Source organism: Bombina bombina, chromosome 7 (genome assembly GCF_027579735.1).
Source record: "Bombina bombina isolate aBomBom1 chromosome 7, aBomBom1.pri, whole genome shotgun sequence".
NCBI classification, from domain to species: Eukaryota; Metazoa; Chordata; class Amphibia; order Anura; family Bombinatoridae; genus Bombina; species Bombina bombina.
Window position 1 is genome coordinate 47,787,046 of NC_069505.1, and position 72,089 is coordinate 47,859,134.

Below are 72,089 nucleotides of genomic sequence, written 5' to 3' on the forward strand. Positions count from 1 at the left end.
TGTAGTCTCCTCAATTGGCTCATGACTGCACGTGTAGTCTCCTCAATCGGCTTGTGACTGCACGTGTAGTCTCCTCAATCGGCTTGTGACTGCACGTGTAGTCTCCTCAATCGGCTTGTGACTGCACGTGTAGTCTCCTCAATCGGCTTGTGACTGCACGTGTAGTCTCCTCAATCGGCTTGTGACTGCACGTGTAGTCTCCTCAATCGGCTTGTGACTGCACGTGTAGTCTCCTCAATCGGCTCGTGACTGCACGTGTAGTCTCCTCAATCGGCTTGTGACTGCACGTGTAGTCTCCTCAATCGGCTTGTGACTGCACGTGTAGTCTCCTCAATCGGCTTGTGACTGCACGTGTAGTCTCCTCAATCAGCTTGTGACTGCACGTGTAGTCTCCTCAATCGGCTTGTGACTGCACGTGTAGTCTCCTCAATCAGCTTGTGACTGCACGTGTAGTCAGTGAGTGAGACAGCAGTGTGTTTGCAGCACGGCCAGTAGTCAGTCGGACTTGCAGAGGGCGGCAGCTTAAATACTGAGCTGAAGTCAAAAGTCAGTGGCGTTTTTTTTGCAGCTAGCTCCCAGTTGTGCATTGCTGCTCCTGCTCTTGATATATGGATAGGAAGTGGAAGCTTAAAAATGCTTGATGATGAAATGCGAGTGCCTTTATCTAATATTCCACCAAATATTCAGAAACTGTGCTCATCCTATCAACCTCATACATCCCATTAAAATAGTAAGTAGCTATTGGTGTTATTAAACGTTTTCCAATTCTTGCACATACTTAGGGTTACTTGTAAATACATTTTGTTATTATATAATTTATGTATGTGTCCGTATCTCTTAAAACAAGTTAGTTTAACCTCCTGTTTGCTAGTACAACTGAATTACTGTATCGCAAAATGATGTTGTGTGTCGCCAACATGAAAAGTTTGGAAAGCTCATAGTTGATTGTGCTTATATTGTGAGAGCCATAATTATTGCTGAGGCCAGCATATGAAAATCACAGCAACAATAGAGTTTAATCTGAAGGCTATTCAGGAGCTCCATAAGACAAATTCCTTTGGTAAACGCTTCTGTCAGAGATGTGTGTGCACTCACCCAGCGTGCCGCGCTGTCTTCACTGCTATCTCAGCAGCACCGCTCTGTGTTTCCTCTTCAGCGCTCCCCACGGGGGCTAAAGCCGGGAAGGAAGGTTCCGGTTCAACAGGTGCAAACGGATAGTACAGGGAAATTTCACCGGATTCCCTGAGAAATCAACAAGGTAAAGAGTAGCCAGAATCCTTGCACTCAAATGGATCGGTCAGGGTGAAATGCCAAAAAACGAACCGGCACCAATAAGCAATAAAAAGCTTATTTTATTAGTTTGATAGCACATAAAAAGGCATACACGCCAACACAAGGTACAGGTCAGGAGCTCCAACCTCATTATCTCCAACAATTCAAAATAGGGCTGTATCAAGCTTTAAAAGGGACATTAAACACTCAAGAAACACCATCTAATTATAGGTGCTGCCATTTTAAAACCTAGGTTACACTGCAGGTATCTGAAGGTGAGTTGCTGCACGTTTGCAAACACATCAGCACTGGAATGAGGTGAAAGATTTCAAGATGGCGGATACCAAGACTAGACGAAGAGCAAAACCACAATACTATGCTTATAAAATAAATGAGTGTTTACTGTCCCTTTAAATACACCTATCTTTTGAAATGGTTACTCAACTGATGATTGCTCGGTTACTGAGCACAGCAAACTGATCAGTGGAGACCTACCTAGAGAGCCATATGGGAATTTCCAGGGAAACTGACACCAACTGCACTTTTACAACCACTGGAAGAGAAGGGGAGGCTATTGTCTCATCTGTCAGCTCAAGGGGGAGATTAGACCAAAGATGGCGGCGGTTTAGCGAGTTCCCCAATGAGCTTTGTTTGCTGTGTCCAAGGAAATTCCCACAGCACCAAGAGGTATCAATTGGAACACAGGCGTCTTGTGAACCCTGATGTTCCAATAAAGAATTTTGTGATACCTCTTGGTGCTGTGGTTATTTCCTTGGGCACTATGACATATAAGGTTTAGCAGCTACCCTATCCCAGTCGTAGTGCTGTGTACATACATTTGGTGTTTATTTTAGAGCTTTGTTTGCTGGTCAGCCCTCCAGACAGATCTTTGCAGGTCATGCAGCGCACCCCAGGCACCTTATTTGGAGAACAAAACAGCAGACAGGTCTATTTTGAAGTGGACCCTTACCCTGACAAGGTGAGAGCAATAGGAGGTAAAGTTGTGATCAGTTTGCAAGAAGACTTGTTAATGGGATGATATATCTGAAGATTGGCGAGTGGTAAAACCCAAGCAATGGGATTCATCATAAGGAGTTGTAACTACAATGTGTTAGCCCTTCTCTATAACAGACTCACATAAGCCCACCAGAGACTGCATATTATCCTGATTATATTGACGTGATGGAACGTCGTCATCTCATTTGCTTTTCTCTATTAAAGGGACAGTCAACATCAGAATTTTAGTTGTTTTTTTTTAAAAGATAGATAATCCCTTTATTACCCATTCCTTAGTTTTGCATAACCAACACAGCTAGAACAATACACGTTTTACCTCTGTGATTACCTTGTATCTAAGCCTCTGCAGACAGCCCCTTCATTTCACTTCTTTTGACAGACTTGCATTTTAGTCAATCAGTGCTCACTCCTCGGTAAAATCACATGCATGAGCTCAATGTTATCTTTATGAAACACATGAACTAACGCCCTCTAGTGGTGAAAATCTGTCAAATGCATATGAACCTCCTAGATTTAGCTTTCAAATAAGAATACCAAGGGAACAAAGCAAAATTGGTGATAAAAGTAAATTGTAAAGTTTTTTTAAAATGACATGCCCTATTTGAAACACGAAAGTTTTTTTTGGACTTGACTGTCCCTTTAACTACTTATCTAGCTGGGTAATGTTTTCAGATCAAAAAGGGACATGAACCCCCCCCCCAAAAAAAACAAAACAAAAAAAACTATGATTCTTTTATCTTATTTGCTTAACTCTTGTCAGGGTACCAGGAATCAGACCGAGTCGTGAAATGCAAAAAATAATCACACTTCTATTAATATTAACAAAAAAAGCCAAACGACACGCCAGGAGTCAAAGCCAGAGCAGGTAGTCAGACGAGCCGGGTCAGAAACCAAAGCGAGTAGTCAGACGAGCCGGGCCAGAAACCAAAGCGAGTAGTCAGATGAGCCAGGATCAGGAACTAAGAACAGCAGAGTCAGGAACCAGAAGGGAAGTCAGACAAGCCAGGTAATACACAGGAACTCAAAAAGAAGACTAAACGCAAGGGCAAATGCAGACTGAACTCAGGCACTTAAAGGGACAGTCAAGTCCAAAAAAACCTTTCATGATTTAAATAGGGAATGGAATTTTAAACAACTTCCCAATTTACTTTTATCACCAATTTTGCTTTGTTCTCTTGGTATTATTAGTTGAAAGCTAAACCTAGGAGGTTCATATGGTAATTTCTTAGACTTTGAAGACTGCCTCTAATCTGAATGCATTTTGACCACTAGAGGGCATTAGTTCACGTTTCATATAGATAACATTGAGCTCATGCACGTGAAGTGACCTAGGAGTGAGCACTGATTGGCTAAAATGCAAGTCTGTCAAAAGAACTGAAATAAAGGGGCAGTCAGCAGAAGCTTACATACAAGGTAATTACAGAGGTAAAACGTGTATTATAACTGATGGTTATGCAAAACTAGTGAATGGGTAATAAAGGGATGATCTTTCTTTTTAAACAACAAAAATTCTGGTGTTGACTGTTCCTTTAAATAGGGAACGATGACATAATTCTGGGACTGTAACATGTCTCTCATTGATGATGTTCTTCAGTTTGGCCATAAGAGGGCGCCTAGGTGAGTGAGCAGCTTTACACACTTTGCAGCAGATTCAGAGAGAGACAGGTGAGTAAAAATGGCAGCCAGCGGCAAATAAAAGAAGGGTAAAATCCTGACAATTCCCTGGTTATCCTTAGTTGAAAAGCAGATAGATTCAGAAGTAGCAACACACTACTGGGACATATATGCCTCTTCTCATTGGCTCACCAGATAGTTAAAGAGGGAAAATCACTGAAATAGCTGATAAGTGCTTCTACTCTTTATCTAAAAGCATTTTACTTGGCGCTAGGACTTTTTGTTTATGAAGCGCCATGGTGCTGGTATTTGTCAAGCTCTGAGACAAACCCAAATATTTTTATTTCAATTTAATCCAATAAATGCAACATCTGAGGAGTTATCATTTTATTAAACAAAATATAACAAGAATATTTGTACACAAGCAGACGAGACCTCAGGCCCTGCCACGGCTGCAAATATAATACAGGAATCTACTGGAAGTCCACAGCACATGACGACGAGTCCAGGCAAACTCCCATCAGCTGACCAGACCTACAAAACACAGACTGATCAGAAAGAGGGAAAAGAAAGACACAAAAGGGAACGTGCACTAAAAACATACATGAAAATATAACCTACAAGAGCAAGAAAATAAATATTTACCAAGGTAATCGTCCATCAGAGAGCCAATCGCAAACTGCAAGACAGAACCGCAGCAGTTAAATACGCAATAGTCATAAACACATCTCACAGTGATATAAACACAGGGAACAGGTTAATAATCTGCTTAAGTAACACAATATTATAATAGAAAGAGAGAGAGAGAAAGAAAGAAAGAGAGAGAAAGAAAGAAAGAAAGAGAGAAAGAAAGAAAGAAAGAGAGAGAGAGAAAGAAAGAGAGAGAGAGAAAGAAAGAGAGAGAGAGAAAGAAAGAGAGAGAGAGAAAGAAAGAGAGAAAGAAAGAAAGAAAGAAAGAAAGAGAGAGAAAGAAGAGAAGAGAGAGAAAGAAAGAGAGAGAAAGAGAGAGAAAGAGAGAAAGAAAGAGAGAGAAAGAGAGAGAAAGAAAGAGAGAGAAAGAGAGAGAGAAAGAAAGAAAGAAAGAGAGAGAAAGAAAGAAAGAGAGAGAGAAAGAAAGAAAGAGAGAGAAAGAAAGAAAGAGAGAGAAAGAAAGAAAGAGAGAGAAAGAAAGAAAGAGAGAGAAAGAAAGAAAGAGAGAGAAAGAAAGAAAGAGAGAGAAAGAAAGAAAGAGAGAGAAAGAAAGAAAGAGAGAGAAAGAAAGAAAGAGAGAGAAAGAAAGAAAGAGAGAGAAAGAAAGAAAGAGAGAGAAAGAAAGAAAGAGAGAGAAAGAAAGAAAGAAAGAGAGAGAAAGAAAGAAAGAGAGAGAAAGAAAGAAAGAAAGAGAAAGAAAGAAAGAAAGAAAGAGAAAGAAAGAAAGAGAAAGAAAGAGAAAGAAAGAAAGAGAGAGAAAGAAAGAGAGAGAAAGAAAGAGAGAGAAAGAAAGAGAGAGAAAGAAAGAGAGAGAAAGAAAGAAAGAGAAAGAAAGAAAGAGAAAGAGAAAGAGAGAGAGACACAGAGACAGAGGAAAGAAGGAAAGAAAGAAAGGGGAAAGAGGAAAGAAGAGAGAGAGATATTAAAGTTAGATAGTTATAATCTATCTACTAAGTTGTCATCATACTCACAATGTCATTTTTATCCACTCTGGTTCCTACAATTTTTAACCGGATCTCATCATCTTGCTGGATGACCACATCCTGAAAGAGATTAAGTGAAGTGGTTTTACGGAACACATAAGGGAGTTACCATTGCTCCCTCCCTGGACCAGGATACTGGGCTGTGACACCATCATGGACTGGCTTTCTACACCGGACAGTACACACAGACATAAAGGGTTTCACTCTATACTCTCAGTAAGAACTGCCTATAAAGGATTTGTGTTATCATTATACGCACATGCAGCTACACTGATGATCATTGATCGCTGTATACTGGTCACTTGACATCACTATAAAAACTTAAGGGACAGAAAAGATAAAATTAAACTTAAATGGACTTAACTTTCCAATTTACTTCTTTTATCAATTTTAGTTCTTTTGGTAACCTTTGTTAAAGGGACACTGAACCCAAATTTTTTTTCTTTCGTGATTCAAATAGAGCATATAATTTTAAGCATTTTTCTAATTTACTCCTATTATCAAATTTTCTTCATTGTCTTGGTATCTTTATTTGAAATGCAAGAATGTGAGTTTAGATGCCAGCCCATTTTTGGTGAACAACCTGGGTTGTTCTTGCCGATTGGTGGATAAATTAATCCAACAATAAAAGTGCTGTCCAGGTCTGAACCAAAAAAAGCTTAGCTACCTTCTTTTTTAAATAAAGATAGCAAGAGAACAAAGAAAAATTGATTATAGGAGAAAATCAGAAAGTTGCTTAAAATTGCTGCTCTATCTGAATAGCAAAAGAAAAAAAATTGGGTTCAGTGTCCCTTTAAAGAGTAATCCTATGTGAGCTCAGGAGCATTCACGTGTCCATAGCCATTTGGCAGCAGCGTTTTGCAACTTTATTTATAGTAATAGTTACAAACACTGCCGATATAGACACGTGCATGCTCCTAAGCTCCTATCAGCCTAACTAGGATTAGTTTTCAACAAAGAATTCTAAGAGAACAAAGCAAATTGGAAAGTTGTTTAAAAATGTAAGCTCTATCTGAACCATGACAGTTTCATTTTGTCTTCACTGTTCCTTTAACAAAATGACCTCTGTCTGCGCAGTAAAAGCCATCACTGACATAATGATCATTTTGTCTTCACTGTTTCTTTAACTAAATGACCTCTGTCTGTGCAGTAAAAGCTATCAATGACATAATGATCATTTTGTCTTCACTGTTCCTTTAACTAAATGACCTCTGTCTGCGCAGTAAAAGCTATCACTGACATAATGATCATTTTGTCTTCACTGTTCCTTTAACTAAATGACCTCTGTCTGCGCAGTAAAAGCTATCACTGACATAATGATCATTTTGTCTTCACTGTTCCTTTAATTAAATGACCTCTGTCTGCGCAGTAAAAGCTATCACTGACATAATGATCATTTTGTCTTCACTGTTCCTTTAACTAAATGACCTCTGTCTGTGCAGTAAAAGCTATCACTGACATAATGATCATTTTGTCTTCACTGTTCCTTTAACTAAATGACCTCTGTCTGCGCAGTAAAAGCTATCACTGACATAATGATCATTTTGTCTTCACTGTTCCTTTAACTAAATGACCTCTGTCTGTGCAGTAAAAGCTATCACTGACATAATGATCATTTTGTCTTCACTGTTCCTTTAACTAAATGACCTCTGTCTGTGCAGACTGCGCAGTAAAAGCTATCACTGACATACTGATAATTTTGGCTTCTATTGATGATTTGAAACACATTAGTGTGCAAATCAGCTGTGAGGCTTCTGGTCCCTTTAAATAGGAATTGTTTTTTTTTACCATTCCTAAATTACACAAACTAAACGGGAACCTTTAACCCTTTCCGGCTTGGACTAATTGGTCTACATCAGAAAGAAGTTCCGATGTAAACGAATTGAAATCACGCGATCATGTGATTGGGGCGGGGAGTGCCTACGATACCAGGCTCGACCTCCAGCACACGATCCCATTTACCAAGCCGCTATGGCTTCAGGACAGCCAAACGTCTAGGACGTTCCATGTAGTCCTAACGGCGCTAAAGCCCATAGCAGTGAAGATGGCACAGAACGTCCTTATGGCGGGAAAGGGTTAACAAACCAGCGACATTAGGGGTGTGAGTTTAAGTTAATAAATAAAAACTAAATATATCAGAACATAAAATATCTGCTTCATTAACAGTCAAGATGAATATACAGCTTTACAATGCAGCCTGTCTAACGCTTCAGGAGTACGTTTATGTTAAGTTCATCTTTAGACCTGTATTATAAGCTGTGCACTAAGGCACAAACTGCTGTTGTATGGCAGACGGACGACAAACTGCACCAAGGTATGTGAGTGTGTCTGTGTCCAGTTTCAAATTCATATGAGGATATTATTCAAGTAACTAATTGTAGTTAAAAAGGACACATTTCATGCACCTCCCATTAAGGAACGTAGGTTACACACTAAGTATGTGAAGGAGAGGCACTGCACATGTGCAAACAGGCAGCACTGGAATGCAGTGACATTTTGATTTCAACATGGTGCACCCGTAATTAGAGGGAGGCGGTGAATAACCTAAATACTATACAGGTAGCCCTCAGTTTACGCCGGGGTTAGGTTCCAGGAGGAATGGTTGTAAATCGAAACCGTTGCAAATTAAAACCCAGTTTATAATGTAAGTCAATGGGAAGTGAGGGAGTTAGATTCCAGGCCTCTCTCAAAATTGTAATAAAGTAACACCTAATACATTATTTTTAAAGCTTTGAAATGAAGACTTTAAATGCTAAACAGCATTATAAAACTAATAATATAGATTGTATCATAAAACTAAGTTTAATGAACAAAAACGTTTTTTACTTGCATTTTTCTGCAATCAGTTCTCTGCATTGTTAGCATGTTAGATAATATTGGGTCTGCACCTATTCTATGCATTTCAATCTGCAGTGATTAATAGGCAGTTAGACACCTTCACCTCAAGCAGCTGGACAGGAAGATAATAGGGAAGTGGCTGCTAAATCTTGTTACTTGATAGGTCTGGTCTGCTCTGTGTACACAGATCAATTTAAGGCTGTTAAGTTGCATAACTTTGCTGCAAAACAAGTGGACAGCTCCACCTACTGGCTATTTTAAAAAGTGCATTGCTTTCCAAAGCTTTTCAATAGCAGTCACATGACTGAAAAAAAGGTTGTTATTCTGAAACGGAGCAAATTGAACCGGCGTAAACCAAGGGCCATCTGTACTTATAAAATTGCATGTAGTGGTTTGTTTTTGGTTTTTATACAAACTTTATTTCCAAAATTTAACATTTCCATATTGATATATACAGTACTTAAAGGGACATTAAACGCAAAACTTTTCATTATTGATACAGATAGAGAATACAATTTTAAACAACATCCCAATTCACTTCTATTATATAATTTGCTTTATTCCTTATATATCCTTTATTAACCCCTTAATGACAGAGGACGTACTAGGTACGTCCTGCAGAAACTGTCAGTTAACGACAATGGACGTACCTGGTACGTCCTCTGTGAAAACGAGCGCAAGAAACAATTGCTATTACATCCAACTGCTCTCAGGGTATTGCAGGGATGCTTCAATATTGAGGCATCACTGCGATACCCTTTTTTACACATCGATGCAGAGAGGGCCATGGTGCTGATCGTTGGTGGGCGAGAGCCATTGCAGGGAGGCAGCCCATCGCTGGCGAAATTCCGGCCAGCAATTGTGATTGTCGGGTGCGTGCGTGGGGGGTGAGGGGAGGGTGTGCACGCCCGCGATCTGGCCAGTTAAAAAAAAAAACTGAAACGCAGGGAGGGTGGTGAGTGGCAAAGGAGGGGGAGAATACTTTTTTTAAAAAGGGATCTGGGACAGCTGCCAGTACCCAAAGTGGTGTCAAATAGCTAGTGGGGGGAGGAGGGTCACAGAGGATGGTGGTTAAGGGGGGATCCTACACAGCAGAATATATATATTTGTTTTTATTTATTTATTTTAAAAAGCCTTTTATTTCAGCACTGGCAGACTTTCTCTCAATACTTAAAGGGACAGTCTAGACCAAAATAAACTTTCATGATTCAGATAGAGCGTGCAATTTTAAACAATTTTCCAATTTACTTTTATCACCAATTTTGCTTTGATCTCTTGGTATTCTTAGTTGAAAGCTTAACCTAGGAGGTTCATATGCTAATTTCTTAGACCTTGAAGCCCACCTCTTTCAGATTGTATTTTAACAGTTTTTCACCACTAGAGGGTGCTAGTTCACGTATTTCATATATATAACACTGTGCTCGTGCACGAGAAGTTATCTGGGAGCAGGCACTGATTGGCTAGACTGCAAGTCTGTCAAAAGAACTGAAAAAAGGGGCAGTTTGCAGAGGGTTAGATACAAGATAATCACAGAGGTTAAAAGTATAATATTATAACTGTGCTGGTTATGCAAAACTGGGAAATGGGTAATAAAGGGATTATCTATCTTTTAAAACAATAAGAATTCTGGTGTAAATTGTCCCTTTAAGATGGCAGGGACAATTGTGGGCTGGGGGAGGGAAGAGAGCTGTTTGAGAGGGACAGGGGGTGGGATCTGTCAGGTGATCTCTAAAACTAAAATTAACCCTTCAAGCTACCCAATTAACCCCTTCACTGCTGGGCATAATAAATGTGTGGTGCGCAGCGGCATTTAGCGGCCTTCTAATTACCAAAAAGCAATGCCAGAGCCATATATGTCTGTTATTTCTGAACAAAGGGGATCCCAGAGAAGCATTTACAACCATTTGTGCCATAATTGCACAAGCTGTTTGTAAATAATTTCAGTGAGAAACCTAAAGTTTGTGAACGATTGTTTTATTTTTTTAAATCGCATTTGGCTGTAAAATGGTGGCATGAAATATACCAAAATGGGCCTAGATCAATACTTTGGGTTGTCCACAAAAAGAAAAAAAGGAGGATATATACATGTGAAGGGATACTCAGGGATTCCTGACAGATATCAGTGTTCCAATGTAACTAGCGCTAATTTTGAGGGGAAAAAAATAAATTTGGAAATAGCAAAGTGCTACTTGTACTTATTGCCCAATAACTTGCAAAAAAAAGCAAAGAACATGTAAACATTGGGTATTTCTAAACTCAGGACAAAATTTTGAAACTATTTAGCATGGGTGTTTTTTGGTGGTTGTAGAAGGGTAACAGATTTTGGGGGTCAAAGTTAGAAAAAGCGTGTTTCCCCCCCCCCCCATCATATTTAATATATTTTTTTTAATAGTAAATTATAAAAAATATGATAAAAATAATGGTATCTTTAGAAAGTCCATTTAATGGCGAGAAAAATGGTAAATAAGAGGAAAATTACAGCTAAACACAAACACGGCAGAAATGTAAAAATAGCCCTGTGGTCTGGTCACTAAGGGGTGAGCCAATTACACGAGGCATCTATGTGCTGCCACCAATCAACAGCTACTGAGCCTATCTAGATATGCTTTTCAGCAAAGTATATTAAGAGAATTAAGGAAATTAGAAAATAGAAGTAAATCAGAAAGTTGTTTAAAATTGTATGATCTTTCTAAATCGTGAAAGGAAAAATAAATAAATGTGGGTTTAATGTTCCTTCAAATACAGTTTAAAATATTTTTTCTGCTTGCGAATTGTATACATTCAACTTATAAGGTCCGTCAAAAAAAGACGGACCTTATAAAGAAAGCAGACCCATTTTACCCCATCCACATTAACTAGCTAATTTATTTGATTTTTAAACTTGCCGCCCATATATACAATGCATTTTCCCAGGTTTTAACAATCACTACGCCTATTTGTTTTCTATATCTTAGAATCATATGCTTCTATAATAGCCTGCAGGATGGGATTTTCTTATTAATCCAATTATTAAATATTAAGAACCTAATCCTCAGGATTGCAGACTGGAAAAATTTACATTTTCGCCCAAAACTGAATCAAATCTAGGCCACTCATACATGGGACAGTACACTGTAAAATTGTTTTTATATTCATGTATTTCCAATGACTTGTTAAACCAGTTGTAGAGTATAAAATGTATGAGAAATTGCATTTTCAGGTTTATTTGTGTATATGAAATAGCTGGTTTTGTGTTTTTAAACCACAGCCTATTACAATGGGTTGAGCTTTAGCTAAGATCTCTCATTATGTTATCACTTTGTATACACACACTTGCTTCCTTATCTTATATTTGTCTGGAAATCTAAAGCGCAATACATAGAGAGAACAATAGAAAATGATCATTACTTAACTTAACTATACTGCACCCCACTGGGAGTGTCATTTCTTCAGCTGGCTATTCAATAGCTGAGACTCCAGTATAGGTTGGGAAACCACAAGCTATATCAGCTATTTCAAAGGCCGAAATAGAGGTAAAGGAGCTACTTGTAAACAATTTAATACACTCCAGCAGGTAAAATGGATCATTGGGAACAATTTAAATGGGAGAACATTTTTGGGTGAACTGTCCCTTTAAGTGTAATTATATTAGGGTTACATGCAGATATTATTCATTTCCCCATTTCTGTGCTCTCCTGGGCATTAGGTAATCATTATGGATAACTCTAAATGGAGATTCCCTCATTTTAGCAGATTCTGTAAATTGCATGTAGTGTTTAAAGAGATACTAAACCAGATTTTTATTTTATGATTCGGATAGAGCAGAAATTTTAAGCAACTTTCTATTTGACTCCTATTATCAAGTTCTCTTGGTGTCTTTATTTGAAAAGCTGGAATGAAAGCTTAATTAGAATATGTTCCTGTGCGCACTAAAGATATCACATGACTGTGTGACACTATAATAGACCAATCTCACTTACCTCATCTACGGTTTTGTAGCAGGGAGGGTTGGAGTTTGGATCAAACTCCATTTCAGATGGGATGGACTGGGAAAGGAGGAAAAATGGCGATTACACAAGTTTGTTGTACAAGTCACTAAACGAGAAGAGTCAAACTAATATCAAGGACTAGCGGACATTTCCTGCTACATATGTACTATATATATATATATATATATATATATATATATATATATATATATATATATATATATATATATATATATATATATATAAAAAGGATACAGGCGTTATGGAAGTGTATTTTGGAACTTAGATGACCACCAATAATTATGAGGACCCAGGTACTGACTTGTAGGTGTCAGGAAACGGACATGTATTTAAAAATGATATTTTTACTTTAAATAGAGAGAGATGTGCCATTGTACTACTCATACACAGTGCTGAGACAGAGCACAAAACACTCACATGTCTGGAAATAAAACAGGACATAGGCCCAATTTCTGTGAACAATCCAACCTGCAGAGGCAAAGGAAAAATAAACAAACAAAAAAAAAAAAAAAAAAAAAAAAAAAAAAAAAAACACAGTTCCCCCCCCCCACACACAATGCGTGACGTGGTTAAAGGGACAGTCTTCTCAAAATTAAACTTTCATGATTCAGATAGAGCAGCAATTTTAAGCAATTTTCTAATTTACTCCATTATAAAAAAATATTTGTTCTCTTGGTATCTTCATTTGAATGTAAGCTTAGAAGCCGGCCCATTTTTGGTTCAGCATCTGGGTAGCGCTTGCTGATTGGTGGCTACATTTAGACACCAAACAGAAAGTGCTACCCAGGTACTGAACTAAAACTGGTCCAGCTCCTATGCTTACATTCTTGCTTTTTCAAATAAAGATACCAAGAGAACAAAGAAAAAAAAATCGATAATATAAGTAAATTAGAAAGTTGCTGCTCTACCTGAACCATGAAAGTTTGACTAGACTGTCCCTTTAATACAATGTCCTTGACATTGACAAATGTACAGAGAATTTCATACAGAAAAAAACAAACTTGTGCAGCTAAGCCTCATTTTCAAAAAACCACATCTTTTTTCAATTGCCTTATAGTTTATAATTATGGAATTTATATTAAATCAATAAAAAAACATTTAAAAAAAAATCCAATTTACTTATATTATCAAATGTGCTTTGTTCCTATGGTATTCTTTGTTGAAGAGATACCAAGGTAGGCACCTGGGGCACTACATATCAGGAAATAGTGCCATCTAGTGTTCTTGCAAATCGATAGCATTCTTGTAAAACTACTGCCATATAGTGCTCAAGAAATGGGCCGGTGTTCTGTTGAGATTTACTTCTCTGTCGAAATTTGCTACCACAACATGCGAATGCACACAAATACGTAATCACACTCCAGACATGTTTCAAAAGAATGTGTGGCATGCGATTAGGTAAATACAAGGAAGCGCACATTTAGTAGAACATTTTGTCAGATGAAAGCGAGTTCTTGCATTCCTCAAGAAAGTGGTCACATGCGCCGTAACATTATGTGCTAGCAAATTTTGACGGATAACTTATTTTAACACATGAAAGTTAATACATTTTTTAAAAAAACTTTATATCTGTTAATACTCAGTAGCAGAGCACTGCATTAAATTTGTATATTAACTTTAATCTGTTAACCCCTTAATGACCGCAGAACTTTTCCATTTTCTGTCCGTTTGGGACCAAGGCTATTTTTACATTTTTGCGGTGTTTGTGTTTAGCTGTAATTTTCCCCTTACTCATTTACTGTACCCACGCATATTATATACCGTTTTTCTCGCCATTAAATGGACTTTCTAAAGATACCATTATTTTCATCATATCTTATAATTTACTATAAAAAAAAATATAAAATATGAGGAAACAATTGAAAATAAACACACTTTTTCTAACTATGACCCCCAAAATCTGTTACACATCTACAACCACCAAAAAACACCCGTGCTAAATAGTTTCTATATTTTGTCCTGAGTTTAGAAATACCCAATGTTTACATGTTCTTTGCTTTTTTTGTAAACTATAGGGCCATAAATACAAGTAGCACTTTGCTATTTCCAAACCACTTTTTTTCAAAATTAGCGCTAGTTACATTGGGACACTGATATCTTCCAGGAATCTCTGAATATCCCTTCACATGTATATATTTTTTTTAGTAGACATCCCAAAGTATTGATCTAGGCCCATTTTGGTATATTTCATGCCACCATTTCACCGCCAAATGCAATCAAATAAAGAAAATCGTTCACTTTTTCACAATTTTTTTCACAAACTTTAGGTTTCTCACTGAAATTATTTACAAACAACTTGTGCAATTATGGCATAAATGGTTGTAAATGCTTCTCTGGGATCCCCTTTGTTCAGAAATAGCAGACATATATGGCTTTGGCGTTGCTTTTTGGTAATTAGAAGGACGCTAAATGCCACTGCGCACCACAAGTGTATTATGCCCAGCAGTGAAGGGGTTAATTAGGGAGTTTGTAGGGAGCTTGCAGGTTTAATTTTAGCTTTAGTGTAGTGTAGTAGACAACCCCAAGTATTGATCTAGGCACATTTTGGTATATTTCATGCCACCATTTCACCGCCAGATGCGATCAAATTAAAAAAAAACGTTAAATTTTTCACAATTTCAGGTTTCTCACTGAAATCATTTACAAACAGCTTGAGCAATTATGTCACAAATGGTTGTAAATGCTTCTCTGGGATCCCCTTTGTTCAGAAATAGCAGACATATATGACTTTGGCGTTGCTTTTTGGCAATTAGAAGGCCGCTAAATGCCGCTGCACATCACACGTGTATTATGGCTAGCAGTGAAGGGGTTAATTAGGTAGCTTGTAGGGAGCTTGCAGGGTTAATTTTAGCTTTAGTGTAGAGATCAGCCTCCCACCTGACACATCACATGCCCTGATCCCTCCCAAACAGCTCCCTTCCCTCCCCCACCCCACAATTTTCCCCGCCATCTTAAGTACTGGCAGAATGTCTGCCAGTACAAAAATAAAGGGAATCTTTTTTTTTTTTTTTTTAAATTGTATAGCATATTTACATATGCTGCTGTTTAGGATCCCCCTTAGCCCCCAACCTCCCTGATCCCCCCTCAAACATCTCTCTAACCATCCCCCTTTGCCTTTTTGGGGGCCATCTTGGGTACTGGCAGCTATCTGCCAGTACCCAATTTGCAGAAAAAAATGTTTTTTTTTTTTATTTTTCCCCATTTTTTTTTCTGTAGTGTAGCTTCCCTCCCACATACTAACCCAACACCCCCTGATTTTGCTTTTTATTTTTATTATTATTACGTTTTAGAACCCTGATTAGCAAATCCTATGGTGCATATTTTCTGTAGTGTAGCGGTTCCCACCCGCCCCCTCCCTATCGTGCACGCGCGTGCGCCCGTGCGCGCCCCCGGTAATCCCCGCCCCCCTCCACATCACTGGGCCCATCGATGGCCGCCACCCGCCTCCCACCCACCAACGATACCGGCCATCGATGTCCGGTGCAGAGAGGGCCACAGAGTGGCTCTCTCTGCATCGGATGGCCATACATGGTTATTGCAGGATGCCTCCATATCGAGGCATCACTGCAATAACCGGAAAGCAGCTGGAAGCGAGCAGGATCGCTTCCAGCTGCTTTCCACACCGAGGACGTGCAGGGTACGTCCTCAGGCGTTAACTGCCTTTTTTTTTTGAGGACGTACCCTGCACGTCCTCGGTCATTAAGGGGTTAAAATAAGTTATCCGTCAAAATTTGCTACCACCTAATGTTACTGCGCATGCCGCATGTACAGTACGTGACCGCTTTCATGAGGAATGCAAGGACTAATTTTCATCATTTGCTTCCGAACAATGTGCTCATGGTTGTATTTACATATTCGCATTACACACATTCTTTTGAAACATACGTTGAGTGCAATTATGTAATTGTGCGCATGCTCAAATTTAGACGGAGAAAAAAATCTTGACAGAACACCATCTCCTAAGCTTACGACTATGCTTTTCAACAAAAGAAACCAAAGAGAACGAAGAAAAAGTGATAATAGAAGCAAATTATAAAAAGTTGTTTAAAATCGCATGTTCTGAGTCACGAAAGAAACATTTTGGGTTTCATATCCCTATAATGTTATATTTGTTAATAAATCTTAACTCAAACCTACAATAGTGCGCAATACTGCCCATTAATCCTTCACTTCCTGCAAACTAAGCGCTCACATTTTGTCCCTGTATGCCACTGATATTTTATTAATCTGCAGTCTGATATAGCTTTAAGCGGATTATAGCAGGTAATATACAACTTACATCATGATATAGAAGATAGGACACTAGAAGAATACAAACATGCCCCAGACTCAACAATGAGATTTTTATGCTCAAGTCCTCACCTTGTTTACTTGAGTAACCACAGCATCCACCACTTCACCCTTAAAGGGACGGAAGACTATAGCCTTATACTTTACAGGGTACAGCACAAAGCCTCGCCCTGGCTGAATTACCCCTGCGCCAATGTTATCAATCGTGGTGACGGCAATAACAAATCCGTATCTGCAGCGGAAACAAAAGTAAAGCTGGGGTGACTCCAATAATACAATCAATACATTTCTTTGGGACCAAGACCAGATTGTTACACATACAATTAGTGTCCCTTTGTTTATAAAGCAGATGCCCACAGTATCAGTGCCATGGAAATAGCCACACCAAAAATGCCCAGAGAAAAAAAATTGACTTCTATGTAACACATATATTGAATAGTGATTTAATCCCCCCCCCTCTGTGGTCTTTATAATGATCTATGGCAGTGGTGGCAAACCTTGGCACCCTGGATGTAAAGAAACAACTTCCTGTGATGTAATAGAACATGTAATAGCACAACTTCCTGTGATGTAACAACATATGTGATAGCACAACTTCCTGTGATGTAACAACATATGTGATAGCACAACTTCCTGTGATGTAACAACATATGTGATAGCACAACTTCCTGTGATGTAACAACATATGTGATAGCACAACTTCCTGTGATGTAACAACATATGTGATAGCACAACTTCCTGTGATGTAATAACATATGTTATGACAACTTCCTGTGATGTAATAACATATGTGATAGCACAACTTCCTGTGATGTAATAACATATGTGATAGCACAACTTCCTGTGATGTAATAACATATGTGATAGCACAACTTCCTGTGATGTAATAACATATGTGATAGCACAACTTCCTGTGATGTAATAACATATGTGATAGCACAACTTCCTGTGATGTAATAACATATGTGATAACACAACTTCCTGTGATGTAATAACATATGTTATGACAACTTCCTGTGATGTAATAACATATGTGATAGCACAACTTCCTGTGATGTAATAACATATGTGATAACACAACTTCCTGTGATGTAATAACATATGTTATGACAACTTCCTGTGATGTGATAACAAATACAATTCAGTACCCACTGCTGCACTAAGTAATACTCACTTGCCTGTGCAGGTCCCCTCTACCTCAGTGAAGAGCTTCTGTTTCACCGTGTTGAGCAAGTTGGGGCCAAAGTACCTGGGATGTAGCAGGATCTCATGTTCCAGTGATATCTGTGGGCAGAAAATGAGATTACACGCGTATAGCTTGCGCATTAGATACGGAGTAACACTGAGCTGCGGTTACACGAGTGCTGCAGGCACTTACATGGTAAAACATCCTCTAGCTGCTCTCCGTCTTGTGCTCACGGCGCAAGAGGTACAATATAAATACGATTACGAGATATGATCAATAAAGCTTGATGGGGAAAAAAAAAAAACTCCGCGCCTCCTACGTTGATGACTTCACTAAACCGGAAATTACGTCTTAGCTGTTGTATGTAGAAGCGCCGAATCGGCTCCTATAATCACTGGGATTCTGTGACGTTCCTTAAAGGAAGGAAACGAGGATTTCATCTAAGAAACGCTAAGGGAGCTGATACCGGTGCCCGGGAAATTGGCGACAGAGTTGGATGACGTCTATTGGCTGCGGCTGTTATCGGCTCGAAAGGCCAACGGTGTGAGAAGAGGTTGGGCAGGAGGTGACCAATCAGCGTTTTCGCGGGGCGGGGCTGAGGTGGCTTCCTTTGTGCAGGTGAGAGGAGATGGATCATGTGACCTGGGGTACTACTATTGTTTTATCATAATTATTACATATAAAGCACATGGTTTATTCCCAGCAGAGAAGTAGTGTGTTGTGAAAACTCAAATTGTAGCCAATTCTTATTTTATTTAATCAGCTGTTAGCTACATAGTGTTATGTTAATCAGCCATTAGTCACATATTATTCATCAGCCATTAGTCACATATTATTCATCAGCCATTAGTCACATATTATTCATCAGCCATTCACCACATTATCTTTAATCAGCCATTAGTCACATATTATTCATCAGCCATTCACCACATTATCTTTAATCAGCCATTAGTCACATATAGTTAATCAGACATTCATCACATCTCGTTAATCAGCCACATACCATTCATCAGCCATTAGTCACATATTGTTAATTAGACATTCACCACATATCTTTAATCAGCCACATACTATTCATCAGCCATTAGTCACATATTGTTTATCAGACATTCACCACATATCTTTAATCAGCCACATACTATTCATCAGCCATTAGTCACATATTGTTAATCAGACATTCACCACATATCTTTAATCAGCCACATACTATTCATCAGCCATTAGTCACATATTGTTAATCAGACATTCACCACATATCTTTAATCAGCCACATACTATTCATCAGCCATTAGTCACATATCGTTAATCAGACATTCACCACATATCTTTAATCAGCCACATACTATTCATCAGCCATTAGTCACATATTGTTAATCAGACATTCACCAGATATCTTAATCAACCATATACCGTTAATCAGCCATTAGTCACATATCGTTAATCAGCCATTCACCACATAATTATCTTTAATCAGCCACATACCATTCATCAGCCATTAGTCACATATTGTTAATCAGACATTCACCATATCTTTAATCAGCCACATACCATTCATCAGCCATTAGTCACATATTGTTAATCAGACAGTCATCACATATCTTTCATCAGCTAAATACCATTCATCAGCTGTTAGTCACATATCGTTAATCAGACATTCACCACATACCATTCATCAGCCATTGGTCACATATCATTAATTAGACATTCATCACATATCTTTCATCAGCTAAATACCATTCATCAGCTGTTAGCCACATATCGTTAATAAGCCATCAGCCACATACCATTCATCAGCAGTTAGCCACGTACTGTTAATCAGCCATTAGCCACATACCATTAATCAGTCAGCCACGTGCCATCAATCAGCCGCTAGCCACGTTCTGCTGTGCAGCTGTTAGCCACATATTGCTTAAAGGGACATAATTCTCATATGCCAAAATACTTGAAAGTGAAGCAGCATAACTGTAAAAAGCTGTCAAGAAAATATCACCTGAACATCTCTATAACAAAAGGAAGTTATTTTACCTCCAAAATTTCTTCAGCTCACAATATTTCTGTTTGAACAGTTATCCTTTAGCTACTGTCAGCTGCATGTTGCTTTACTGTAATCTCATGAGGTTTCATAGTAAACTTCATTAAACTGAGGAGGGAAATAAAATAACTCTGCTGCACATTCCAGATGCTTGTTCCCTTGCAAGTCCTGAGACTAGCAGCCTTATTGGCTGCTTAAATTCCCTTTACAATGAGATGTGGCTACTGAGGACATTTTGAGGTAAAATACCTTTTTACATAGAGATGTTCAGGTGATATTTTCAAGTCAGCGTACAGCTATGCTGCATCACTTTCATGTGCTTCAACATTTGGGTATCATGTCCCTTTAACCCCTTAATGACAACTGACGTACCAGGTACGTCATGCAAAAACAACCAGTTAATGACAATAGACGTACCTGGTCTATTGTCGCTTCCAGCAGCTCTCAGGGTATTGCAGTGATGCCTCCATATGGAGGCATCCTGCAATACCTTTTTAGAAGACTCCGATGCAGAGAGAGCCACTCTGTGGCCCTCTCTGCACCGGTAGCGATGGTGCCGGTTCGTTGGTGGGTGGGAGCGTAACAGGGAGGCGGGGGGCGGCCCATCGCTACCCGGCATCCGGTTCCTAGAAGTGCAATGTGCACGCCGGGTGCCGGGAGCGTGCGCGCGCATTAGCTGGCCACTGACACCAATGAGGAGGGAAGAGGGGGGGGGAAAAGATTTTAAAAAAACTTAATATAAAAGGATCTGGGAGGGGGAGGGGGATAGGGGTATTGTGGGGGGCTGCTACACTACAGAAAACATAAAAAATTGCAAAAGAGGAAAAAAATACTTTTGTTTTTGGGGCAAATTGGGTACCCAAGATGGCGGCAATTAGATAGGGGAGATGGTTAGAGAGCTGGGGGAGGGGGGATCATGGAGGTTGGGGCTAAGGCAGGAGTCCATCACAGCTAAAATATTTTATTTTTTTTATAAAAAAAAAAACTCCTTTTATTTAGTACTGGCAGACTTTCTGCCAGTACTTAAGATGGCGGGGGCAATTGTGGGGTGGGGGAGGGAAGAGAGCTGTTTGGGAGGGATCAGGGGGTGGGATGTGTCAGGTGGGAGGCTGATCTCTACCCTAAAGCTAAAATTAACCCTGCAAGCTTCCTACAACCTACCTAATTAACCCCTTCACTGCTGGGCATAATTTAAGTGTGGTGCGCAGCAGCATTTAGCGGCCTTCTAATTACCAAAAAGCAATACCAAAGCCATATAAGTCTGCTATTTCTGAACAAAGGGGATCCCAAAGAAGCTTTTACAACAATTTGTGCCATAATAGCACAACTGTTTGTAAATACTTTCAGTGAGAAGCCTAAAATTGTGAAAAATGAAATTTGTTTTATAATTTGCTCGCATTTGGCGGTGAAATGGTGGCATGAAATATATCAAAATGAGCCTAGATCAATACTTCGGGTTGTCTACTATACTACACTAAAGCTAAAATTAACCCTACAAGCTCCCTAATTAACCCCTTCACTGCTGGGCATAAAACACGTGTGGTGCACAGCGCCATTTAGCGGCCTTCTAATTACCAAAAAGCAACCCCAAAGCCATATAAGTCTGCTATTTCTGAACAAAGGGGATCCCAAAGAAGCATTTACAACCATTTGTGCCTTAATTGCAGAAGCTGTTTGTAAATAATTTCAGTGGGAAACCTAAAGTTTGTGACAAAATTTGTGAAAAAGTTAACTTTTTTTTTTATTTGATGACATTTGGCGGTGAAATGGTGGCATGAAATATACCAAAATTGGCCTAGATCAATACTTTGGGATGTCTTCTAAAAAAAAATATATACATGTCAATGGATATTCAGGTTTTCCTGACAGATATCAGTGTTCCATTGTAACTAGCGCTAATTTTGAAAAAAAGTGGTTTGGAAATAGCAAAGTGCTACTTGTATTTATGGCCCTATAACTTGCAAAAAAAGTAAAGAACGTGTAAACATTTGGTATTTCTAAACTCAGGACAAAATTTAGAAACTATTTAGCATGGGTGTTTTTTGGTGATTGTAGATGTGTAACAGATTTTGGGGGTCAAAGTTAGAAAAAGTGTGTTTTTTTCTTTATAGTAAATTATAAGATATGATGAAAATAATGGTATCTTTAGAAATTCCATTTAATGGCGAGAAAAACGGTATATAATATGTATGGGTACAGTAATGAGTATATAAACGGTATATAATATGTGTGGGTACAGTAAATGAGTAAGAGGAAAATTACAGCTAAACACAAACACAGCAGAAATGTAAAAATAGCCTGGTCATTAAGGGGTTAATAGTCGTTAACCTCATACTGATTTCAGTAGCCAATAGCCACATACATGCAATAAAAAAATAGTGTTTTATTATTGCGTTAAAGGGACATAAACTGCTTACAAATAACCTCACTGTATTAAAGAGAGGGAGGGGGAGCAAAAGAGAGGGGAGAGAGAGACAGAGCAAAAGAGAGGGGGAGAGAGACAGAGCAAAAGAGAGGGGGAGAGAGACAGAGCAAAAGAGAGGGGGAGAGAGACAGAGCAAAAGAGAGGGGGGGGGAGACAGAGCAAAAGAGAGGGGGAGAGAGACAGAGCAAAAGAGAGGGGAGAGAGAGAGCGCAAAAGAGAGGGGGGGGGAGAGACAGAGCAAAAGAGAGGGGAGAGAGAGACAGAGCAAAAGAGAGGGGGGGGGGAGAGAGCGCAAAAGAGAGGGGGAGAGAGACAGAGCAAAAGAGAGGGGGAGAGAGACAGAGCAAAAGAGAGGGGGAGAGAGACAGAGCAAAAGAGAGGGGGAGAGAGACAGAGCAAAAGAGAGGGGGAGAGAGACAGAGCAAAAGAGAGGGGGAGAGAGACAGAGCAAAAGAGAGGGGGAGAGAGACAGAGCAAAAGAGAGGGGGAGAGAGACAGAGCAAAAGAGAGGGGGAGAGAGACAGAGCAAAAGAGAGGGGGGAGAGAGCGCAAAAGAGAAGGGGGAGAGAGCGCAAGAGAGAGGGGGAGAGTGAGAGCCCAAGAGAGAGGGGGAGAGTGAGAGCCCAAGAGAGAGGGGGAGAGTGAGAGCCCAAGAGAGAGGGGGAGAGTGAGAGCCCAAGAGAGAGGGCGAGAGTGAGAGCCCAAGAGAGAGGGGGAGAGTGAGAGCCCAAGAGAGAGGGGGAGAGTGAGAGCCCAAGAGAGAGGGGGAGAGTGAGAGCGCAAGAGAGAGGGGGTTAGTGAGAGCGCAAGAGAGAGGGGGAGAGTGAGAGCGCAAGAGAGAGGGGGAGAGTGAGAGCGCAAGAGAGAGGGGGAGAGTGAGAGCGCAAGAGAGAGGGGGAGAGTGAGAGCGCAAGAGAGAGGGGGAGAGTGAGAGCGCAAGAGAGAGGGGGAGAGTGAGAGCGCAAGAGAGAGGGGGAGAGTGAGAGCGCAAGAGAGAGGGGGAGAGTGAGAGCGCAAGAGAGAGGGGGAGAGTGAGAGCGCAAGAGAGAGGGGGAGAGTGAGAGCGCAAGAGAGAGGGGGAGAGTGAGAGCGCAAGAGAGAGGGGGAGAGTGAGAGCGCAAGAGAGAGGGGGAGAGTGAGAGCGCAAGAGAGAGGGGGAGAGTGAGAGAGAGAGCAAAAGAGAGGGGGGAGAGTGAGAGAGAGAGCAAAAGAGAGGGGGAGAGTGAGAGAGAGAGCAAAAGAGAGGGGGAGAGTGAGAGAGAGAGCAAAAGAGAGGGGGAGAGTGAGAGAGAGAGCAAAAGAGAGGGGGAGAGTGAGAGAGAGAGCAAAAGAGAGGGGGGAGAGAGAGAGCAAAAGAGAGGGGGGAGAGAGAGAGCAAAAGAGAGGGGGGAGAGAGAGCAAAAGAGAGGGGGGGGAGAGAGAGAGAGCAAAAGAGAGGGGGGAGAGAGAGAGCAAGGGGTGGGACCGATGTACTGCAAAAAATGGCCCGTGTGAATGGGCTTTAGGACTAGTTTATAAATAATTTGGTGTTTGGATCAGCAATTTCATTTTGATCTATCAAATAACTGAAGGACACAGTAATATTTCAGTAGTGAAATGAGGTTTATTGGATTAACAGAAAATGTGCAATATGCATCAAAACAAAATTAGACAGGTGCATAAATTTGGGCACCCTTGTCATTTTGTTGATTTGAATACCTGTGGCTACCTAGCACTGATTAATTGGAACACACAATTGGTTTGGTGGTCCCATTAAGCCTTGAACTTCATATACAGGTTCATCCAATCATGAGAAAAGGTATTTAAGGTGGCCAATTGCAAGTTGTTGTTCTCTTTGACTCTCCTCTGAAGAGTGGAAACATGGGGGCTTTAAAACAACTCTCAAATTACCTGAAAACAAAGATTGTTCACCATTATGGTTTAGGGAAAGGCTACAAAAAGACCACCTCCAAAGACCTACAACATTATCTTGCTGCAGATGGTGTCACTGTGCATCGTCCAACAATTCAGTGTATGGGAGAGTGATGCGGAAGAAGCCTTTTCTGCACACACGCCACAAACAGAGTCGCTTGAGGTATGCAAACGCACATTTGGACAAGCCAGCTTCATTTTAGAAGAAGGAGCTGTGGACTGATGAAACAAAGATTGAGTTATTTGGTCATAACAAGGGGCGTTATGCATGGCGGCAAAAGAACACAGCGTTCCAAGACAAACACTTGCTACCCACAGTAAAATTTGGTGAATGTTCTATCATGTTTTGGGGCTGTGTGGCCATTGCCGGGACTGGGAATCTTGTTACAGTTGAGGGTCACATGGATTCCACTCAATATCAGCAGATACTTAAAGGGACAGTACACTGTAAAATTGTTTTTCCATTAATGTATTTTAAATTACTTGTTATACCAACTGCAGAGTATAAAATATTTGAGAAATTGCATTTTCATGCTTATTTGTGTATATGAAGTAGCTGATTTTGTGCTTTGAAACCACAGCCTATTACAATGGGTTGAACTTAAAGGTGACATCAGATCTCATTATGTTCTAAGTTTGTGTAAACAGACTTCCTTCCTTATCTTTTATTTGGCTGGAACACCAAAGCTCAATACATAGAGAGAACAATGGAAAATGATAATTTTATTACTTAACTATCCTGCATCCCACTGAGAGTGTAATCTCTTCTGCTGGTTGTGTATACTTAGGCTATTCAATAGCCTATACTCCAGTATTAATTTGTTCAGTATAGGTGGCGATACCACAGGCTAAATCAGCTATTTCAAATGATGAAATAGGAGTAAAGGAGTAACCAATTTAATACACTCTAGCAGGTTAAAAGGATCATGGGGAATAATTTAAAGGGGAGAAAATTTTTGGGTGAACTGTCCCTTTAAGAATAATGTTGAGGAATCATTCATTAAGTTGAAGTTACGTCGGGGCTGGATATTTCAACAAGACGACGACCCAAAACTGCTCAAAATCTACTCTGGCATTTATGCAGAGGAACAAGTACAATGTTCTGGAATGGCCATCCCAGTCCCCAGACCTGAATATCATTGAAAATCTGTGGGGTGATTTGAAGCGGGCTGTCCATGCTCATCAACCATCAAACCTAACTTAACTGGAGATGTTTTGCAAGGAGGAATGGTCCAAAATACCTTCATCCAGAATCCAGACACTCATTACAGGCTATAGGAAGCGTTTAGAGGCTGTTATTTCTGCTAAAGGAGGCTCTACTAATTATTGATGCAATATTTCTGTTGGAGTCCCCAAATTTATGCACCTGTCTAATTTCGTTTTGATGCATATTGCACATTTTCTGTTAACCCAATAAACCTCATTTCACTACTGAAATATTACTGTGTCCTTCAGTTATTTGATAGATCAAAATGAAATTGCTGATCCAAACACCCAATTATTTATAAATGAAAATCATTGAAATTGTCAGGGGTGCCTAAACGTTTGCATACAACTGTATATAAAGGAGAGACTTCTATATTACAATATAAGGTCTAAAAAAATCCTACAGATTTTGTGTGATTTCTCTCCATGGCTATTTCATATACAAAATTTAACCTAAAGAAGCAATTTCTCATACATTTTAAACTCTGCTACATGTATAACAAGTCATTGAAAACACATTAAAGTGATACATAACCCATTTTTTTCCTTTCATGATTCAGATAGAGCAGCAACTTTCTAATTTACTCCTATTATCAATTTGTCTTCATTCTCTTGCTATCTTTATTTAAAAAGCAGGAATGTAAAGCTTAGAAGCCGGCCCATTTTAGGTTATGCACCCTGGATAGCGCTTGCTGATTGGTGCTACATTTAGCCACCAATCAGCAAGTGTAACCCAGGTTCTGAACCAAAAATGAGCTGGCTCCTAAGATTTACATTCCTGCTCTTTAGATAAAGATAGCAAGAGAACGAAGACAAATGGATAATCTGAGTAAATTAGAAAGTTGCTTAAAATTGCTGCTCTGTCTGAATCAGTAAAGAAAAAAAATTGGTTTAGTGTCCCTTTAAGGGAAAAACAATTTTACAGTACACTGTCCCTTTTAATGATAGTAAGTTGCTGATTACTAGGCTATTCCTTTTGCTTACACAATTTCTCCTTCTTCCTGAATTCCACCTATTCACTTTCCTCTTTGTATCTCTCCTCAGCCATGGAATTCCCGGACCATAGCCGCCGTATCCTGCACAGCCTTCGTGATCAGCAGTCCCAGGGCTTCCTTTGTGACTGTCAGGTGTCTGTGGGCACTGCTCGCTTCCTTGCCCACCGCTCTGTCCTGGCTTCGTGCAGCCCCTTCTTTCACATGTCTTGCAGAGAAAGACCTGACATGAGAGATTTTATTTTGAACAGCCAAATCGTCACACCGCCAGCTTTTTCTTTACTTCTCAACTTCATGTATTGTGGGCGTCTTAGCTTCCAGGAGGCCCCGACCGAGGACGTCCTGGCAACCGCCAGCTATTTGCACATGGACGAGGTGGTGAGGGTCTGCAAAAAGAGGTTGCAAGGCCGAGCTCCAGCTGAAGCAGACAGTACTCGACGGGAGGAAGAAAGCGGGGCAGAGAATGAGTTTTATGGGCGAGGTCACGATAGCGCAGAACCTAGGCTATCGATGGGTAGAAATGTGAAATATCAAGGAGAGGAGGCATCAGGTAGTGGACAGAGATTACCAGTTGGCTCAGTGTTCAACATACACAATATTACAGGAAGCGCTAGATATCAGAAGCAAGAGGCTACAGGAAGTGGGCAGATGTTAACGGGTATTTCAAGATATCAGGGGCAGGAAACGGCGGTAAGTGGACAGAGAGTAGCAGGAAGCACTAAATGTGAGATGCCAGAAGACGCCGGCACTGGGCAGCCAGTAGCAGGAAGCGTTAAGTGCCAGCGGCAGGAGGCAGCCGAGAGCTGTCAAGGAGTTGCCGGAAGTATAAAATGTCAGGACAATGCAGAGAGTGATCAAGGGCTGGCAGAAAGTTCTAGATTTGATGTAAAGGAGACTGTAGTAGGCGAGCAAGTTGTAGATGAAAGGTACAAACAAAAGGAGACCGTAGAGAGCTCACTCACATCTCCAGTTAGCGGCCAATTTACACTTTCCAGAGACTCCCCCAAAAGACAAGAAGCAGCAGGCAGCACACAGGGAGCAGCGGGCAACTCCCGATATGCTCAGATGCAGGAGGTTTCAGGCGCCAGTAGCCAGGCTCTTCCTCTGCCCATTTACCCTCTACAGACAGCCGAAGAAGCAGGTAACACATTGCCAGGGAATGCCAGATACTCCCTGCAGACACAGGAACCATCTGGCAGTACATTAGTAATGCCAGGGTCTTCTAGATACTCTCATCAAAGTCAAGAGGTACCAAGTAACATGATTGCAGTTTCAGGGACCACCAGGTACCCACTGCAAGCTCAGGAGCCCACAGGCAGTGTGCAAGGAGTGGCAGGCCACTTCAGGTATCCACCAAATATCCAGGAACCCACCGGCAGCATCACAGCTCAAGCAGGGTCCAATAGATACTTTCTGCAGAATCCAGAGTCATTGGCACAGCCAGCAACCTCTAGATACTCCCAGCACAGCCCAGAGTCACCTGCCAATAAGCAACTAGAAGAGGGTGAATCTGCTAAGTCTGAATTGGCAGTCACCACCACCACCAAACCAGGGATGGAAGCAGCAACTGCCCAAAGCCCATGTAGCTCTACAGGCAGCGAAGGTCAACCAGCCCCAGGAGTAACAGTAAAGATAGAAGCCATTGTCATATCAGACGAGGAGTGTGAGAGAGCAGGCATAAAAAGGCATGAGTTTGAGGAGGAGGAAGGGGAGGAAGAATCAGGATACCTTCCCTATCACATGATCACAGTACCAGGAGCACATCACACTGGTTACGGTACTCTGCTCCCGGCTTCCATGCATCCTGAGACCATGTACTTACAAGAATTTGAGGGCAACCCTGGTTTTCCTTTATTTCCAGAGGACGTACCCACCTGCAAAACTTGTGGCAAGACCTTTTCATGCTCCTACACTCTCCGGCGGCATGCCACTGTCCACACTCGAGAACGCCCTTACGAATGCCGCTATTGTCTACGTAGCTACACACAAAGCGGGGACTTGTACAGACACATCCGTAAAGCACACAGCCAGCAAGAACCAGATCCTAAAAAAACAAAGGTTGATATGGAGCCAGCACCTCCAAACTTGCCTTGAAATGAACAAAATATTGGGGGTTTAGTTGCCAGAATGAAGGACACGTTATGTGAGATGTTTGGGCACTTTCAACAAATCTGTTAGATTGGCGCTTTGCTGTGAAGTAACCCCTTTGCCTCATCACACAAGATATCCTCTCTTTATAGTAGGAGCAAAATATCCTATATCTATCCAAAAGAAAGGTGATCTAGGTTCCTAATAGCACTGCCAAATAGTTGTAGAATAATATTATTTTTTATATACATAAAACCAAAGAAGAATCTTAAACCTGCCTCTCTATATGTGTGCACAGATTTATTTTTTTGTCAAAATAAACCTAAATCTCCCTTGTATCTGACTGAAGCTTGTGTAGAGAATTATGAAAACAATGTGGTGCTTATCTAATGGTCTAATTTAAAGAAACTATTTTATTTTTATTGTCACCTTTTATGATAGACAGGAGACCTCTTTATTCACATATAAATCTGTGTGACACATATAAAGAGGCAAGCATGACTTCTTTTGGTGTTTATATGTTTAAATCAATATTAAAGGGATATGAACTAATTCTCCTTTAGTAAAACAAAAATAGATGTTAAATAAAAGTAAAACCATATAAGAGAAACATATTGTGTTAAAAATTAGCATTATTATCAGCATAGCCACTGTCTATAGTTACATAAGGGATCAGACATGCTGAGAACCTACGTTGCATTCTGCCTCTTTTGAGCATGGGCAAAAACCGACTTCCTGTTTCTATATAATTCACTAAACATCTACCCCTAGTAGTTTTTCAAGGGATATGAAACAATGCTCCTTTAGTAAAAATAAATTTTATATAGCTTTAAAAATCAAATTATTTGAGAGATTTTTTTATCTCAAAGTTGCCCTTTCCTGGTCTCTCCTCCAGGCTCTTCTGATCAGGTTTTTTTCAAAAGCAGTTTGCGGCACGCTGTCTTATTACAGCGTGCACGATTGCGCTATTGCACTAAATGTAGCTCGCTCCAGCTCTGGTCTGGTAGCGGGAGCGAGCTACAATTGGTTCAATAGCGCGATGGGGTGCGCTGTTATTAAACAGCGCACCCGCAAACTGCTATTGATAAAGACCCGATCAGGCGAGTCTGGAGAGGAGACCAGGTAAGTGTAACTTTGAGAGCTAAAATCTCACAAATCTTTTTATTTTTAAAGCTGTCGCTAAGATAATGTTACATAATTCTGCACTATATGCAGAATTATATAACAATATTTTTAAACATTTTACTGTCCCTTTAAATCAAAGTAAACACAAAAAGAAACAGACTGTGATTAACCCATTAACGCCCTTAGGACGGCATAAAACATCCTAGTCTTTTGGCTGTACTTAAGCCAAAGGCGCTTCCCGAATGGGATCGCGGGCTGGAGGGCATGCCTAGCATCATAGGCACTCCCTCCAGACACGATCCCATCATTGAAATCATGCGATCGCATGAACAATTGCGTGATTTCAATTTTTAACTTATTTGTTTGCATAGGAAATTTGTTCCCGTGTAGACATAAGTCCGGCCGTTAAGGGGTTAAAAAAAAACTATTGCAAACAGCTTACTTTTTTTCTTGCAAAATGAGCAGCTTAAAAATCTCAGTGTAACCACTGCCATCAGGGAGATGAGGGAGCTGACATGCTGAGAACTTAAAGGGACCTGAAACCCAAAATTTTTCTTTCATGGTTTAGAAAGAACATACAATTTTAAACAACTTTCTAATTTACTTCTATTACCTAATTTGTTTTTATTCTCTTGGTATCATTTGTTGAAGGAGCAGCAACACACTAATGGTTTCTAACTGAACACATGGGTGAGCCAATGACAATCAGTATATATGTGTATGTATATATATATATATATATATATATATATATATATATATTTGCAGCCACCAATCAGCAGCTAGAACCTAGGTTATTTGCTGCTCCTGAACTTGGCTAGATAAACCTTTCAGCAAAGGATAACAAGAGAAGGAATCAAATTAAATAATAGTAGTAAATTGGAAAGTTGTTTAAAATTGTATGTTCTGTCTAAATCATGAAAGAACAATTTTGGGTTTCATTTCCCTTTAAGTTGCATTCTGCCTCTTCTGAGCATGGGCAAGCAACTGACTTTATGTTTCTCTAGTATTCACTAAACAGTAAGCCAGCTCATATTACTCTAGAAGATTGATGACATCAATATGGCTTGATCTAGAGACCCCAGCCCTGCACAAATTGCTAAAAAGAAAAGAAAGAAAAGGTAAAATCCTTTTAAAATGATAAATAATATATTACGATTTATATTATATATATATTTTTACTACAACAATGAGACAGACTGTTTACGTCCCTTTAAACTACAGCTATTTGACAGTACTATGTTCGAACCCCTTGCCCGGAGTACTTTTCCATTGGATAGATACTGGCTTTTTGGACAATTTCACAACATCAAGGAAAAGAAAAACAGAAGTCTCTGCTCCTTTTTTGTATTAGAAATACTTCTGTCCTACACATTTAATTTATTCTCCATTAAAAAAGGAAAAAACAGTTTATAAAATAATGATTTTTATTCCTTCAGAAACCCACACCCACTTATGTATAAATCTACAGGTCACATGATTACCATTTGTGGATCAAACGCTACACAAGATATCTGTATATATTACAATCTAAAGTCGCACCTGGTTCTCTGGTCAGCTGTGTCAAACAAGGTCGTGTAACTATTCATAATTAAAGTCTCTGAAGATGTGAGTCTGTGTCTGACATTTTTAAAAGATCTGCACTCTCGTAATGCAGTTTTTAAAGGGACGTGAAACTTGACATTTTTCTTTTATGATTCAGATAGAACGTACATTTTTAGCTAACTTTCCAAATTTATTTTTAACGTTGCTTCATTCTCTTGGTATCCTTTATTGAAGGAGCAGTAACGCACTATTGTGAGTTAGTAAGCCAATGAAATAAGGCATACATGTGCAGCCACCAATAGGTAACTAGCTTCCAGTCCCTGAGCCTACCTAGGTTTGACTTTCAACAAAGGATACCAGGAGAACTAAGCAAATTAGATAAAAAGTCGATTAGAAATGTTTAAAATTTGATGCTCTGAGTCATGAAAGGAATATTTTTGATTTCATGTCTCTTTATTAATAATAATAATTGCTTTTTATAGAGACATAACAATGCTAAAGGCAAACGTTAGAGAACTGTTTCTTACATAGAGCTAGATTATCTGAGAAGTCTGATCAGTACTGTGACGTCTGTTAAATATATTTCTATTAGGTTTTATTAAAGGGACAATAAACACTAAATAAATGCTAGGTAGAATGATGCATTCAAAGAAAAGATTAGTCTGAGAATAACATGTAGATGTATTTTGTAAAGTCTCATTAGCTGTTTAAGTATTGACAAAATCAGTGTAAAGTTTTAGTGTCTAAAACAATGGGAGCTGCCATGTTGTAACTTAGGTTACCTTCTCTTCTGTGGCCAATCAGGGACAGTTATAAATAGGTCACTAGAATGTGCAGCCAATGGCTGTGAGGAATATAACAGTGATCTGCACTTCCATTTCTAACAGGAACTGAAAAGCTCACAATTTCAGAATGGAATTAGAGGAAAAGGGGACAAAATAAATAACTAAAGTATATTGCATTGTATCTTTTATATATATATATATATATATATATATATATATATATATATATATATATATATATATATATATATATACACACACACACACGCATACAAACATTTTATCATTTTATATTGCAACCTCAGGGTGTTTAATGTCCCTTTAAAATAAAGTTATACATAACGTTCTATAACAATGACAGAACATATTCTACATACCCAACACTTTGATACCAGCATAAATCTTAAAGGGACACGAAACCCAACATTTTACTTTCATCATTCAGACAGAGCATTTCATTTTAAACAACTTTCCCATTTTATTTTTTTAATATCACATTTGCTTTGTTCTCTTTGTATCCTTTGTAGAAGGAATAACACTGCACTACTTGGAGCTAGCTGAGCACATCAGGTGAACCAATGACAAGAGGCATATATGTGCAACAACCAATCAGTAGCTAGCTTGCAGTAGTGCTTGCCTACTCCTGAGCATACCTAGGTATCTTTTCAACAAAGGATAACAAGAAAACATTTTTTTCTTTCATGATTCAGATAGAGAATACAATATTTAAAAAGTTTCCAATTTACTTCTATTATTTAATTCTTGTGTTATTGTTTGTTGAAGAGATATCTAGATAGGTAGTGTGCACATGCCTGAAGCTCTACATGACAGGAAATAGTGCTCCTGCTAATGTATAACACTGTTGCACAACTGCTGCCATATAGTGCTGCAGACACGTGCACACTCCTGAGCTTACATTCCTGCTGTTCAACAAAGGATAACAAAACAAAGAAAATATGATAATAGAAATAAATTAGAAAATGTTATGTTCTGTCTGGATCATGAAAGAAAAAAATTGTGTTTTATGTCCCTTTAAAACAATTGCTTGTAACACAATCTATACTTGCATGGCACTGATTAAAGGGACACTAAACCCAAATTAGTTTGTTCGTGATTCAGATAGAGCAGCAATTTTAAGCAACTTTCTCCTTACTCCTATGATCAATTTTTCTTCGTTCTCTTGCAATCTTTATTTGAAAAGCAAGAATGTACGTTTAGAAGCCGGCCCATTTTTGGTTCACAACCTGGGTTGTCCTTGCTGATTTGACAGCACGAATAAACAAGTGCTGTCCAGTGTCTGAACCAAAAATGGCCTGGCGCCTTAGCTTTGATGCCTTATTTTTCAAATAAAGATACCAAGAGAACAAATAAAAATTGATCATAGAAGTAAAATAGAAAGTTGCTTAAAATTGCTGCTCTATCTGAATCATGAAAGGAAAAATTTGGGTTCAGTGTCCCTTTAAAGATTCAAAGTTGCATTAAAGGGACATTGTAGCGCAAATATTACCCTCTAAGCAGGCCTAGTTTCCATTGAGGTGGCAAAGCTTGGGAACTGGCAGTAACCTGACAAATCTATAGACTTTAATGGAGATAAATGTTTTTATTACCAGTCTCCACAATTTACCACCTCAATGGGAACCAAATCGTTACAGCCTGTAACTTTAGCACTACTGACCCTGCAACTCAGTGTTCAAGTCCCACTCAGAAGCAATAAATAACTGCTGGCCAGTGAGCCAATCTGCAGTTGTATACTTGGTACCAGCAATTCTCTTTGGCTCCTAAGTGGGACTTTAACTATGTGTTTAACAATGCCCACACGTTCTTTAACCTCCCATATGCCAGAAAGTGTTTGGCTTTGCAGGGGTTAAACACAGTTGTAGGGTCGAATGTGCTAAAGTTACATGCAACTTAGAACATGTAAATATGCCACAACCCCTTTGTGATGGCATCATAGGAACAAAGTTCTGATGTCAACACTTGGTGTAAAAATGAAATCACGTGATCATCAATGTGATCACGTGACTTCAAGGCCAGGATTGCATCATGGGGATTGCGTACTCTGCTTGGCACACCCAGCCCCCCGGTTCTTGATTGCGTAAAAGGGACACCATATAAGATAGGATGCTGCATTCCATCCTTTGGCGTCTAGGGGTTAAAATGTTTTTTTTTTTGTCATGTTTACGTGACAAATGAGCACCTGGTGCTTCAAGTTTATAACAATTTTTGGGTTAAATTTCCAGATTGTTATCAGATCACACACAGAATAGGTTTTAAAATGTATTTATTGTGTAATCAAATCTTTATTTAACATTGGTTCCGTGTTTATATTTCCTTCTTAATACAGGGAGAGTCCACAGCTGCATTCATTACTTTTGGAGGCAAAGACACCCCAGCTAAAGGGTTAAATACCTCCCCCACTTCCCTCATTCCCCAGTCATTCTTTCCCTTTTGTCACAGGAGGTTGGCAGAGAAGTGTCAGAAGATTTCAGAGTAGTCTCTTAGGAAGGGTATCTACCCTTTGAGATGGGACTGGAGATTTAAGTAGTCTGGTCAGCCTCTCAGTGAGAGCATTGATGAAAGTTTGAGTCTGGAGATGCAGGGAGAGTCTTTCTGTGAAACCATCCAGACTCATATTAACAGCTCCTAAGCAATCAGAGTTTCTTTACTCAAGTCCATGTCAGAAGCAACACTACAGTCTGTCAAACTTTCCACGGCATATATTCTGGTAAAATCATTTCATTATTTTTATACATATGTTAACGATAGAAGACAGGGTCACAGTGGGACTCCTTTTATCTTTATGGAATCAAGGGTTAATATCCCATGAGGGGGATTATTGAACAGTGGGGGTTTTAATTATATTTGTTATGTGATTTTGGCTGCTTTATGTGTAGGAGACGTTTAGGCTCATAGGCTAATACAGAATGTACAGGTTATTTTTTATTCATATTTGAGAGCTGCGCAGTTATATTAAGCTGGCGTGCTTTTCCTTAGCAGGGGCGGTCCTGCATGACGCACCGTGTGACTGGGCGTGGTCACGTTTTTACCATTTCCTATTCCTGACCGAGTGTCTGCGGAGAGGAGCAAATTTCTCTGTCTGGGTTATAGGAGGTGGCGAGTGCCCCAGCCATTGGGGTATAAGGTGCCAGTTATTTTTTCTATCATTTTAAATTAGACGAGTTATGGAGGATTCTGATAATTTAGAGGGGGATCCCTCTAATACAGAATTTGATACCTGTGTATATTGTGAGGAGGCCCAGGTAGTCCAGCCCTCTCAATTATGTTCTGTAGGACGCAACAGGGTGTTCTCATCAACCAATGTTGAGATGTTAGAGACCACTGAGACGTCCGCCTCTGAGGATTCCTTGTCCCGTGAGGTGTGTTCCCTAGAATCTTCTGTTCCTACACATGCGGTTTCCCGGGTACCGCTGATCCTTCGCCTGAAGGGGGCTTTTTTCCACCAGATGTTACTGAGCAGTTCCGCATGGCCATCTCTACGGCCTTAGAGATTTTGCCTCTTCTTGCTATGTGCAACAGAAGGGTTAATCAATGCACTCCCGCCCAGGGACGGTTGTGTAAATTGATGATTGTATCCGATCAGTCATCTGGGGATGTCGTTCTCTCTGAGACTTCAGAGGTAGGACCTCCAGGGTCGGAGTCTGCTGATTTGATTCCTCTGACTGAAGAGGATTTAGCATTTAGATTTAGAACGGCATGTTTGCGCTTGCTTCTGAGAGAAGTTTTGGCGATGTTAGAGATTCCTAGTAGTGATCTGTTGTCGAATCTCAGTACTCTAAATCAGATAGCGATCTTGATTAGACGGGTGGAGAAGAATGGAGATCCTATTCCTTCTCGTGTGTGTGTGTGTATGTGTATATATATATATATATATATATATATATATTTTTTTTTTTTTTTATTTATTTATTTATAGAATCCCAGTTCCGAGCTCTATAGGGGGGTTTGTGGCAGGACCTGTTTTTTTTTCACATTCCTTCTTGGCTATCACTTTTTGTGAGCTTGCCTATTTTCTTTTTCTATTCCGTTTCAGGATAGTTTTTTGTTTAAAACTCTTGGTTGTTGTAGAAACTCTTTTTAGGAAGACGTTTCGTCATATGGGATATTAGATACTGACGACTTCGGTTGTCGCAATTTCTGAAAACTTCCTGTGGAAGCATCTTGGTCTCAGTTCAAGGTGATGGTCCCCTCGATATTTTCAAGACAGATTTAATCCGTGGACCTTATACTTCATTATCTGGATTATTCTCAGTCTTCTAACATAAGCTGAAACTTCAGAATTTTCTATTTAGTCGTTGAGTTGCTCTGGCAGTTATGTCGGTTAAGCCTACTCTTTTTCCTTCTACTCAAGAGGAGTTATTTCCGTGTTGACCTGAGCTATTCCGGTTAAGTCCAGGCAGAGCAGGTCCATCTAACCTAGATGACAGGAAGGACCTGTTTTAGGTACTATCTTGGATGGGCGCTTGATTCTGAATCATATAGGATCCAGGGGTCCTAGAGGCCGGAGCTAGGCTTTACATCCTGCCTTTCTGGGCAGTTTTTCTTCTCTTGATTTTGTCTTTCGGCAGAGAGAGGGAAGCTTTTCAGGTGACTTTTGGAGTCATTGTCCCGGTACCTATCGCAGTGTGAGAAAATGTTCATGCCACTGTTGTTTCATGGTCCAATAAAGGGAGGGGTCTCCCGTCCTATTTGAGTTCTATGGTACTTAAGCAGAGCTTATCATGTCTCCTCCTTTTTGTGGGAGAATATAAGGTTCGCTCTCCTTTTGTTCGGGAGGAACACTGCAGGATCACTGTCGAGAAGGATATTTTTACTTGTTCATTCCTCTTTTTGGGTAAAATCCGGTTCTTATGGACTGTCTCTTCCAGTAAACCTCGTTTCTGATCCTAGGTTTTTTGGGGGGATCTGGGGTTTAACTTGGCAGTATCCTGATTCCAGAATTATCAGTAGCACCCTGGTCTTGGCGATTCTGGTTTACTTACTACCATCTGTTAGAAGACTTGTAGGGATTTTCATCTGTTTTCTTCGATCCTCAGACCAGAGTTCTCTGGTATAGGCGCCAGGGTGGATCCCTGGATGCTAAATTGGTCTTTACAAACAGGAAGATATTTCCTTAGATCTTGTGAAGTTAGAGTTTACTTCATCAGGTTGTGCCCTCCAGACCCCCTTCAGGCCATCGCTGGCTCTGTGGTGGGGGTGATGTTTTTTGTCCTGGGGCCCTTCTTGGGTTTCTTCCCTTTGACAGGTCTCATCTCAGCCGAGGCCGAGACATCAGCATGGCACTGTTTTGAATCTGTCTTAACAGATTTACCTAGAATACCGGTTGGGAGAATCGCTCTCCATTGTCCTTGTCCAGATCTCCCTGTCCTGAGGGACATTTCTCTTAGCTCTCCCGGGGCGGTTTTGACTTAAGTCGCAAGCCTGTCAGTTTGACGGAGAGCGTGTCCTATGGGAGACTGGGGATTCAGGAGATTCCCTTCTGATTAGTCTTATGGTTCCTCAGGCGAGCATTTTGCTCTGAGGGTTTGTTCTGGGTTCATCCCAGTGTATGTATTCTAGTCAGCCTTTTTCTTTCAGTAGATTAGATTTCTTTCTGAGAAAGAGAGATTCTCCTGCGTAGAGGGTTGTATCTCGAGTTTGGTGGTGGGCAGAGGCCTACTACTGCTCGTTGTCAGCGATCCACTGTCTGAGTGTGATCTTCAGTGACGGATGTTCTCTACAATCATTCCCTTGATCTGGGGATAAGGTCTATCCGAGGGTTTTCGGATGTTTGTATCTAAATGGGGACGCAGATCAAGAATCTCAAGACGTCCTTACCTATCCCAGGTTACCCATTAATGGGTCGTGGTTCAGGGATCCTCAGGAGGAGCTAATGCCTTTGAGGTTCAATACAACCTTTTTTCTTTTTCTGCCATATCACTTTTTCTTGAGTGATGGCTCGATCCTAGCAGGAGCAGGCGCCAGTGTGACTGATTGCTCCGTTTGTGACCGCAAGATCGTGTTTGCGGTCTAGGGGTTTCGCCTCCATGGAGGTTACCTTGTCGCAGGGATCTGCGGGGTCAAGGCCCCTTTTGCTTCATCGCATCTTATTCCTCTGAGGTGGACTTCAAAAGGTCGCTTGGTCTTAGCCGAAAGAGGGTTTTGTTCTGAGAGGTTATGGTCCTCTCCTTCAGCACGTAAGCTGGTTACTCGTCATCTATCATACGTGTGGAGGACCCCTTCTGTCGGGAAGAGCAAGATTCATCCTGGCACTCTATTCTGGCCTGCCAGGGTTCCCTTTTTTTCCTCCAGGATGATCTTAGCTAGTTACTTATTGGGACGATTTCTGGGCCCTGATTGTTTCTTCTGTTCTAGAGGCTCGTTGAGCTTCCGGGCATACAGTTTTTGTTTTTTTTGCTAGGGCTCTGTCTGCGTTCAGGCCGGTGAGCCAATCTGATGCTCCTTCGTGGAGCTTAGATCTTAATTTTAGGGGGTTACATCGGGCTACTTTTGTACCTATGCATAAGGTAGTCTTTGAATTTTATCTTCAATTTTCTTTAATCCATCGGTAGATTGCTTCTATGTGCAATAGTCTCTGTTGCAACCTTGCAATACATGCTCCTTATTGGTGTTTCCTCTATAATAAGGCTGTTATATGAATCTATTAAGGTTTTCTTCCTAAGGTTGTGTCTATTTGTGACTTCAATCGAGAGATTGTGGTCTTTTTTTATATGTCTATTCCTTCTCTAGAGGGAAAAGGTTTTCTCTCTTTATGGAATTGTGCCTTGATGTCTTTTTCAGGCTACATAAGAATAGACAGATTTCTCTGTTGAATATTTGTATCTGGGAAGCACAAGGGTCAGAAGGCATTGTTGACTTCCTTATTTTTAGTTGAGGGATGTCTTCCGCTTGACATAGAAGATAGTGGGGCATAAGCCTCCCCAGAGGTTTACGGTTCAGTTAGAGAGCCGTGATGTCATCTTGGGTCTCTGGCATGAGATCTCTGTGGATCCAATTGTTGGACGGCTACTTGGTCCTCCTTACTTTCTATTTCCAAAGAGTTTTTGTTTTTCCTTTTTGCTTCTGTTGAAGCAGCCTTCGGGAGAATGGGTTTTTGCAGGCTGTGGTGCCCTCAGATGGGGGCCGCCTCTCCTTTTACCCTCCCGTTAGCATTCAGTGTCCTCTGTAGCTTGGGTATAATTTCCCACAAGTAATGAATGCAGCTGTGGACTCTTTTTTTCACCCTGATATTTCTCCTACTGTTCCTTGTTCCCTCGGCAGAATGACTGGGGGATGAGGGAAGTGGGGGAGGTATTTGAGCCTTTGTCTGGGGTGTCTTTGCCTCCTCCTGGTGGCCAGGTTCAGTGTGTCCCACAAGTAATGAATGCAGCTGTGGACGCTCCCTGTATAGAAGGAAAGGAAATGATCTGGTAAGCATAATTTATGTTTTGCCTGGCCTAACAAACTGATCACTGTATCTCCAATACATAATAATGTCATTTACCATTTGGCTACAACACATTACTGTGTACAAACAAAAAAAAATCATCAAAGTGAGATTTCATTCTGCAACTTAAACACAGCAGCAAAGATTCATATCCTGAGCTCTCTGGGCTGCACTTGCTGACTGATAGCTAAACTTAATTTTGGTAATTAGAAGGCTGCTAATTGCAGCTGTGCACCACACCTCTGAAATCCCTGGCAGCGAAGGGGTTAATCAGGTATCTTGGAAGGTTAATTTTAGCTTTAGTGTAGAGATTACCCTGCCACCCAACACTTCCCACCCCCTGATCCCTCCAAAACAGCTCTACTGGTCACCCCCATCTTAGGTACTGACAGACAGTGTTCCAATATATAATATATATATATATATTAATTTATTTATATTTTCTGAAGTGTAGGATCCCCTTACCCTCCAACCTAACCTCCCTGATCCCTCCCAAACAGCTCTATAACCCTCCCCCCTCTAACTATTGCCCACCATCTTAGGTACTGGCAGCTGTCTGCCAGTATCTATATAACACTTTTTTTTTAATGTAATTGATTTTATTTGTTTAGTTTCTGTAGTGTAGTTTTCCCTCCACCTCCCCCCTCCAGTGATCATTAGGGATCCACCCCCACCACCATTTTTCTGTAGTGTAGTTCTCTTTCCCTCCCTCTCCCTTAATTTTTCCCCCTACAGTATAGGACCCTCCCACTCCCTCCGCTGCTAGACCACCCACCCGCCTCTGGATTCCCTCCCACACCTCCTGCCGGCACCAGCAGATGATTGTTGCAGACGGTGACGCACATAGTGTCACTGTCTGTAACGATCTGGCATCTACCGTCATATGGAATTGGAGCACCGATGAACTCCAGCTCTTGGCTGTAACTTAACAGCCAAGACTGCTGGAGCTTCCTGCAGCTCTGACGTGTATATATGTTGTGCAGTACAATAAGCAACGTACTGCACAACGCGTTTGTGTGTGTATGTATATATATATATATATATATATATATATAAATGTAAAAAGTCAGAGACCGCACTCATAGGACTTATTTCACCACCACAGTGGACTTTTATTAACTCAGTAACGTTTCGGGGTTTCCCCCTTTATCAAACATAACAACATATAATACATAATAAACCCCTTATATATACAAATAATCTCTTACCCCAGGTGCACACATCCAGCTCTGCCTGCGTCGGGCTTCCGACAGCGTGTACCCAGCGCAACTGCGCATGCGCGAGGCAGCACTACGGAAAACCCAGCAGGCCAACTGCAAAGAAAAAGCAAAGTAAAAATTACCGTAACTTAGCAACGGTAATGCATTCTGACACATACAAGGAAACAGTACTGTAAGTATAGAATGTACAAAGCGCCCCGCTTAACTTCATCTATATACAATTTATTAGATATCACGACACTAATATATACCTTAGAACCATATTTGTCTTACATTGGCATTTTAGCCTGGTATCTGAGGAAAAGAGGGATGGGGGCGGGGGGCTAAATGACAGCAATGTGCTCGCTACTGGTAAGTCTATATAGAGGGACTTAAGGTCATATCGATAAATCTCTGGATCAAGCATAGGATTTAGACTGATATCCTGGGACTAGTATAAATATCTAGCTCCTACTCGGTTATGGATGAGATTTAGATACAATAATGATTATAGATACACAACTGAAGGCATACTGGAGTGTCATTGCTGTACATGTTTTAAACATGTCAAGGTATGGTGTTAAATCACTCCTCCTGAAAAAAAGATAGTAAAATTTTCATCATCATATTAGAGGAAACAATGTAAATCAAAATTTGTATTCAGTCCCTTAGGGGTTAATGTGTCCAATGTGTGTATCCACCTGGACTCCTTTTGTAGCAATAGTTTTCCTCTGTCACTTCCCCTAGATAAGGGGGGAACATGGTCAATTATCACATATCTCAGGTCTTTGACAGTGTGTCCATGTTTGGCGGTCTGGCCACTGGTTGTTCAGAGTCCCCGTTCTTTATGGCTGTTCTGATGGCTGCTCTGTGGTTCGCCATTCGTGTGCGCAAATCATCTACGGTTTTCCCAACATAGAATTTGCCACATATGCAGTGTAACAAATATATGATGAAAGCGGTTGTGCAGGTAACACGATACATGATCTTGAACCTCTTTTTGGTCCATGGGTGTGTAAATTCACTACATTGTATAAGTGCACTACATGTCGTGCACCCCAAACATTTAAAGCATCCAGTTTTCTTGCCTTGTTTCAGCCATGTGGCACTTGTATAGGCCTGGGTCCAATCAGGACGCATCAGTATGTCCCTAAGAGATTTGCCCCTCCGATAGCTGATCATTGGAGGGCTAGTTTCTTGGAGTGGTAATGTTTTATCACTTGAAATGATTTTCCAATGTTTGTTTAAAACTCCTCTGAGATCTCTCTTGTCCGGACTATATTCAGTGACAAATGTTAGTCTGTCCATAGCTCTGTCTTTCTTCTGTTCTTTGTTAGTCAAAGCTTGTTCTTGAGTCATATTCAAGGCTTGGGTGTAAGCTCCCTGTAATACATCCTCCTCATATTTCCTTTCCTTGAATTTCTGATACATGCTGGTAAGCTGTTCTTCTTTACCTTCTCTGGTTGAATTATTTCTCACCACCCTGCGGAATTGTGATGTGGGCAAGGCTTTTTTTATCCCTGCAGGGTGACAACTTGTATACAGGAGCATTGAATTTCGGTCAGTCGGCTTTGTAAAAAGTTCTGTACAAAGCCGACTGACCTTTAAACTTAAAAATAATAGGTCTCCCAGATACAGGCCAGTTCCAAGATCTAATTAAATTTACATCTAAAGATCTCCCTGAATTGCTGGGGCTGCAAACATCTGAGTCATCTTTTCTGGTTGAAAGGGCACATACAATGGGCGCTATGAAGGCAGATAATAATAAACCAAGACCCATCATGGTAAAATACCTTAACTTCCAAGACAAAATAACAATCATGAGACAATACAGACAGAAATCCCCATTAATGGTAGGTCAGGATAAAATCCTGCTATTTCAGGACTACTCGAGCGAGACCTCTTCGAAACGTAGAGAGATGTCCCCCTTTTGTACCTTATTGATCCAAAAATGAGTGCAGGCTAGACTAATGTACCCAGCAAAAATTTGTTTCAGGGCCAACAGTGAAAATATTACCCTGAAAACACCTCAGGAAGCTAGTGAATATATTAGATCCCTCTAGGTTTGTAGGAAAGGATTTGTATGATAAGGAGATTCCCAGTGTTTTCCCAATGTGGCAGCCTAGTTTATGTTTTGTGTTTAATGTTTTATGTCGTTTTTTGTTTTTTTTTTCTCTTTCTTTCTTTCTTTCTTTCTTTCTTTCTTTCTTTCTTTCTTTCTTTCTTTCTTTCTCTAAAAGGGATGGTTAATATTGTTTCATGGAATGTTGGGGGATAACCTCCCCAGCTAAGAGGTCTATAATTTTAAAACTCTTGAGAAAAAAGAACAGGAGACTCACTTACAAGATGAAGAGATAGGAAGACTTAAACACAGTTGGATAGGTGAGATAATCTCCGCTCCAGGTCCTAAGCGTAAGAGAGGGGTTGCAATTCTTCTTGCTAGAAAATTTCAGTACAATATTTATGATGTTTAGCGTATGAAAAACCCAGATACAAAAACTTTTTCATGTATTTCCAAGACACACAAGGCAATGTCCCGCATAGACCTCTTTTTAATAAATGAAGTGATGTTGACACTTGATTTAAATCAAACAATAGATGATATAGTTATCTCCGACCATGCAATAATAGGTCTAGGTAGAGATGGTATTAAACTTAATAAATCAGGAACTAACAATTTTTTCTTCCCGAAATACCTTGTTCACGACATCGAGTTTAATAGATTCTTAATTCATAAATGGAGACAATATGCATTAGAAAATAAGAATTATTTCCACAAGATAGAGACGTTTTGGAAAGCCGCAAAAGCGGTCTTGCGTGGGGAAATAAAAGCATATCTGGTTAAATGGAAAAAAAAAATTCGGTCACGAGAGATACAATTAGCTAATCAATTAAAAAACAATTACAAATCCTATGTTAATAATCCTAACAATGTAACCTGGTCCAGCTACTTGAAAGCAAAAACAGAGAGAGAGGGGTTCATGAAGGTTAAAAATGCCAAACAAGACAGAAGAGCAAATGCTTTTTTTTTTCACGCTACCACGGGAGGTCAGCAAAATTTTTAGCTAAAATGATTAAGGGAGGGCAGGGGCGGGAGTAAAAATATTGCTAGCATTAAACAAGGGAACTTGAGAGTCACCTCACCTAGTGAGATATGCCGGATAATGCATGAATATTTCCAAAAATTATATTCGGTAGACCCATGTAATGAGAAGGTAAAAGAGCAATTTTGGAATCACGTGTCCCTACCATAAATTACATCAGAGGAACGTACAGAATTGAACCGACATATAACTGCAGAAGAAATTCTAAAAGCTATAGATAAGGCCAAATCAAACAAAGCTCCTGGGCCGGATCAAGTGCCTATTGAATTTTATAAAATTCTTAAAAATGATTTTGGTGATACGCTGTGTGATTTATATAATCAATATTATATAAAAAAAACTCTTTAGAATCTACCCTTTTTTGTGCCTCTACGGTTATTTTATTACGTAAAAAAGATAAAGACCCAGAAAATCCTAATGCGTATCAACCAATATCGTTGTTAAACAACGATTATAAAATTCTTACAGCTATAGTTGCAGAAAGGCTGAAAATAGTATTAATAACTTGATCCACTGTGATCAATCAGGTTTCATGCCGGGTAGAAGCATATCAAAGAATATACGAAAAGTCCTCCTAGTTTTGAACCATTATTGGAATAAAAGTAAGTCTGTAGCTTCATCAAGCAAGGTAGATTTAGCGCTTCTGACCCTAATAGCTGAAAAGGCATGTGATGCAATAGTATGGGATCATTTATTCACTGCATTATCGCGTTTTGGCATAACAGGTAATTGTCTTAATTTTATGAAATTAATATACAAGGCCCCTTGCTCCACCCTTTACATAAATGGACATTTCTCACCAAAAATTATCTTAACTAAAGGGACCAGACAAGGTTGCCCGCTGTCGCCATTACTGTTTAATCTTTAAATAGAACCGTTAGCGATAAGATTAAGACAAGTATTAGATGGAATTAATTTGGGAGATGGCAAGGTAATTTTGTCCTTATATGCCGATGACATTATTTTTTTTCCCAAACAGCTTATAGTATTCCGAGATTATTAGATATAGTAAATGAATTTGGCACTTTTTCAGGATACAAAGTAAACTACCCTAAATCTGAAATATTATGGATTAGTCGTCCCAAAGGTTATCTTTTTCATCATCCGTTTCGTGAAGTTGAGCATATTAAATATTTAGGGTAATACCTGAGTTTAAATCCATCTCATTGGTATACGTTAAATCATGTTAAGTTTTTTCAAGAAAGTAAAACCTTGCTAGAAAAATGGAGACCATTACCTATGTCAGTGTCTGCCAGAATTATGGTGGTAAAATTTTTCTTATTCCCACGTTTATTATATATGCTCCAAAATCTGTCAATCTTCATCACAAATGCAGATTTGAAGAGATACGAGAAAGACTGTAATTTTTTTATCTGGGGTAAAAAAAGATCTAGACTGGCAAAAAGTACCTTATATCTAGATAAAGAGTTTGGAGGGTTTGGTCTTTCAAATCTTAAAATATATAACCAGGTCACAATGTTAAAGGTGGCAATTGACTGGATAACGGAAAAGGAATATTGTTCATTTTTAGATCTCGAGAGTAGCTTAATAAAACCTTTTACACTGAAGGCGATTTTACATACTCCCATAGAGAGGTTACCAGCATTAGTATTGAACATTAAGACTATTAGTAATATTGTTAGAGTCTGGCAAAAATTCTGTTCTGATCTCAAGATAAATTATAGGTTCTCTATATTTTTACCTATACTGGGGCATCCGAGTTCACCCCAGGGTTAAGTTTTGGCATTTTTCATTTGTGGAAAGTGAGGGGTATAGAGAACCTTGAACAATTAATTGATAAGGACCTGGGTATCCTGAAATCTTTTGCACAATTACAAGATGAATTTGATTTACCTAGGCAACATTTTTTTGCTTTTCTCCAGATCAGGCAATTCTATAAATATTTAACTCACGCAGCGCAGGGTAATTCTCAGATGGGGATAGTAGAATCAGGTTTACAGATTTTTTTGGATGGGTTATCATTCAATTTCAATATGGTACAAAATGAGAATGAAAATATTCGGTAATTCGCACCTAGAAGAGCTCACCCTCAAGTGGCAAAAAATCTTTCCTGATATATTAGTTCAAGATATTAAACAGAGTGTGACATTGGTCGGAAATAAGTTTATCGCATGGAAAGAATCTCATAGTTATTTGATAAATTTAGCATACATCACTCCCTCCCGGCTAGTTAAATGGGATAAGCGGTCCAGCGGGAATTGTTTTCATTGTCATGCTCCTGCAGCAGATATACTTCATTGCTTATGGTTTTGTCCAAAGATACATCAATTGTGGGAAAAATTGCCTTCTGGTTGAACAGATTACTGAATGTAAAATTGTGGTGAAAGACAGCACCTTCTTCTGTCTGGGGCACAGGAATGGGTTAGCCAAACCCCAAGGTACAATTCAAAGAAGTAATTGCAATTTGTTCAACATCTCAACTCATCTGTTGCTGGGCTAAAATTTACACTCAATATGGAGGAAACAGGAGTAGCCTTTTTAGATACTTTTGTATATATTGAAGAAGGTTTTTTAAAAACCGATTTATATGTGAAACCCACAGACAAAAATAAAATATTGCAATATGACAGTTTTCATTCAAAAAAGACAATAGAAGCCATACCCAAAGGTCAATTTGAAAGAGTGAAAAGAATAGTGACAGATAAAAATAAATGTGAAGCAAGACTAAATGAAATGGCAGAAAAATTTAAAAGAAGAGGCTATCCAGAAGATTTAATTACAAAACAATTGAAATATTTTAAAAATAAGGAAGATAAAACTAAAAAAGACAAAACAAAAGAAAACAGAATGATATTTGTAACTCAATATAACACCTTAGGATCAAAAATATCCCACATTATAAACAAGCACTGGCACATACTCAGAGATTATAACCCCCATGTTGAAGATTTCAGAAACATACCTATGGTAGCCTACAAAAAAACTAAAAATTTGAGAGATTTATTAGTACGGGCAGATATAGGCAGCAAAAAGAAAACATTACAAACAACAATAGGATCTGACAACAGAGGATGTTATCCTTGCTTACATTGTAGTCATTGCAGCTCCATAATAAAGGGGAAGAATTTTTTTCATCCCACTAAGGGGACCAAATATCCAATAAAGAAACACTTAACATGCAGAGGCACATATGCTATATATCTCATCAAATGTCTGTGTGCCAGAATTTATATAGGAGAAACGAGTAGGGAGGTAAGAACTAGGATCACTGAACACAAATCCAACATTTGAAACAAAAATACAGAAGCTCCTGTTTCCAGTCACTTCCTCTCCATGGGTCATAACATCAGTCAACTTAGATTTCAAGTTATTGAACAAGTTGACAGACCCAGGAGGGGAGGTGACAGGGACCAATTGCTCAAAACAAGGGAGATGTTTTGGATAAACAAATTAAATACAATGATACCTGAAGGTCTTAACAAAGAATTTGAATGGTCATTATTTTTCTGATAGATGGTTGTAGCATTATCTGTAGTAGCAATTTTGATTCTGATTTAATTATGTGTATAGGTTTTATTTTGCATATGTTTATATTTTGGTTTTAATATTCATGTGATAAATATAGAATACTAAGAGGAAATAGATTTACAAAAATCTGAAACTACAAAAATTGAGTACTTTATTTTATTTTATCACATGTAATTTTAAATTTTGACCACAAGATGGCACTATTGTGAAATCTGATAAATTTTTGGACAGGTATAAAAGACACACCTGTACACTATTCAATAGACATGATTAAGAACCGAGTTAAGGTTTGAAACGTTGTTTATATGATGGACCCTGCAAGAGATTAATAAAGGTCTTTTAAATCTCACTGGAGGCTGGAAAATTACTTCTTTGAATTGAACAGATTACTGAGACATCCTGTGACATTTTCACCCGAGAGTATCTGTTTCTTTCTTTTCCCTACAAAATTTGCTAAAGAAGAATTTTCTCTGATTACCACAGCAATACAAATTGCAAGGAATTTAATATTCCGATATTGGAAAGCCAAAAAATATCCTAGTATATCTGAGTTTGGGGGAAAAATGACTACACAATTAATCATAGAGCAAATGAACTTAAGAGTTAACTAATGAAAATCAAGTTAGATTCCTATATAATAAATGGATTGGTGTCATTAGATTATTACCGTCTGAGTTACAAGTTGATATTTTGAGACCTTTTCACAAAGCTGGACTTTTTACCCCGGAGTTGGAATAGGTTACCAGCCAGAGCATATTATCCCTCTTAGGTGCAGTGAGACCATGTAGGGGTTGTCTCCTGGGTCTTGTTTTGTCTTGTTTTTGTTTGTTATTGTTTTTTAATAATAGGTAAAATAAAACCCCCAATTAAGAAAATTGGTATTTGATTATAGTTGATAGGTCTACGGAATTAGATAGATTTTTACAATGAGAACTGTTATTCACATGTAAGACAATTGAATCATTTAATTTTTTTGTGGTCCCTTCTTTTCTTTCCTACAGCTGTTAGGATTAATAGGAAGAGGACTGTTATAAGAATAGGGCTATAAGGGTACTCTTGTACGGAATATGTGTATAAAACTTTAGCTGATGTATGTACTTATGTTGTTTTCTTTTCCTGTAAGCTTGTGATAGACATGTCTAATTGGTTTGTAAATAAAGAAATAAAAAAAATTGCTGCTCTATCAGAATCCTGAAATAAAAAATGTGGGTTTCATGTCCCTTTAACTAGTGATCCTCTTCATACTGGACAATTAAAAAGCACTGTGACGATAACATCATGGTAAGGCGGAGCGGAGCGGCCATTTCTAACCGACAGAAACAAAGATTCTATTTAAAATATTTTTTTTTCCTGTTGATGCCACATAGCGGTTGCAGAGGTGCAGAAGGAAATTCAGTAAGAGATCTAAGGTATGGGTGTAGACTGTCCCTTTAATGTCCAACAGTACTGTATCTAGAATGTTTTGTTCCGACTAACAGAGGGCGCCAAAGTAACTAAAATAGATGTCCAACTTCCAAATGCATAAGGATTGGTGCAGCTGTTTAGCTGATTTTTTTTCCTTTTATGCAAAAATATTTTTATTAACCCTTTAACTGCTGAGCCATTTCCACACCTGTACTGAGCTGTTTTGCAGTTTTTAGATGCTGGTCACATTATGGACCTACTGTAGGTCGTTTTTCAGTGGCAAACCCTCACACATTATATTTTTTTTTTTTTCAGTAGACCCAGCAGATTTAAATTATACCCTTATTTTATTTACAGTATATATCATAATGTGTAAGAAACCTGCAACAAAAAAGTGTGAAAAATGCATTTTCTCCAACATAGGTGTGTCCGGTCCACGGCGTCATCCTTACTTGTGGGATATTCTCCTCCCCAACAGGAAATGGCAAAGAGCCCAGCAAAGCTGGTCACATGATCCCTCCTAGGCTCCGCCTTCCCCAGTCATTCTCTTTGCCGTTGTACAGGCAACATCTCCACGGAGATGGCTTAGAGTTTTTTAGTGTTTAACTGTAGTTTTTATTATTCAATCAAGAGTTTGTTATTTTAAAATAGTGCTGGTATGTACTATTTACTCTGAAACAGAAAAGAGATGAAGATTTCTGTTTGTAAGAGGAAAATGATTTTAGCAACCGTTACTAAAATCGATGGCTGTTTCCACACAGGACTGTTGAGAGGAATTAACTTCAGTTGGGGGAACAGTGAGCAGACTTTTGCTGCTTGAGGTATGACACATTCTAACAAGACGATGTAATGCTGGAAGCTGTCATTTTCCCTATGGGATCCGGTAAGCCATTTTTACTACAGAAAGAAAAAAAGGGCTTCACAAGGGCTTTTAAGACTGTAGACATTTTCTGGGCTAAATCGATTTATATATAAGCATATTTTATACTCCATAGCCTTGAGGAATTATTTTAATCTTGGGAATTATGTAAAAATAACCGGCAGGCACTGTATTGGACACCTTATGCTCTAGGGGCTTTCCCTAATCATAGGCAGAGTCTCATTTTCGCGCCTCTATTGCGCACTTGTTTTTGGGAAGCATGACATGCAGATGCATGTGTGAGGAGCTCTGATACATAGAAAAGACTTTCTGAAGGCGTCATTTGGTATCGTATTCCCCTTTGGGCTTGGTTGGGTCTCAGCAAAGCAGATACCAGGGACTGTAAAGGGGTTAAATATAAAAACGGCTCCGGTTCCGTTATTTTAAGGGTTAAAGCTTCCAAAATTGGTGTGCAATACTTTTAAGGCTTTAAGACACTGTGGTGAAATTTTGGTGAATTTTGAACAATTCCTTCATACTTTTTCACAATTGCAGTAATAAAGTGTGTTCAGTTTAAAATTTAAAGTGACAGTAACGGTTTAATTTTAAAACGTTTTTTGTACTTTGTTATCAAGTTTATGCCTGTTTAACATGTCTGAACTACCAGATAGACTGTGTTCTGAATGTGGGGAAGCCAAGGTTCCTTCTCATTTAAATAGATGTGATTTATGTGACACAAAATTTAGAGAAAATGATGCCCAAGATGATTCCTCAAGTGAGGGGAGTAAGCATGGTACTGCATCATCCCCTCCTTCGTCTACACCAGTCTTGCCCACACAGGAGGCCCCTAGTACATCTAGTGCGCCAATACTCCTTACTATGCAACAATTAACGGCTGTAATGGATAATTCTATCAAAAACATTTTAGCCAAAATGCCCACTTATCAGCGAAAGCGCGACTGCTCTGTTTTAGAAAATACTGAAGAGCATGAGGACGCTGATGATATTGGTTCTGAAGTGCCCCTACACCAGTCTGAGGGGGCCAGGGAGGTTTTGTCTGAGGGAGAAATTTCAGATTCAGGGAAAATTTCTCAACAAGCTGAACCTGATGTGATTACATTTAAATTTAAATTGGAACATCTCCGCGCTCTGCTTAAGGAGGTGTTATCTACTCTGGATGATTGTGAGAATTTGGTCATTCCAGAGAAACTATGTAAAATGGACAAGTTCCTAGAGGTCCCGGGGCCCCCCGAAGCTTTTCCTATACCCAAGCGGGTGGCGGACATTGTAAATAAAGAATGGGAAAGGCCCGGTATACCTTTCGTCCCTCCCCCCATATTTAAAAAATTGTTTCCTATGGTCGACCCCAGAAAGGACTTATGGCAGACAGTCCCCAAGGTCGAGGGGGCGGTTTCTACTCTAAACAAACGCACCACTATACCCATAGAAGATAGTTGTGCTTTCAAAGATCCTATGGATAAAAAATTAGAAGGTTTGCTTAAAAAGATGTTTGTTCAGCAAGGTTACCTTCTACAACCAATTTCATGCATTGTTCCTGTCACTACAGCAGCGTGTTTCTGGTTCGATGAACTAGAAAAGGCGCTCAATAATAATTCTTCTTCTTATGAGGAGATTATGGACAGAATTCATGCTCTCAAATTGGCTAATTCTTTCACCCTAGACGCCACTTTGCAATTGGCTAGGTTAGCGGCGAAAAATTCTGGTTTTGCTATTGTGGCGCGCAGAGCGCTTTGGCTAAAATCTTGGTCAGCGGATGCGTCTTCCAAGAACAAATTGCTTAACATTCCTTTCAAGGGGAAAACGCTGTTTGGCCCTGACTTGAAAGAGATTATCTCTGATATCACTGGGGGCAAGGGCCACGCCCTTCCTCAGGATAGGTCTTTCAAAGCCAAAAATAAACCTAATTTTCGTCCCTTTCGCAGAAACGGACCAGCCCCAAGTGCTACGTCCTCTAAGCAAGAGGGTAATACTTCTCAAGCCAAGCCAGCCTGGAGGCCAATGCAAGGCTGGAACAAAGGAAAGCAGGCCAAGAAACCTGCCACTGCTACCAAGACAGCATGAGATGTTGGCCCCCGATCCGGGACCGGATCTGGTGGGGGGCAGACTCTCTCTCTTCGCTCAGGCTTGGGCAAGAGATGTTCTGGATCCTTGGGCACTAGAAATAGTCTCCCAAGGTTATCTTCTGGAATTCAAGGGGCTTCCCCCAAAGGGGAGGTTCCACAGGTCTCAATTGTCTTCAGACCACATAAAAAAACAGGCATTCTTACATTGTGTAGAAGACCTGTTAAAAATGGGAGTGATTCATCCTGTTCCATTAGGAGAACAAGGGATGGGGTTCTACTCCAATCTGTTCGTAGTTCCCAAAAAAGAGGGAACATTCAGACCAATCTTAGATCTCAAGATCCTAAACAAGTTTCTCAAGGTTCCATCGTTCAAAATGGAAACCATTCGAACAATTCTTCCTTCCATCCAGGAAGGTCAATTCATGACCACGGTGGATTTAAAGGATGCGTATCTACATATTCCTATCCACAAGGAACATCATCGGTTCCTAAGGTTCGCATTCCTGGACAAGCATTTCCAGTTTGTGGCACTTCCGTTCGGATTAGCCACTGCTCCAAGAATTTTCACAAAGGTACTAGGGTCCCTTCTAGCGGTGCTAAGACCAAGGGGCATTGCAGTAGTACCTTACTTGGACGACATTCTGATTCAAGCGTCGTCCCTTCCACAAGCAAAGGCTCACACGGACGTTGTCCTGGCCTTTCTCAGATCTCACGGGTGGAAAGTGAACGTAGAAAAAAGTTCGCTATCTCCGTCAACAAGGGTTCCCTTCTTGGGAACAATAATAGACTCCTTAGAAATGAGGATTTTTCTGACAGAGGCCAGAAAATCAAAACTTCTAAACTCTTGTCAAATACTTCATTCTGTTCCTCTTCCTTCCATAGCGCAGTGCATGGAAGTAATAGGTTTGATGGTAGCGGCAATGGACATAGTTCCTTTTGCGCGAATTCATCTAAGACCATTACAACTGTGCATGCTCAGTCAGTGGAATGGGGACTATACAGACTTGTCTCCGACGATACAAGTAGATCAGAGGACCAGAGATTCACTCCGTTGGTGGCTGTCCCTGGACAACCTGTCACAGGGGATGAGCTTCCGCAGACCAGAGTGGGTCATTGTCACGACCGACGCCAGTCTGGTGGGCTGGGGCGCGGTCTGGGGACCCCTGAAAGCTCAGGGTCTTTGGTCTCGGGAAGAATCTTTTCTCCCGATAAATATTCTGGAACTGAGAGCGATATTCAATGCTCTCAAGGCTTGGCCTCAGCTAGCAAAGGCCAAGTTCATACGGTTTCAATCAGACAACATGACGACTGTTGCGTACATCAACCATCAGGGGGGAACAAGGAGTTCCCTGGCGATGGAAGAAGTGACCAAAATCATCCAATGGGCGGAGACTCACTCCTGCCACTTGTCTGCAATCCACATCCCAGGAGTGGAAAATTGGGAAGCGGATTTTCTGAGTCGTCAGACATTTCATCCGGGGGAGTGGGAACTCCATCCGGAAATCTTTGCCCAAATTACTCAATTGTGGGGCATTCCAGACATGGATCTGATGGCCTCTCGTCAGAACTTCAAGGTTCCTTGCTACGGGTCCAGATCCAGGGATCCCAAGGCGACTCTAGTAGATGCACTAGTAGCACCTTGGACCTTCAAACTAGCTTATGTATTCCCGCCGTTTCCTCTCATCCCCAGGCTGGTAGCCAGGATCAATCAGGAGAGGGCATCGGTGATCTTGATAGCTCCTGCGTGGCCACGCAGGACTTGGTATGCAGACCTGGTGAATATGTCATCGGCTCCACCATGGAAGCTACCTTTGAGACGAGACCTTCTTGTTCAAGGTCCGTTCGAACATCCGAATCTGGTCTCACTCCAACTGACTGCTTGGAGATTGAACGCTTGATCTTATCAAAGCGAGGGTTCTCAGATTCTGTCATTGATACTCTTGTTCAGGCCAGAAAGCCTGTAACTAGAAAAATCTACCACAAAATATGGAAAAAATATATCTGTTGGTGTGAATCTAAAGGATTCCCTTGGGACAAGGTAAAAATTCCTAAGATTCTATCCTTTCTTCAAGAAGGTTTGGAGAAAGGATTATCTGCAAGTTCTTTGAAGGGACAGATTTCTGCCTTGTCTGTGTTACTTCACAAAAAGCTGGCAGCTGTGCCAGATGTTCAAGCCTTTGTTCAGGCTCTGGTTAGAATCAAGCCTGTTTACAAACCTTTGACTCCTCCTTGGAGTCTCAATTTAGTTCTTTCAGTTCTTCAGGGGGTTCCGTTTGAACCCTTACATTCCGTTGATATTAAGTTATTATCTTGGAAAGTTTTGTTTCTGGTTGCAATTTCTTCTGCTAGAAGAGTTTCAGAATTATCTGCTCTGCAGTGTTCTCCCCCTTATCTGGTGTTCCATGCAGATAAGGTGGTTTTACGTACTAAACCTGGTTTTCTTCCGAAAGTTGTTTCTAACAAAAACATTAACCAGGAGATAGTCGTGCCTTCTTTGTGTCCGAATCCAGTTTCAAAGAAGGAACGTTTGTTGCACAATTTGGATGTAGTTCGTGCTCTAAAATTCTATTTAGATGCTACAAAGGATTTTAGACAAACATCTTCTTTGTTTGTTGTTTATTCTGGTAAAAGGAGAGGTCAAAAAGCAACTTCTACCTCTCTCTCTTTTTGGATTAAAAGCATCATCAGATTGGCTTACGAGACTGCCGGACGGCAGCCTCCTGAAAGAATCACAGCTCATTCCACTAGGGCTGTGGCTTCCACATGGGCCTTCAAGAACGAGGCTTCTGTTGATCAGATATGTAAGGCAGCGACTTGGTCTTCACTGCACACCTTTACTAAATTTTACAAATTTGATACTTTTGCTTCTTCTGAGGCTATTTTTGGGAGAAAGGTTTTGCAAGCCGTGGTGCCTTCCATCTAGGTGACCTGATTTGCTCCCTCCCTTCATCCGTGTCCTAAAGCTTTGGTATTGGTTCCCACAAGTAAGGATGACGCCGTGGACCGGGCACACCTATGTTGGAGAAAACAGAATTTATGTTTACCTGATAAATTACTTTCTCCAACGGTGTGTCCGGTCCACGGCCCGCCCTGGTTTTTTAATCAGGTCTGATAATTTATTTTCTTTAACTACAGTCACCACGGTATCATATGATTTCTCCTATGCAAATTTTCCTCCTTTACGTCGGTCGAATGACTGGGGAAGGCGGAGCCTAGGAGGGATCATGTGACCAGCTTTGCTGGGCTCTTTGCCATTTCCTGTTGGGGAGGAGAATATCCCACAAGTAAGGATGACGCCGTGGACCGGACACACCGTTGGAGAAAGTAATTTATCAGGTAAACATAAATTCTGTTTTTGATTACAATTATAATAAAGTGTGTTTTTTCCTTAAACAAGGTGTTATCCTCATATAAATAAGGGCATTTTGGTATATTTATGTTACTATGATCTGCACATAGGAGCTCCCATAAACCTCTATGCAAATAAATGCATATTTATTCATGTCAGGTGATCATTATTACTACACTGATCACCTAGGTATTGACCCTTATTCAGACATCCCAACTCTCCCGGAAGTCTCCAGCATTGAAATAGTGTCTGCCTGACACCCGCAAACTAAACATAATATCCCGGAAACTTGGCTATATATGGTTAGTGAGCTCTGCCTGTCTAGGGCGGTGCTTGCTTTTACACACTGGGCACCTATCGGCTGAGCGGCTACAGAATCACACCCACTCACTCATATTATGGGAAGTACTCAGTAATGAAATGATGCATACAGATATTCCTGACAGCATATCATACAGGTGTCCAACGTCTTTATTGGCTGTTAGCCTGTCATACCTCCAAGTAAGATCCTTGTATTTCAAACTGCTGCCAAGGAGCAATCCGCTAGCCTCGCTTAATAGAGTCCAAATAAGCGGGTTACTTGTCGGTTCAAACCAAGCAGTTACCTCTGGATAAGCAACTTGTGGATGGATCATACAGCCTAAACTCCCGTTCCTGGTCAGCTATTGCATTTCCGTAAGGCATAAGTCATCTCTGATGATAGAAAGTTCGTAGGCCCAAGTTTGTAGTTACCCCACAAAGTCCCCGGTTTGTTCGCAAAGCACTGTGGGGCGAAACGTGCGTTGACTGAGTGCACTTGCAGAGTACATTCTATCCAGCTGGTCTGTGTAACTATATGCCTACGAACTTTCTATCATCAGAGATGACTTATGCCTTATGGAAATACAATAGCTGACCAGGAACAGGAGTTTAGGCCGTATGATCCATCCACAAGTTGCTTATCCGGAGATAACTGCTTAGTTTGAAGGAGCTTGGAACCAACAAGTAACCCGCTTATTTGGACTCTATTAAGCAAGGCTAGCAGATTGCTCCTTGGCGGCAGTTTGAAATACAAGGATCTTACTTGGAGGTATGACAGGCTAACAGCCAATAAAGACGCTGGACACATGCATGCTATGCTGTCAGGAATATCTGTATGCATCACTAATTTTAGGATGAAATTTGTCTCATTAATGAGAACTTACCATAACATAAGGCAGGTTAGAGAGGGTGTCTTCACCTCGTAGCCCCTGTCAGACACGCAGTGAGAGGTAACCTGTTGACAGTTTTATCCTTTCTTACAGGTTCTGCCTCAAGCAGACATCCCAACTTGTTAGTTGAGCCAATGTGCATCCTGTAAACACCTGGGAGCTGATGATTCACTTTGTAAATTGCCAGTGTTTTCTTTTTATGTATTTTTTTTTGGGGGGGGGGGGGTCCTCCCTGAATTGAGTTTTTGCAGGTTGGGATGTCTGCTTATATAGGGGCTTTATTTTTAACAGGGGCTAATGGGGCTTTAAAACAAGGGGTCTTGGGGGGGTTTCTAGGCCTTTTTGATGGCCTGATAGGAGGGTTAGAAGATCTGTTGTGCTTAAAACGTCTGTACTTTTTTTTTTTTCTTTTCATTTTTTAAAGTGTTTATACTTAAATCCCCAAGACACACACCGTTTGAAAGAGCATGAACCTTTGACACGGTGGATCTACTTTTGGAGCTTTCTAGGGCTTGAACACCAAACTCTCTATTAAGCCCTCTTCACCTTCCTGGGCTTGGTGATGTCACCGGCATGCCCAGATTTCCCAAGCGATGCCGCAGCCCTATAGGGCTGCCACCTCAGCCGTGTTTTCCTGGACATTTATGAGTTACCCATGATGTAGGGTGTGCCGGGAGAAACATTCATTGTGCTATTCATCAGCACTATTCATGTGATGTCCAGAGGCATAACACAGGCTCCGTGTCCAGGAAACCATGGCCGAGGTGGCGACCCTACCTATACCACCAGGGATTAGGTAAGAGTGCAAGGGAGGGGGGGGTGTACTGATCTCTGAAACACGTGGTTGTCATCTGTGGTAAACACATTGTGCCGTTCATGACAGGGATGGGCAAATATTCTGAAAAATTTGAAATTTAAATTTTTTTATACATTCGTCCGTTTTAATCGAATTTCAAATGTTTAGCAAAAATTCTAATATTCTCATTTGGAATTGGTATTCAAATTTGAATCAACATTTGGTAATATTCGTTAGAATATTCTAATTTTATGTTGATTTTCAAATATAAAATCAAATTTTAAAAAGCTATTTCGACATAATGCAAATCCATTTTGATTTTGAATGTTCATAATATATTGAATAATCACATTCGTGGGTCATGGAGTCAGAGGGTTGGAGAGAAGGGCCCACATTTTTGAAGCTGCAAGTAGCCTTGGTGCCATTTCAGTGCAGGTTCCCTGATGTGATCCTGCAACTGGAAGTTAAAGGGGCACTGAACCCAAATTTTTTCTTTCGTGATTCAGATAGAGCATGAAATTTTAAGCAACTTTCTAATTTACTCCTATTATCAAATGCTCTTTATTCTCTTGGTATCTTTATTTGAAATGCAAGAATGTAAGTTTAGATGCCGGACCATTTTTGGTGAATAACCTGGGTTATCCTTGCTGATTGGTGGATAAATTCATCCACCAATAAAAAAGTTCTGACCCCCCAAAAAAGCTTAGATGTCTTCTTTTTCAAATAAAGATAGCAAGAGAACGAAGAAAAAATGATAATAAGAGTAAATTAGAAAGTTGCTTAAAATTGCTGCTCTATCTGAATCATGAAAGAAAAAAACTTGGGTTCAGTGTCCCTTTAAGAAGCAGTTTTATTACTAGCCCTACTTATTAACATGTCTGCAGCGGCTGTGGTTGTCACTCAAGATGACTGACAAGCCCTGCTCTCGTGCAGCTGGTTGCATGACAGCAGGGGGCGTGGCTGCATAATAGATTAGCACAGAAATGCCAACGCTATTATTATCTTGTGATCAGTTACACTATAAATCTGCACAAGTGATCTCTCTTGTAACAAGTGATGGTTTTTATCATTATGGAATTAATTCCGAAGACTATTTTAAGAATTATCAGGAAAATAAGGTGGAGCCCCGCGGGGTTCTAGCACAACGGCAGTTGTTAAAGGGACTTGAAACCCCAAATTGTATTTTCTGATTTAGACAGAGTATACATTTTTCTTCCATTTCACTTTTATTGAGGATTAATACGTTAAGTAATAAAAAAAACAACAAGGCAAGACAAACAAAAAAGATAAAAGAGAAACATTGAATCATGGACATGGCAATAACATTCTTATTACAGATCACTTTTATCTATTACATCATAAAAGAAGATAACTTAACGTACCACTTTACATAAGTACTAACTCATATTGCCATGTAGCATTATCTGCATTTACTAAATGAATCAAAATCATAGCAGCAGCAATCTTGATACTGAAAAAAAATGACTTTACATACCATATTATGTAAGTAGCAACTCATGTTGCCATGTTGCATTGATTATGTTTGTTGACACATATGACTTATATTAAGCCTCCCCTCTTTTTCCTTTTTCCTCCCTGATTGACCTCCGCCTCCCCCTCTGCCCTTTGCCCAAAAAAAAAAAAAAAAGGAGGGGGGGGGGAGAAATTAACTTGGATCATATATTTAGTCCATACCCTTCCGACTCCAACCCCCACCCCCATCTCCTACCACAAATTGAGCAAGACCAATTCTGAGTTCCTGAATGGAAAAATTATCATTTCAATTTCATTGGTTGGATAGCCTTTGATAAAGGCTGACCATTTCAAAAAGAATTTTTTTATGTCTCCTTCATTATCAGTGTTGGTATCCCTTTGCTCGATCATGCATTGTTTCTTCAAACAATTTTTTACCTCGGGAATTGAGGGAGTCCTTGAGCTCTTCCAATGTTTAAGAATCAGATATCTGGCGGCTAATATTGTGAGAATGATTCATTTTTCCTGAGGTTGTTGCCGTACTTCCAATTGGACACAAAAAATAATCTGTGCCAGAGTAAGTACCAGAGGAGCAGCCACCAGATTTTTATTAAGCCAAAATTCGACTTTGTGCCAAAATTGGCGTATCTTTGGACATTTCCATAGCATATGGACCAGATCTGCTGCAACAAGGGAGCATTTTGGGCAGGCCCTAAATTCTGAATTATGTATTTTGTAACCTAGGGCTGGGGTAAAGTATGTTCTATGTAATATTTTAAGGTGTGCTTCCCTCCATGTGGCAGAGAGAGTGGCCCGAGAAACTCGGTCTATGGACCTCTGTACACTATTTGATTCTACCAATTCTGAGGGAATTGACCTGGACCATGTCGTTGCTATGTGTTCCAATACAGAAATGCCTTTATTGGCATTAAGAAGTATATAGCAAGGGGTTATCGACATGCGTCCGACTTTTATCAAAGTCAGCCAATTCTCCAATTTTCCCAGATTCCATGACCAATCCGTGTTCCTGGTAATCTTTAATCCATAATGTCTGAGTTGCAAGTATGCAAAGAATTCTTTGTGTAATAATTTAAATTCATTTTTCAATTGTTCAAATGTTTTTACAACATTTGAATCATTTTCAAAGATTTGCTTAACTTTTACCAGTCCTTGTTGGGACCATCTATCAAATATGGCCATTTCCACGCCAGGCTGGAATCTTGGGTTTCCTTTTATTGGTAAGTATTGGGACACGCTGCAGTCCAATCTTAGGGTATTCCCTATTTTCCACCAGGCTTTAATCGGATTCAAAATACTCTTAAGCTTTTTGATTTCTGGGGGTAGCAGTTTAGGTGGACAATGCACCAGACCAGTGAGAAGGTATGGGTGACAGATATTTGCTTCTAGCAAGATATTTGTAACATAGTCTTTGAGAAAAATCCAGTCTGTCACTGTTCTTGCTAGAAAAGCCATGTTGTATTGCCTAATATCTGGCAAGGCTAGACCCCCATATTCCTTTGCCGCGGTTAATTTTATTAAAGAGATTCTTGCCTTTTTCCCCTGCCAAAGGAATTTCCCAACTGCCCTATTAAGCAACCTGATGTCTTTTCCATATAATATTAGTGGGGTGTTTTGTAATATGTACAAGAGTTTCGGGAGAAGAATCATTTTATAAAGGCTATTCTCCCAGATAATGAGATAGGTAAACTTTGCCAGGATTTCAGCCTCTCACAAATCAATGTTAATATAGGTGTTATATTAACTTTGTATAACTCAGTGAAATTTACTGGTATGGTGATACCCAGATATTTAAATGATTCTGAGACCTCTTTAAATGGGCTATCTTTGATTGAATCCCTGTTTTTATTTAACCAAAATAATTCCGATTTGGAAGTGTTTACCATATACCCAGAGAAGGAGCCAAATTGTTGAATGATACTAAGCAATTTAGGTATATTAGACTTCGTATTTGAAATATAAAGAAGGATATCATCCGCGTATAACGCAGCCTTCATTGTATGTTCACCCAGTTTAATGCCCTCAATATTCTGTCGGATCTTTATAGCTAGAGACTCTATTGCAATATCAAAAAGGAGGGGGGACAGGGGACACCCCTGCCGTGTTCCCCTTTCAATAGCGATATCTGAAGATAATGAGTTGTTAACTATTAGTCTGGTAGATGGACATGTATACAAGTTATGTATAAAGTTAGCAAAATTATCCCTGAATCCAAATTTGGCTAGTGAGGTAAACAGATGGCTGAAATAGACAGAGTCAAATGCCTTGGCTGCATCGATGGCGACTATTGCAAGGTCCTTTTTGCCCTCTGCCCCTCTCTCTCTGGTTTGAAAAAATTCTGTTAGCAGAAGAACCTCCCTAATTTTGGAGGCTGAATTACGGCCATGGATGAACCCTGCTTGGTCCTTGTGGATGATATGTGGAAGGCCGCCTTGAAGCCTACGCGCCAAAATTGAGGCAAGGATCTTATAGTCCGAGTTCAAGAGGGCTATCGGTCGATAAGATTCCTTATGACTAGGATCCTTACTTGCCTTCGCGAGCAGAGTTGTGAAGGAGGCTGAAAAATCAGTTGGTATGGTGTTGCCCTCAATAAAAAATTCATTGAATGTTTTACATAAATAGGGAGCTATATCTGAGGTCAGAATCTTATACACCTCATTAGGAAGACCATCTGGGCCTGCTGCTTTATTCATTGGTGATTCGAAAATTAAATTACTAACCTCCTCATTGGAAATTGGACTATTAAGAATAGAGTTCATTTCTGCTGTGATTGAGGGGCAGTTTACCTGACCCCAGAATTGTTCGGACTGGATTTTATCTGCGGTTTTTGCAGAGTACAGGTCTCTGTAATATTCTGTGAAAACCTCTAAGATATCCTCTGTGTTTACCAATAAATTCCCTTTATGAAGAATTTTTTCAATCAAAGGAGGCTTGTTGTCACCTTTGGCTAACTTGGCTAGTAATTTGCCCGATTTATTGCCAAACCGGTAAAGCTTGGCTTGAAACCTCAGTTCTTTCTGTGTTTCCACTAATAGTGCCATAGAATCTCTTTCACTCTTGGCTTTTATATATTTAGCCCAATGGAAAGGTGTATTGTGCAGCAGGTAACGATTATAAGCATTAGTCACAGAACTTGTGACCTCTTTCTCTCTCTTTTTCAATTTTTTTGATATCATAGCGGCGTAAGCCGTTATTTCACCTCTGAGGACTGCTTTAGCAGCTCCCCAGAATATTTCCGGGCGATCAGCAAATTCGGAATTAAAATGTAGGTATTCCCTAAATTTCTTGATCAAATGACTCTTAAATTTAGAGTCATTCACCAAGTAATATGGGAATCTAAATCTTGTAGAGGAGTTTATAAACCGATTTAGCTGTAATTCTAAAGAAATGGGAGAGTGATCTGACAAGGTAACAGGAGTTATTCCTGCAATAATATTCATTGTACATAATCTGTCATCAATTAAAAACAAGTCTATTCGAGATAGAGTTTTATGGGCCTTAGAAAGGCAGGTGTATTCTCTGACATCAGGATTTTGAATCCTCCAGATGTCCTTAACCGCTAAATTCTGGGTTAAAGTTTTGAATATTTTTGCTTCAAGATTGTCTCTTTTTTGTTTCGCTTGTTTATTAGTCTGTCGGAGCCTATCTAGGGGGGATTGCGGCACCATGTTGAAATCACCACCCAATATCACATAGCCTTCTGAATAAGTTAATATTTTGGATTGCAGCGTGTCCCAAAACTCATAATCCAGTATGTTAGGTGCATAGATATTACATAAAGTAAACAATTGATCTTGAATTTTGATTTTCATCATCACAAACCTCCCCTCAGGGTCCCTTTCAGAATAGATTAACTCATGTTCTAGTCTTTTTCCAATCAGAATGGCTACCCCTCTTTTTCTTCCAAAACTGGGAGAGGCAACAACCTCTTTAACCCAAGAGCCTTTCATTTTTTTTATTTCAACTATGTCTAAATGCGTTTCTTGCAGGAATGCAAGGTCTGCCTGCATTTTTCTCAGGTGGGAGACAATTGCTTTCCTTTTAATGGGGGTCGAGATACCACCTATGTTCCATGATATAAATTTAACTTTATCTAATCTTTTAGTCATCTATTAACAAAGATAGGGTAATTGTGGCAGAAGACAGGAATGAGGGTAAGGGGAACAAAAAAAAAAAAAAAAAGGGAGGGAGGGAGAAGGGGAAGGCCCCCCCGCCCCCTCCCCCCAAAAAGGAGAGGGGGAGGGAGGGGGCAGAAAGAAGAGAAAGTTCTAGATATTTATTTAGAATTCTACAATATCTCAATTCAATATTCAGCAGAGAAATTTCCCCTTTTAAGTTCTTAATTCGGTAATGGTCCTCTTCAGAGGACTGTTTTAATTTGAAAAAACCCAAGTCAATTCTGTTGAAGGGCTATTAACCTAATTATTATCTGTTTATTGCTATCTATCTACTTACTATTTAAGTTGTAGATTCTATTTCAGAAAAGAAATTTTCAGCTTCACGAGCATTTTCGAATAGATATACCTTGTCCCTGACCATTATTCTAAGTTTGTGTGGATACAATAGTGTCGCTTTGTATCCTCTTTGTATCATTTTTGTGCATATTGGTGCCAGTTCTTTCCTCTTTGAGGCTGTCTCGGCTGAGAAATCTTGAAACAATAGAATTTTGGCACCATCTAAACTAATTGGTTGTTTCTTTTTAAATTGTTGAAGTATATTAGTTTTGTCAAGATAGTTCAGAAAGCGCACAATTACTGGTCTGGGCCTATTTATTTTGTTGTCAATTGGAGGTGGACCTATTCTATGAGCCCTTTCTATTATTATGTGTGATGGAGGCATTTCTAAGAGTTGTACTAGGGTCTGAGTGACAAACAAGGAAAGATCTTCATATTTTTTGCCCTCAGGTATTCCTATAATCCTTATATTGTTCCTGCGTGATCTATTTTCAAGGTCCTCGATTTTTGAAATTAGCTTTTGGATTTTGGAGTTGGTTTCTTCTAAGTTGGAGCTATGTGAGGTGGTGAGATCCTCTAAATAAGAAACCCTCTGTTCTGCCTCCTGTAATCTGCTTGAGAATTGCCTAATTTCCTGGGAAAGTTGTACTATATCCTGTTTTATCTCAGATCTCAGAGTTTCAAATTTGGGAGTTAGTGCTTCTGATATGTTAGAAACCAAATTTTGAATATTTAAGGTCTCTGTAGCAGGATTGATAATAGGTATGGTGATATCTGCTACATTTTCTGAGACTCCTTTAGTTTTTTTTATCCTTATATCTGCCTGCCATGCTTGGAGAAGTAGTTCTGGGGGTGGTATTAAGAAATCTTTCCATAAGACAAGAAATAACTGTGTGAGGGGAGTGAGTGGCTGTGTAAATGTGAACTTGTAGAATATGGACCCTAAATCAGAATGTGAGACGTGAGTGTGTTGGTGTGACTAGGCGTGATGTGCAAAGTGGGTTATTATGGAGTGTTAAGGTGAAGAAGGAAGGGAGAGAAGGGGGAGAGGAGTGGGGATCTGTGTGTGTGAGGAAAAGAAGAAGGAAAAGAGAAAAAAAAAAAAAAAAAAAGGGGGGGGGGGGGGGAGAAAAGAGAGAAGTGATTTAAGGAGGGTGACCTCTAATTTATTGACCTGTAATACAGGGTGCAAACAGGTGAGATGTATAAATGCCAACAGTGATTGTGCACACACAAGTTAAAAAAACAAAAACTAAAACAGTGATCCACAAGGGGTGTGAGTTATTTAAGTGTTTTACTATGAACTTATTCTCCCAAGCAATGACAAGGTTAGATTAAGACAATCTGAATCTGCTTCCCCTATTCTAACTAATAGAGGTGAGAACCGCTTAACGGTTCCACTTATCTATTGCAACCAGGCAAAATATTCCTAGTTTAATTTGTAGTTAGTGGGGCAGTTTTATGGCCTAACTTCCTAAAACCCTAGAGGAGGATTTTATTTGAAAAAAGGGACTAGGTGTTTTATTTTAGCAAGTTTAATGTCTTACATTTACATGTAAACATTTATATGGTGAAGCAGGAGAATTAAATAACCGCATGTGGGAGTTGTTTCTATCCCCTTAGTTACAATACTTATTTTTAAAGTAGAGTATAATTTAATATGTAGGGTATATTGATGCCTCAAGCACCTGTGACCAGTATTGATCACAGTAATATTAATGTGAGAGAGAAAAAAAAAAAAAAAATAGAAAAAAAAAAAATAGAAAAAAAAAAAATAGGGGGTGTGTCTCTTTTAAATTATGTATAATTCTCAGCCTTTGAATTTGCTTTAGGCTTATAACCTGAACCTACAAAATAGTCCACAGACAAAGGGCCCAAAGAGGTATTCAATTAGCAGGGCGAGGTATTTTTACAATCAGTAAATAAGTTTGTTGAATATACTCTGTGGAATAGCTCCTCCACAGAGAATTAAACACTTCAATGTTTGAAAAAATACAAAGCAAAAACAAATTAGCTTAAGATTAGTACCTTAAATTATAATGCACAGGGATAGTTAGAAGAATGGAAAATTAATTAATGGCACATAAAACAGCAAGCAATACCAAGGTGTGGGTTCCCTTTATCCTGCTATCTCTCCATCACCTCCAATTCCTAGCTTTTGGCTTAATCTTAGACCTAACCTATAGGGGCTAAGTATCCAAAAGAAAAGGTTGATTTTTTTAGTGCCCCTACAGGAAATTAAACACAACAATATTTTATATAGAAGCAAAAACCAGTTAGTATAGCAATATGTTAGAACAGAAAAGTATCTTAGGTTACTATATGCAAGATTACCAGATGGGAGAAAAAAGATGATTAGATACACATAGTAAACGACGACAACAAACAATTTTCGGATTCTCTAAGTCCTGTTTTGCCAGGGATTTAAGAAAAATTAAACTATATGTGTTTGAGTTCATTTAAGCCATAGATTTACAGCAAAAGTTCCTTGGAGAGAGAAGCAGTTAAGTGTTAGTTTGCTAAAGAAGGTAGTAAAAAATATCCTAATATCTGAGCTCTTCCCCTTTTTTTTCTCTCCTGTTTTCTTAGCCCAAGGTTTTATCAGGGAACTTAGAGAGAGTTCATCCCCAGAATAACCTTCTTCATATACGTTTTTTAAGGGGGAGGTAGAGAGAGTCAGTATATTTCAAAAAATTATTATTATTATTATTGACTGCTAAAGTTGAAACATGCAGCAAAGGCTTAATGTTGTATTTTCTAGAGTTCACTGAGGGAGTGCATAAACAGGTCACTTTGAGTATTGTATACTTTACCAACTCCTAGCCAGGAGTGTAGAATGACTGAGCGGCTTTCTCAAAACAAAAATCGGGCTTCCCCTACACGCAGCACCGGTGGGAGGGGAAGGACCGGATATACAAGAAGGAAGTTGGCGGAGTGCTGAGTCACGTCACCCGGTACAGAAGAGCCCAATTAAGGCGTCAAAGGATCGCAGCTTTTTGCATCAAATTGGGCAGCGCAGCAATGAGACGTGGCCCGGGTCCCTCACGCAGCATCGGTGGGAGGGGAACCCCGCGCCAATAGGGATCAGCGCCCAAGATATCACTGCGCCTCTTCTTTTCCCTGCCGCTCAGGACGCTATGATTTAGGGTATGTACCGGCTGTCATCCAGGTCTGTAACATCCGGCTAATCTGAAGTCTTCACCCCAAGTCAAGTATAGGTGCAGTGGTTAGTGGGGTTAAAGGTAAGACTGGAACTGGGATAACAACAGTCAGTTGGAATGGTCGTTGTTTTAGACTGTCCCAGTTTTTGGTTAAAAGTTCAAGTAGGGTTCTGCCCTTAGGACTAGTAAGTCAGCTAGCAAACGCTAGTGCCTGAGAGGGAGAGATCAACAAAGTGCAGACACTGGTTAGCCGGGAATTAACCTCTCTACACTCCTTGATACTTGGTATAATAAGTATATTGAATAGTTATATAACCTTAGTATCTGAGCGAAGGATTCTGCAAGGGTTTTTATAAGTCCTTATGGGGACTGCTGAATGCAGTATAGTGCTTTGGAATGGCACTAATGCAGGTTCCGATAGCGATGTTTTTTTTTGGCTACACAAGCCGCCCTAGGTCTGAGGGTTGAGGCGCAGATTTCCCGCCAGCAGGCTTGAAGGAAGGTAAATCAGAGCAGGTGTCTTGCATGACCATACACCTGAGCTCCTCCTCCGGAAGTCTCCAGAGTATACATTTTTAAACAACTTTCTAATTTACTTCTATTATTAATTTTGCTTCATTTTCTTGGTATCCTTTATTAAAGGAGCATAAATGCATTACTGGGAGCTAGCTGAATACACCGGTAAGCCAATGACAAGAGGCATATGTGTAGCTCCCAGCTCCTGAACCTCTACCTAGGTATGCTTTTCAACAAAGGATACCTAAAGAATTAAAGGGACACTGAACCCAATTTTTTTTCATTCGTGATTCAGCTAGAGCATGCAATTTTAAGCAACTTTCTAATTTACTTATATTATCAATTTTTCTTCGTTCTTCGTTCTCTTGCTATCTTTTTTTTTAAATAGAAGGCATCTAAGCTTTTTTTTAGTTTACAACTCTGGAAAGCACTTTTTTTCTTTTCTTTCCATTTTCAAAGCTTTATTAGTAATGGTACAGATAATTTCCCAAACGTAGTGGGAAGTGAATAACAAGTCGAGAAAAAGACGTAATACATAAAACCAAAATTGTCTCTGTTGACATATTATCTATACAAGAGGATAAGGTAATAGGTCTCATGCCAATAGAAAGCGCAAAAGGAGATATGAGGAGAGAGGGGAACAAGAAGAGGGGGAGGAAGGAAAATGTGAGAAAGAAAAAGAGAGTAAGGGAGACACCGAGTGAAAAAGAAAGGTTAAAAAAGGGAAGAAGAGACAAGGGGATGGGGGGCTCTTATGGAAGAAAAATGGTCAGGCTAGGTGGGCTTGTGGGGGGTAATCTAGGTGCCTAAACTGGGATACCAGTTAGGTCTAAATAGTTTGGTCCAGTATTCCCAGATCGCCTCAAAGAGGTCTATCTTATCCAAATTAAAGAACACATTTCTTTCCATGGAATTGATATAGGCCATGATGTGAAGAACAGAAGCCCAGTTAGGGGGACTCTGCTGCTTCCAAGCTCCTAGTGATTGCAAGTCTGGTGGCTGAAAAAAGATATACACATATGTAGCTCTGGAACTTGGGGAGAGAGTGCAAACCTACATGTAGTAGAGCTGTTTCTGGGGACTTTGGGACTTGAACACTTAACCCCTTAACGACCAAGGACGTGCAGGGTACGTCCTCAAAAAAAAAAGGCAGTTAACGCCTGAGGACGTACCCTGCACGTCCTCGGTGTGGGAAGCAGCTGGAAGCGATCCTGCTCGCTTCCAGCTGCTTTCCGGTTATTGCAGCGATGCCTCGATATGGAGGCATCCTGCAATAACCCTGCATGGCCATCCGATGCAGAGAGAGCCACTCTGTGGCCCTCTCTGCACCGGACATCGATGGCCGGTATCGTTGGTGGGTGGGAGCCGACTTGGGAGGCGGGTGGGCGGTCATCGATGGGCCGTGTAAGGTGGAGGGGGACGGGATCGGGGGCGGAGCTGACGGGGGCGCGCACGGGCAGCGGCGGGCGTGCACGGGGCGGGAGCGGGTGGGAACCGCTATACTACAGAAAAGTTGAATGCAACTATCTGGGGGAAAAGGGCAAAGATAAAAAAAATAAAACAGCAGTCAAAGGGATCTTGGAGGGGTGGGGGGTTGGTCTTGGGGGGGGAGCTACACTACAGAAAAAGGGATTTTTTCTAAATAAAAGCACATTTTTTTCTAAACTGGGTACTGGCAGACAGCTGCCAGTACCCAAGATGGCGCCCATTAAGGCAGAGGAGGAGGGTTAGAGAGCTGTTTGGTGGGGGATCAGTAAGGTTGGCTAAGGGGGGATCCTACACAGCAGCATATGTAAATATGCTTAAAAAAACACAAAAAAGCCCAAATATACCTTTTATTTTAGTACTGGCAGAGTTTCTGCCAGTACTTAAGATGGCGGAGACAATTGTGGGGTGGGGGAGGGAAGAGAGCTGTTTGGGAGGGATCAGGGGGTCTGATGTTTCAGGTGGGAGGCTGAGCTCTACACTAAAGCTAAAATTAACCCTGCAAGCTCCCTACAAGCTACATAATTAACCCCTTCACTGCTGGGCTTAATACAAGTGTGGTGCGCAGCAGCATTTAGCAGCCTTCTAATTACCAAAAAGCAATGCCAAAGCCATATATGTCTGCTATTTCTGAACAAAGGGGATCCCAGAGAAGCATTTACAACCATTTGTGCCATAATTGCATAAGCTGTTTGTAAATGATTTCAGTGAGAAACCTGAAATTGTGAAAAATGTAACGTTTTTTTTTAATTTGATCGCATTTGGCGGTGAAATGGTGGCATGAAATATACCAAAATGGGCCTAGATCAATAGTTGAGGTTGTCTACTACACTACACTAAAGCTAAAATTAACCCTACAAGCTCCCTAATTAACCCCTTTACTGCTGGGCATAATACACGTGTGGTGCGCAGTGCATTTAGCGGCCTTCTAATTACCAAAAAGCAACACCAAAGCCATATATGTCTGCTATTTCTGAACAAAGGGGATACCAGAGAAGAATTTACAACCATTTATGCCATAATTGCACAAGCGGTTTGTAAATAATTTCAGTGAGAAACCAAAAGTTTGTGAAAAAATTTGTGAAAAAGTGAACGATTTTTTGTATTTGATCGCATTTGGCGGTAAAATGGTGGCATGAAATATACCAAAATGGGCCTAGATCAATACTTTGGGTTGTCTACTAAAAAAAATATATATACATGTCAAGGGATATTCAGGGATTCCTGAAAGATATTAGTGTTCTAATGTAACTAGCGCTAATTTTGAAAAATAATGGTTTGGAAATAGCAAAGTGCTATTTGTATTTATGGCCCTATAACTTACAAAAAAAGCAAAGAACATGTAAACATTAGGTATTTCTAAACTCAGGATAAAATTTTGAAACTATTTAGCATGGGTGTTTTTTGGTGGTTGTAGATATGTAACAGATTTTGGGGGTCAAAGTTAGAAAAAGTGTGTTTTTTTCCATTTTTTCCTCATATTTTATAATTTTTTTATAGTAAATGATAAGATATGATGAAAATAATGGTATCTTTAGAAAGCCCATTTAATGGCAAGAAAAACGGTATATAATATGTGTGGGTACAGTAAATGAGTAAGAGGAAAATTACAGCTAAACACAAACACCGCAAAAATGTAAAAATAGCCTTGGTCCCAAATGGACGGAAAATGGAAAAGTGCTGTGGTCATTAAGGGGTTAAAGGGACACTGAACCCAAATTTTTTCTTTTGTGATTCAGCTAGAGCATGGCATTTTAAGCAACTTTCTAATGTACTCCTATTATCAAATGTTCTTCATTCTCTTGGTATCTTTATTTGAAATGCAAAAATTGTAAGTTTAGATGCCAGCCCATTTTTGGTGAACAACCTGGGTTGTCCTTGCTGATTGGTGGATAAATTCATCCACCAATAAAAAAAGTGCTGTCCAGAGTTCTGAATGAAAAAAAGCTTAGATGCCTTCTTTTTCAAATAAAGATAGCAAAAGAGTGAAGAAAAATTGATAATAGGAGTAAATTAGAAAGTTGCTTAAAATTGCATGCTCTTTCTGAATCACGAAAGAAAAAAATTTGGGTTCAGTGTCCCTTTAATCTGGCTAGCAAGGAGAACACCTTGTTCCACAGCGGTTTGAGTTTGGGGCAGTCCCACCAGATGTGGAGGGAGTCGTCTGGTCTTCCGCAAAGTCTCCAGCATAGAGGCGTGGGGAGTAGGTTAAACCTAAAAAGTCTCATGGGCGTGAAGTACCAATGTGAGAGTAATTTATAGTATGATTAAAAAAGGGTCGTGCAGTGAATGGCTATTGCCGTGAGGTCAAAGGCCCTAGTCCAGAGGAGCTGGGGGAAACACAAATGTAGGATGTCTTCCCATTTTGTAATATGAGAGGCTTTGTCGTCTGGGGTTGCCCCTTCAACTAGCAAGTAGAAATGGGATAAAGGCTTGCAGACTTTACTGCCTTTTTTCCAAAGGGTTTCCCAAACGGTCAAGGGGCGGGGAGGTGACGGGGTAAAACCCCAAGATCTTAGCATGCTCTTAATCCGTGTGTATTCAAAGCATAATTTGGGAGAGGCAAACTGCGTACCGGTAATTTGGGTTAAGGATAGGAAGGCGTCTGGAGATTGAGATTGAGGCATCATTAGATCAGAGACCTGGGAGAGGCCCAAATTAGACCAAGCATTAGGTTGTGAATCGGGGAGACTGAGGAGAAGACCCGTGAGGGAGTGAATGGGCGAGGGATGAGGGGCAACCCCGAGTGGTGTCTCAATTTATCCCAGGAGTGTAAGCATTCCCTTATTATACAATTACCAATATTGAGATTGCGTCTACAGTGTGGGGGGATCCAAATTAAATCACATAGGAAAATATGGTTGGGTAGTGATGCCTGTTCTTGGGAGCTCCATCTACTTGTCAGTTCCTTATTCCACCAGTATGAGATATGTGTGAGCATAGCTGCTTCGTAATAGCGGGTGACAGATGGGGAGGCTATGCCCCCGAAAGATTTTGGATATTGTAACGTTTTGTGTGCAACCCTGGCTGGTTTTCCTTGCCAAATATATTTAGAGAATCCGCTTTGAAACTGCAGAAGCAAGCATCGCAGGAGCCTAATAGGCAGACACCGGAATAGGTACGTTAGTTTTGGTAGAAACAACATCTTAAGGGCTGTGACCCTACCTAGCCAAGAGATGGACTTATAGTCCCATTTAGTCGTTAAGGATCTTAGTTCAGACAGGAGGGGATGTAGTTGTCTCGTATGAGTTGCGCTTTATTAGGTGAAATAAATATTCCCAAATGTTTAATGTTGTCTTGGTCCCAGTTAAAGTCATAAGTCTGCATTAAGGCCTGGGTGTATTCTGTCGGAAATACCTTAGAGTAATACTCAGTCTTTGAGGGGTTAAGATTGTAATAAGTCATGTCACCGAAAAATTTTAGCAAAGTCAGAAGGGCAGGGTTTTAGGGGCCGATGTAAATATTGTGATATCGTCAGCAAAAAGAGCAATTTTGTGGGTAGTTCCATGTAATGTGATCCCTAATATTAGAGGGTCTTGACGCGTGAGCTTGGACAGCACTTTTTTATTGGTGGATGAATTTGTCCACCAATCAGCAAGGACAACCCAGGTTGTTCACCAAAAATGGGCCGGCATCTAAACTTACATTCTTGCATTTCAAATAAAGATAGCAAGAGAATGAAGAACATTTTATAATAGAGCATGAAATTTTAGGCAACTTTCTAATTTACTCCTATCTGAATCACAAAAGAAAAAAAAATTGGGTTCAGTGTCCCTTTAAGCAAACTAGATAATAGAAGTCAATTGGAAAGTTGTTTTAAATTGTATGCCTAGCTGAATCATAAAAAAATGTGGGGTTTCAGATCCCTTTAACCCCTTGTTAATTGTTTAACCCTTTCCAGCAATATGGTTTCTTCTTTGTGTGTGTGTGTGTGTACAGGGAGTGCAGAATTATTAGGCAAATGAGTATTTTGACCACATCATCCTCTTTATGCATGTTGTCTTACTCCAAGCTGTATAGGCTCGAAAGCCTACTACCAATTAAGCATATTAGGTGATGTGCATCTCTGTAATGAG

The 72,089-nt window shown here is 40.0% G+C and overlaps 2 protein-coding genes across 2 annotated transcripts; one reads left to right on the forward strand and one right to left on the reverse strand.

Annotated features, from left to right (window-relative positions):
• Positions 1-4,275: 4,275 nt before the first annotated feature.
• POLR2G (RNA polymerase II subunit G) lies at positions 4,276-18,210 on the reverse strand. Its single transcript, XM_053720079.1, has 8 exons — positions 18,072-18,210; positions 17,868-17,977; positions 16,766-16,925; positions 12,821-12,871; positions 12,374-12,439; positions 5,565-5,636; positions 4,549-4,582; positions 4,276-4,437 (listed from the first exon to the last, which is right to left on the reverse strand). Exons 1-8 carry the CDS (start codon positions 18,081-18,083, stop codon positions 4,424-4,426), a joined length of 519 nt encoding a protein of 172 aa, XP_053576054.1. The 5' UTR covers positions 18,084-18,210; the 3' UTR covers positions 4,276-4,423.
• A 151-nt stretch (positions 18,211-18,361) lies between these two features.
• Positions 18,362-31,270, forward strand: ZBTB3 (zinc finger and BTB domain containing 3). Its single transcript, XM_053720077.1, has 2 exons — positions 18,362-18,497; positions 26,498-31,270. The coding sequence occupies exon 2, from the start codon at positions 26,500-26,502 to the stop codon at positions 28,537-28,539; it is 2,040 nt and encodes a 679-aa protein (XP_053576052.1). The 5' UTR covers positions 18,362-18,497; positions 26,498-26,499; the 3' UTR covers positions 28,540-31,270.
• The last annotated feature ends 40,819 nt before the right edge of the window (positions 31,271-72,089 follow it).

Coding starts and splice junctions, on each gene's coding strand:
- ZBTB3 (XM_053720077.1), top strand. CDS start 26,500: ATGGAATTCCCGGACCATAGCCGCCGTATCCTGCACAGCCTTCGTGAT.
- POLR2G (XM_053720079.1), bottom strand. Junction 12,872..16,765: donor TGGTTACTCAAGTAAACAAG/GTGAGGACTTGA, acceptor TTGCCTCTGCAG/GTTGGATTGTTCACAGAAAT. Junction 12,440..12,820: donor CCTGTTTTATTTCCAGACAT/GTGAGTGTTTTG, acceptor CTCCTTTCCCAG/TCCATCCCATCTGAAATGGA.